The sequence below is a fragment of the Arachis ipaensis genome, chromosome B1 (genome assembly GCF_059453495.1).
Source record: "Arachis ipaensis isolate K30076 ecotype BB chromosome B1, ASM5945349v1, whole genome shotgun sequence".
NCBI lineage: Eukaryota > Viridiplantae > Streptophyta > Magnoliopsida > Fabales > Fabaceae > Arachis > Arachis ipaensis.
The window spans coordinates 147,137,635-147,197,869 of NC_142436.1; the positions used below are offsets into that span (position 1 = coordinate 147,137,635).

Here is a 60,235-nt window from a genome sequence, read left to right on the forward strand (position 1 = left end):
TATGTCATTTTTTTTTGAAATAATGTAAATGCTGAAGGATTTGTGTAGTATATATGCTGATTAGTGTTAATAATATATTCTCTTTATAGACATAACGACAGGTAGCAGAGGTAGATTGAGTGGGTCTCGTGGTCGTGGTAGAGGGAAGGTTTCTACCGAATCCCTAGGGACTGCTCAGTCATCACACTCTACCTCGACTACCCTGTCATAGGGGTGACAAAGCGGGCCAACTCGCCCCAACCCGCTCGCTCCACCTAGGTCCGCACCATAAACGGGGCGAGCCAACCCCCCTGCCAACTAAAGTGGGTTCAAAATGCTAGCTCATCCCGCTTTATGGCGAATTAGTGGGTCGGCGGGTTAGTCCGATTGACTCTTTTATTTTTTTTGAAAAATAAAATTCATTAAAATTAATAAAAAATAATAATTAAAAAATTAAATACAAATAAAAATAGTCAAATTATAATATAAATTTTTTTACTACCTTTTTTTTAACTTTTAACTTCAATAAAATTGTTCAAAATAATATTTATCATTATAACCATTTTTATTTAAAAAAATAAGTCACATAATTTAAGCATATATACAAAATTGTTAAATAAAATAAATAAAGTTAATAACTAAAAGAAAAATAAAAAAAATGAAAAAAATGTTTGAAAATTATATAATTATTAATTTTGTAGTAGTAATCACTCTTTTATTTAATAAAAAAAGAAAAAATAAAAATTCTTGGCCCGGCGGGCTGGCCCGCCCCGCCTCGCCAAAACCCACAAATTTGGCGGTGCGGGTTTGGCGGATTCTTTTAATTTGGCGGGTTCCAAAATCTAGCCTGAGCTACATTTTTAACGGGTTCGATGGGTCGGCATGACGGGTTCAACCCATTTTGCCACCCCTACCTTGTCGACCCCTGTGACGTCACAAGCGGGTCCAATAGACCTGTAGTTCATCATGGTCCCAAACACGAACTATGTGCCTCTTTCTACTACGTCTCTTATAGATCTACCGACAAAGTCCGCGGTGGGTGATTCGTCTAATGCATCCCAGCAGGATATTCCTCCACCACCGCCCGTCATACGGATGAGAATTTGACCTGATGACATGAAGGCATGAGTTATTACTATTTTAATATCTTTTATACAAATAAGGTTTATGTGTTTTTATGTATTTGTTAATTTTAAATTTTTTTGTTGATAGGTTTGCACTAAACAACAATACTTGTACACAGGAGATCTCCGAGGTGATTAAGTCAATGTACGACCACCCATGGCCAAACTGCACGAAGATCCCTACTGAGACCAGAGAGTAATGGTTTTAGAAGTGGGCGGTAAGAACCTAATATTGTTGAATTAATTGTATTTGAACTGTAATTTTTTCAACTAACTAATGTTGTTGAATCACTTTGTGCAGTTTAAATTTATATGGGATACGGAACATGATCTCATGATCAGGAAGATCTACGACCACTGGGCAACTAAATGACTTCAGTAGATGATGAGCAACGTCCGTCAGGGGCGCAACCACTTAACGATCTGGATCCGTCCATCTATCAAGAAGGAACTGGAGGCCCATTTTAGAACTAATGAGGGGTTCAAGTGTTGATGAACGTCGCTAACAGGGTTTCGCCGAGGTCGTCGAAGTATACGGATGGGTCGGCAACCTTCATGAAGATGAAGAGAAAGTTGGTAATTAGTTTGCTAATGTTTGTTAATTATTACTTGAATTAGTTATTTCTTGATTTATTTTATTGATTGATTTCAATATGTGTTGTCTAAGTCGTTGGATTGTGAGACGACACTGGCGGAAATTTTGAAGTATACACATACGTTGAAGGTCAACAAGGAGAGATTTGCTAATGAACTGTCTGCAGCTCATTATGTGAGTTTCAATTAATTCTAAGTTTGAAATCATTCGTTTTAAAGTCAATTAACTGTTATCCTAATCACAACGTGTGTTACATAGGAGGACTACACGCAGAGATTGGAGATCGCGACACAATACTCAGCCGCCTAGTGGGAATGAAGACCCCAACTCCAATACTTCAGTGGTAGATCCTGATATGGTTTGGCACGAAACCGCCTCTGATCACCACAAGAATCACGTCTTTGGGTTGAGATCGTTCTTCGCCAACGGCCTCCACACCTCAGTATTGGCGGTTTCATATGCGTCTGATTCTGCCACAAGCCCTGCCGATCTCGAAGAAGTTGTTGACTTGAAGGAGGAGGTGCAGAAGCTTACATAGGAGCTTCATCACCAACAAGCTCAGTAGTCTGACCAGAGGTACAATGTGTTTCTTGCACGCATGGGAGACACCACAGCCATCAACCTGTAGATGACGGAGAAGCTGGAGCAGCTAAAGCGTATGCGAGAGTAGATGGAGGTGTACAACGAGCAGATGTGTAGTAGAGACAGTGACGCTGCTGGTATGGCACCGATATCAGCACCTACTCCACCGCTAATTTTTATTATTTTATTTAATTGAATTATTTTGTTATTTTTTAAAGTACATAAGCAGAATTTATGTTATTATTATATACACTACTATTATAAGCTTACATCTCTCAAAAATATAACATTTAATTAGATAATTTATAAGGATAAAATATTCTTTTACGAATTAATATTTTGGATTGAATTATATCTATTCAATTTCAATGCTAAAATATATCAAAACTTGTATGATTAATATTATTAAATCACTGATATACAAATGTTAAAAGAGCACTATAAAAAATACGCTGAGTACCATCAGATTTAACGTCAGTTTTATCGACAGATTTATCAACGATTCTGGTGTGAGATTCGTTATGTCAAATAATTACCCACGGATTATCACTTTCGACGGTAAATTCGTCGGTAATATTTAGAAGAAAAACAAAGAAAATAGGCGCTAATTTCAACGTCAAATTTACTGTCGAAAAAATTCGAGGACAGACACATTTAGTGGAATGTTGCGTTTTAGTGATTCGCATTGCGTTACCGTCGGAGTTATCACCATTGGAGTTATCCACCGTTAAATTCGACGGTAATTGTATCCTAAATTCGAACCACAAACCCTCTTCCCCTTCATTTCAAAATCTCTCCCCCCCCTCTCTCTACCACTCTCCTCGATCTCCCTGCCGCTCCATCAGCACCGCCGCCGCCTTCCTCCTCTCCTTGCACTATACCTTTTTCGCGATGAGATAGTTGCTCAAGCCGCATCTCTGTCCCATGAAGAATCTGCACCACTTCACTACTGTGACGAGATGTACTACACCGTATCACTGGCTACCTCCTCCATTTCAAGTAAGTTGACCATTTCTACCATTAATGTTTAGATGTTGCTGTATAATTGGGTTTAATATATGTTTTAAAAACAAATTAAACAACTTCATATGAATTTGGGGTTTAAAGTTTAAATTATGTTATTGTGAAATCAAGTTTAGGATTGAAAATTGATTAATGTGAAATTAGATTTAGGATTTGAATTTTGTTACTTTAGAATTTTATAACAATTCAATCAATCATTCAATATTATTAGTAATAATATGATAATAAGAAATATTATTTCATTGTATTTATACTAATTATAAATTTAATATAAGAACAAAAATTGTTTGCTTTAGGAATACGACTTTAGTTATTTGAAAAAATTGATGGGTTTTTATATAATGGTGTCAAATAAAAATAGTTATATTAAAAAAAAATTAGTATAAAATTCGAGATATGAACATGTGAATTTGGTTATAATACTAGTATATTCATTATTTGCTATTGTGTGTGTTTTTGATAAATTATTTTTGTTGTTTGATCTATAAATTATGAAATTAAAATGAAACTTTTTTTAATTATAATTTCTAATTGACCATTAAAAATAAATAGTTGAATTTTTTATTTTCACAAATCTAATCTTATAACAATCCAATTGTGTTTTATAAACAGTATACACCTACTTTTAAGGTTACCTAGTCATAATAATGTGTTTTCATGTGATATAGGTCATTACAAATTTAAGTAATAACTTGTTAGACACATTTCTGTAGATTAAATTGCTAAGTTGTATTAATTCATAGTACAATCCTACATACTCACTCAATCAACTTCGTACTTAAAGTTTTATATTGCTTTTGCATTGGATTTATACATATCACATCTTATTCACTTGATTATATTAATTTATTGACTAATTATGAAAGTGAATAAAACTAATTATTCTCGATTTAAAAGTTCTAGAATGTCAGAAATGGAACTTGTGCTTATAATTTTATTTGTATATGATTTTAAACTTGCAAAACACACACATGAAAGATATAAAAGTTCTAGAATGTCTGAAATGAAACTTGAGTTTATAATTTTATTTGTATATGATTTTAAACTTGCAAAACAACACACACTAGTACAAGGCTTATTTATTAGGTATAAGGCACTAGTACAAGGCTTATTTATCAGTATACAATTTTGGTCTTCTAGCTTACATATTATATCAACCTTCATGAGATTAAGAATTATTATTTTGGATTGAATCATAAAGGTTTATTGTTTAATTGAGTTTAATTGTTGTGATTTAATTGAGTTTTGAGTGATGCTGTAGATTGAAGTTGGTTGAATTTGTAGGAATCATAAATGTAGATATATGTCTAATTTTAAATAAAGTTATATCAAATTTGTTTTGAAATAATGTAAATGTTGAAGGATTATTTGTATAGTATTTATGCTAATTAGTGTTAATAATATATTCTCTTTGCAGACATGATGACAGGTAGCGGAGGTAGATCAAGTGGGTCTTATGGTCGTGCTAGAGGCAGGGTTTTCACCAAATCTCCAGGGACTGCTTAGTCATCGCCTTCTACCCCGACTATCCCGTCGACCCCTGTGACATCACAGGCAGGTCCAACGGACCAGCAGTTCATCATGGTCCCGAACTCGAACTACATGCATCCTTTTGCTACGCCCCCTACAGATCCAATGACAAAGTCCACGATGAGTGATTCGTCTAATAATGCGTCCCAGCAGGATGCCCCTCTACCACCACCCGTCATATGGATGTTGATTTGGCCTGATGGCATGCATGTATGAGTTATTGCTATTTTAATGTCTGTTATTCGGATAAAGTTGATGTGTTTTTATGTGTTTGTTAATCTTAAGATTTTTCATTGATAGGTTTGCACCAAACAACAACGCATGTACACAGAAAATCTACGAGGTGTTAAGTCAATGTACGACCACCGATGGCCGAACTACACGAAGATCCCTGCTGAGACCAAAGAACGATGATTTTAGAAGTGGACGGTAAGAACCCAATGTTGTTGAATCACTTTGTGCAGATAAAATTTATATGGGATACGGAACATGATCTCAGGATCAGGAAGATGTACGACCATCGGGCAGCTAAACGACTTCAGCAAATGAGCGACATTCGTCAGGGGTGTGACCACACACCTAACGATCTGGATCTGTTCATTTATCAAGAAGGAATTGGAGACCCATTTTAGAACTAATGAGGGGTTCAAGCGTCGCCGTCCGACGAATGTCACTAACAGGACTTTGCCAAGGTCATCGAAGTATACAGGTGGGTTGGCAACCTTCATGAAGATGAAGAGCGGGCTGGTAAGTAGTTTGCTAATGTTTGTTAATTATTACTTGAATTAGTTATTTTTTTATTTATTTTATTGGTTGATTTCAATATGTGTAGTCTAAGTTGTTGGATCTTGAAGCGACACTGGCAGAGACTTTCAAGTATATCCATGCATAAAAAGCCAACAAGGAGAGATTTGCTAATGAGCGGTTTGCGGCTCATTATGTGAGTTTCAATTAATTCTAAGTTTAAAATTTATTAGTTTAAAGTCAATTAACTGTTATGCTAATCACAACGTGTGTTACACAGGAGGACTACATGCAGAGATTGGTGGTCGCGACCCAATAATCTCAGCTGCCTAGTGGGAACGATGACCCCAACCCCAATACATAAGTGGTAGATCCTGATAGAGTTTGGCGCGAGACCGCCTCTGAGCTCCACAAGAATCGCGTCTTCGAGTTGGGATCGTTCTTCGCTAGTGGCCTCCGCACCTCAGCATTGGTGGCTTCATCTGCGTCTGACTCTACCACTAGTCCTACCGATCCCGAAGAAGTTGTCGACTTGAGGGAGGAGGTGTAGAAGCTCACATAGGAGCTTTACTAACAAGCTCAGCAGTCTGAGGAGAGGCACAATGAGTTTCTTGCACGCATGGGAGACACCGCAGCCATCAACTCACAAATGACGAAGAAGCTGGAGTGGCTAGAGCGTTTGCGAGAGCAGATGGATGTTACAACGAGCAGATGTGCGCTAGAGGCAGTGGCATTACTAGTAGGGCACCAACATTAGCACCTACTCCGCCGCCTCAGCAGGGAAAGACGATGTCGATGACGATTTTTTGGATCTGTATGATTTAGGGATTTAATTTATTTTATGTCTATTTCACTCTATTGTACTTTTGTGACATTTTATTATATTCGGAGAATTGATATTTAATAAAATTATTAGTTGATTTCTGGGAATTTTAAATTTCAACCCTAATTTCGTTAACAAGAATTTTAATTTGACTACTAGTTGTAGTTTAATTGTGAAAAAAAACCTTCCGTAAGATTTATTGGCGGACAAATCCGACAATAGTTGGACGCCAAAACACATAATATGGCACTAAAGTTACTGTCAGAATAATTTGACAGTATTCAAAAACTTAGTATCGACAAATTCATTAAAAACAAATAAAAAATCCGTTCATAATTAAATTAGCGTCGAACAAAATAATAAATAATTTCCAACACTGTTGTCGTCAAATTCAATTCAATGGTGCCCAATATTTTTCATAGAGCGAAGGGTGAGTTAGACTTATTTATTAATCTCAATTTTAATAACACCACCTATTATTATTTAGACTATATTTAAAAGAATTTAACTAATATATATCCTTAGAGTATATGATAAATTTATTATTAGTAAAAGATTTTAAATTGTTTTTATTTAATAGATAAATAAATATATTAAAAATTTAAATTTTTTATATTTTCAATAAAAAAAAAAATCTTTTTAATTTATAATTTTAACCTATATCTTCAAGGCACATAATAGATAAACCTCATTAAAAAAAACGATTGATATGCACTAGTATATTGAAATTGAAGTAGGTTGTTAATGTAACACACATCCCAATAAAATACAGTTGCTTATTAATTAAATTAGTGTCATCTTAATCAACTCTTGAAAGCATGTACTTGTGTGTTATTCGCCGGGCTTAATTAAACTGATGAAAATATGCATTACTACCACCAGTCCATTTTCGTACAATTATTGCATTGAGAGTTTTCAGTTTTTGGCTTTTTTTTTTTTTTTTGCATGCTTGCTACGAAAAGCAGAAGCAAAATACGCGGAACTTGTGCAAAAAATTAATAAAGTGTCAAACTCTCTTATATGCTAATTGGTGATAGAAATGTTTGATAACCAAAATAAATTAGTAAAAAATAATTAGAATTTATTTTATTTAGTATTTATTAATTATTATATAAAATAAATTTTAATTATTGTAATAATTAATAAATATTAAATAAAATAAATTCTGACTTTTTTTTATTTTTTTAATATTACCGAAGAGATAATATGCACTAAATAATAAATATTAATTTAATTAAATAGTTTGCAATAGGGAACGTAGAACCTAGTTAAATCACATTATGCCAAAAGTCAATAAACCTAGCTTAGGATTTCAAATCTTTTGTGTTTTATCCAAAATGGAAATAAAAGGAAAAGCCAAAAGGCTCTTTGTTCACCACCATTATTGGTTATATCATTTTATAGGAAGCCAAGCCAAGCTTATTAATAAACTTAATAATAATTACTACTTTTTATATAATAGAAACATTAGGCTCTAAACATGTTGCATGTGATTTGGTTAAAGCCCAACATAATTATTCCTTTAAGTCAAATCAAATTTGCCTTTGGCAGCGCTTCCCTATGTTAATTCTAACTAAAAATAAAACTAATAAATCACCATGCAACTAGTTTGAAAAGAACCATTTACATTTAATTATTTATTTTATTCTTTTTTCTTCTCTAGCTACTTACAAGTTACAAAGTCTTTGAATATAATAATTAATTATTGGTTTAATGCAGGCGACATTATTATGATATATGAGTTAAAAAAAGTCTTCACTTTTGAATTATTTGTTTTGCAAGCGATAATGTTTGTCTTCTTTAATTTGTTTCGTTATTATTTTAAGGACAAGAGGGCAAAATGCATGCGTTAAAAATGTTGAAGCCATCAATATATATGTCTTGGTGTGTTACCACAACTTTATATATATATTTATATATTTATGTTACCATTCGTGCGCTTGCTTAGTGTAGTTTTCAACAGGGGAGTATAATTATTCTTAGGTTAAGATAATTTATATTATCCTATAAAAGTTATCGGTCAAAGTAGAATAAGAATGCATATGTTTCATCGTGTTGATTATAAATAAATAATTAATGTTACTAACCTAGATGTTTTTATATATGAAGGAGTTCACATTTTGGTGATTGTGGAGGAAGTTATATGCAATGATTTCATTTTTGTAGGTTAGATTATGATGGTATCTAACCTGCCAATTTTTATTTATTATTTATTTTGATTTCTCTGATTCAAATTTTTGTCAAAGCTTTCTTCTAATTAACAACTCAACAAGGTTAGACAAGTCAAAAGCAAAATTTTGCCTACCCAAAAAAGGTAGGAAATTAAATTAAAAACAAGGATAATAAACTCAAAATTAAGATGTCAACGAACAAAAAAAACATTATGCATGCATTGTTTGGTGAGTCAGCTGGGTAAGCACTGTAGTTATAAACTACAATTTTCTGTTAATGTTGTTGTTGTTGTTGTTGTCTTGCTCATCGTATTAGAATGAAGCACTCAATCAAAGGTTTAATTAATTTGCAAGTGTTGTTATTTTGCAGTAACACCTAATAATATACCTTTGACTTTTTATGTAGTTGACCCTTATTTGTTTAATAGCTTTCTCATCTGTCAACCTATTACATACCCTGATACCCACTTGTTATATTGACAAATCGTATCAAAACGTTGAATGTGTCTTTGACAATTTCGACGGTTACCAAGTGATGAATGTTTGAAATCGAATTGGAATGTTCTATGTTTTGGTCGTTCAATACTTGAATTTCTCTTCTTTGTTCGGCCGACTTTTTTTTTTGGGGGGTTTGTAAACTTGTTATTTAGTGGTTGAATTTCTTTGGTAGTTTACTCCTAAAATTCTTTTTTGGTCGTATGTTTGGAGAGCCCACCATCCACATAATTCGTTCGGAATTGGGCTTCCAAGGCCCATGAAGATTGTTTTATGTACTCAAGTACATTTCTGGGCCTATTTTGCATATGCCTAAGATAAATGCAAAATTGTCATGAAAAAAAAAAGAAAGCAAAATTGCGGGTTAAATTAAAACTTGTATCCGCCAAGTACAAAAATATAAAATTAAGAGCTTCCTCAGACCCAAAAAGACGTGAAAGTCCAAACTTAATACTTTTCAACTTTTGGATTTAATTTTGCCCCATTATAATACCTAAATGATTAGGCCCATTGTTTACTCAAATAATAGTTTTACTGGGAGATGGATCTCAAATTCTCAAGTATTTGGTAAAATATGATTTCTCTAGTCTCACGTAAAAAGTATAAAACAAGAGATTACACTTCATCAAATAATTAAAAGAAAATTAAGAGAATCCACTTTCGTTATACTCCCTTCAATAGTTTGGGACGTTAATAATTTTTTGGTTGACTAACTTTTGTTGATAAAGTGATTAATTCACTTGTTTACTTAATTAAATATTAAAGTTTGAATCTTGTTTGTATATATAGTAACATTAAAAATGAGTTTGTATTGGTTTTTAAAAAAAATACTTATTTTTTTATTTATTAAAAAAATATTTATTTAACAGACAAAACTTATCTCACATTTAACTAAATTTTTAAATTTTTTTTAAGTATTAAAAACATTTTTTGTTTTTATTATTTTTAAAAGTGAATACTACATACTTAAAAAGTAGTGTCTATTTACTAAAAATATTTAAAATTAATATTTAATTTAAAAAATATAAATATAAATAATTTTTAAAAAAAATTAAAATTTATTATAAAAAATAAATTAGACAAAATTTAAATATTATAAAATTAATTTTTTTTAAAAACAAAATATTATATATTTAATAATACATTTTTTGGATAAATTTTAAATTAAATAAAAATAAAATATATAATAGTTGATTTTAGTATATAAATAAAATTAAAATTTTAATAATAAGCATTTCTCTCATATATTTAATGTTGCATTTTAATAAACTTGAGAGTTGGGAATCCAGTTTCTTATAAACCTGCTTTCTCTTTCCTTCTCTTCTTCTTCTCTGCCGCTCTAAAGAAGAAGTAGCTTCCGAGTTTTTGGGATTCATTCAGTGTAATCTAGGGCACCACTTTTCTTTTCTTTCACCTGAAGCCACCTCAGCTCTCACTTTGCGTCCTTCGATCTTCTTTCTTCTATGGAAGCTAGGGCCTGAATCGCTCCACTTCTAAATTAGCAACCGACAAAATGTTCTTCAGCGGCGATCCTTCTACGCGGAAGCGCGTCGATTTGGGCGGTCGCAGCTCCAAGGAAAGGGACAGGAAGAACCTTCTAGAACAGACTCGCGTCGAACGCAACCGCCGCCTCTGGCACCGTCAACAGAACTCTGCTGCGCTCAAAATTCAGGTTTTGCATTACTCATTGCATTTACTTGTCGTACTCGAACTTGCTCAATTCATCATCATATAGTAGTGGATTTGTTGCGGAGTTAGTTAGAGTTTCTGGTTTGGCGTAGTTTAGCTCAATTTAGTTGTAGTGGAAAAAAAATCAGCTTCGTTTTATGTGTGTTGTGGCAAATGGTTGACGTATTCTAGCTGCAGAAATGCTTCAGAGGGAGAAAAGATGTCAGACTTGAAAAGTCTAGGTTGCGAGAGCAGTTCTACAAGACCTATGGCAAGTACTGCCAGAATGTAGACAGGTGAAATTTGATTTTCGTCCCTGAATTTTGCTTAGTGATTAGTTTTGTTTTGGCATCATCTTACTTGAACATTGTGCCATTTTGTAACCCCGAGTTGTTAATATGGTTTTCTGTGGATTCAGGAATTCTTTCTGTGTCAACTCTGATTTCCTTCGCCAGTTCCTTTATTTCTTTAAGGCAGACAATATAGATGATTTTTTAGTTCTCGTGCAGATATGCCGATTGCTTCAGCAGTTCGTTCACGAAGATGGTAAATGTTGATTAACGTTCCTTTTGCCATTGCTTTTACACGACTCTGAAAGTATCTTTAGGTGTTTGGAAAGAATTTATGGAGTGGAATGTATACTTGTTTTACATCTGTTCATTTAATCCAACGACGAAGGGATTTGTGCTGTAACCAACTTACTAAATGGTTATTGTTTTGTGTCTGGTTAAGCTGTACATCTTTCCAAGTGACATTCTGGATGTGCATGAATATGTCCTTTTTGAATTCCTTTTATCATTAAAAGGGAAAAATAGGAATGAATTTCACAGAATTCAAATTCTGCTGAATATGCTAAAGTGGCAGTTTTCAATGTCATTTTTTATTTTTTATTTTGTGTGTCTCTTCCCCCAATTGTTTGTTATCTTCCTTTTGTTTATAAACTCTATTTATCGGAAACCCAAATTATGTTTGAAACAATATTGTGAGTATATTATAATACTGTAGATACTTGCTTCTGTTCTTCTATTAGAGAACTAATATGTTTGCTGCAGGGGATGTTGTCAAACTTTTTGCTGGTGTGGATTACTCATCCACGGGTGGTTTGGTGAATTACCGAGTGAAGCAACTTGTATATTCTTGTATTTGTGCACTACATCAGAATAGGTTAGTTCCATGGTCTATATCCATTATTTTCTGGGCCTTTGGCTCTTTTGAATCTAGCTAATTGTTGTTGTTCTCTTTGATATAATTTTGATGCCACTGATATGCATTTATTTCACGGCCTTCTTAGAGAGAAGTTTGTACTCATCATGGATATTTTTGAAGCATATTCCATTATTGGGTTTTGAATCTTTTAAATCTCATTATAACTTTTAGAAGTCCTTATACTTTGCTACTTAGGTTTTGGGTTTCTTTACTAGCTCTCTTATGTAGTTTTTTTTTTGCGGAATAGAAATCAGTTGAAGGATCAGCTTTTATTGAGTCCGGAGGAATTGGATGCGTCGGCTGTGCCTTTATTGGAAGTTATAGTATTGTTAATTGATCCCAAATTGCCATGGAGCTGCAAGATAGTAGGATATCTCTTTCAAAACAATGCATTAGGGCTACTCAGAGAGATTATCCTTACAGGAAAGGTAACATCTTTCAAAGTCCAGTTATTTTATGATTTGTCAGATTGTGAGGTGTTTCAGAAATATGGGAGTGAGCTAGGTCCCAAATTGCTGCTTGTTAGGTTTCTGCAGATGCATTATATGATGAAAGTTTTTTAAACCCTAAGATGAATGACATCAAACTGGATGGTTCTCTCAATTTTTAAACCCTATTCCCCAACATGTTGATAGTGATTTCCTACCCTACTGGGGGAAAGAGTTCATCCCATCCTGTTTACAGATGACTTTGACTAAGTGTCATTTAGATCTTATTCCTTTTCCATATTATATCATTTGTCATATAAATGCTTAAAGTATCTAGTGATCTGCTGCAGGATAATGCAGAAAATTATTTTCCCATTGGAAAAGGATCATCGTTGGAGCGTCTTCTTATGGTTGTAATTTGTCACATTGGTCAGAAACCATGTATTTGTTCAGATATCAATCCAAGATATAGCTTTGCATCACAGATCATTACCATTCCATTCTTGTGGCATCTCTTCCCAAACTTAAGACAGGTACGTGTTGCATATTTCCATTTCTTGCGGTTGCGTGATGATCAATATTTTGAGAGATGTATTACGGTACGAGTCACGAAGGATTGCACTAACCCACCTTCTTACCACTGATTCCTTTTATCCAAAAAGAAAGTCTATGAGGATGTCTATCTGTTTCATAAATGTTAAGGATAAAAACTGTAAGCAGGAAATGTTTTATTACCAATATAGATAGAATCTACGAAGTAACATAGTACTAGAAACCTCGATGATAAAAATCTTGAAAAGCCAAAGGATCAAACTCTTCAGGGTAAATGGTTCAATAAATGCTTGAGATGATTAAGAGTGACTTATTTTAACACTCCTTTTTGGCTCCAACCCCCCCCCCCCTTCCCGGGTTGTTAGTGTCTTCGTGATGTCTCCTATTCCCTGGAGTGACCCCTTGTGTTTTTGCCATTTTCCTGATCTGCTGCTTTAATCTTTATTTGTTCACATCTAATTTTGTTGTTCTTCGTACTCAGGTTTTTGCAGCAGAGGGCATGAGTCAACATTATATTCATCATATGGCAACATTTGGGCAAAATCTAATCAATTTGCTACCAAAAGATATGTCAAATGAAGTTCCTAGCTATGCATGTATGCTTGGAAATATATTAGAAACTTCTGGAGTTGCTTTATCTCAGCCTGCGTGTTCATTTGATATGGTAAAGTGTTTATAGCTGCAGTATTTCATATGTTATTATCTTTCACTATTTAATTTCTCTGATATATCTCACCTTACTTGGTGAAAAAAGTTGTTGTCTTGATGGATATACATTTGATTCAGAAGGAACTTTGATATTGAATTTATTTACAAAGGATGTAATGATATATTCGAAGTTAAAGAGTATACAAATAGCGACTTCAAATTTGACGTTGATTTTAATGGAAAAGGATTAATTGTCAATATATTTCTTTCCTTCTTTTGGGCGAAGAAGTTTAATATCTAGAATGTGTAAAATGTGCCACTGGATTGAATTTAGACTTTATATTAATTAATAGAGTTCTACAGCATTATTCTTTACATTTGACATTAACAACAGCAGCAGCAAAAACAACAACAAAGCCTTATCCTACTAGATGGGGTCGGCTACATGGATCAAATGACACAATATTTGACATTGAAAGTGACTTCTTTTTTTCAGCCATGGAGTTGAAGTTTGAACCTTCGTCTTAACTTCCTTATTATTGTTTTCACTCAGGCCGTAGATCTTGCTGCTGTTACTACCTTTCTAATGGAGGCACTTCCTTCTGTGAGAACATCTGATAATAGAGAAAGTATGCCTTCTTATTGTATCCTCAATTTTTCTTTCATTTGAAGCTTTCATTCTCTGGATCAATTAATTACATAAAAGAATATCATTGTAAAATCTATGGTTTTTAAACTTATTATAGTCTTACGAAATTGAGATGGCTGTCCTTAGTGTTCAATACTACTCTTGATTTGGTGTTGTTTGCATCAGGTTCAATGATTCTTGATGATGATATGATTGAAGATGAAGCAGCTGTGGAAGTAGCTTTAGATAAGAAACTGGAACAGCAGATTTATAATGCCATAAACCCTCGCTTCCTTCTACATCTGGTATACCATGTTGCAAATGACGTTTGTATTTAGCATGTCAATTGTTTGATTTCCAATTTTCTTTGTATTCTATTTAAAATTGATCCATAACTATCTTTTGACATATGCAGACAAATATACTATTTAGAGAGATTTCATCTGTCAATGCTTTAGAGTATGGACCAGATGATAGAGAGGTGGCAGCTGTTGGTGCAGCTTGTGGGTTTTTGTATGTTACCTTCAACAAACTTCCCATGGAACGGATTATGACTGTGCTTGCTTACAGAACTGAACTTGTTCCTATGCTTTGGAATTTTATGAAGCGGTGCCATGAAAATAAGAAATGGTCATCTTTGTCTGAGTGGTTATCATACCTCTCAGGTGATGCACCTGGTTGGCTGTTACCACTGGCTGTATTCTGTCCTGTCTACAAGTAAGACATTTTTACCATGGTCTTCTTCAATAAATGCTTGTATGGGTTCACAGACTGTCTTCTCTTGCTCATTGTTGTCTCGTTTTTTCCCCTCTTAAAATGTTTGATATTTTACACTGAGCTAACTGATTTTAACTATTTAAGTGTATACTTAAGCAGTTTTTTTTTACCAGGCACATGCTTATGATAGTCGATAATGAGGAATTTTATGAGCAGGAGAGGCCACTGTCACTGAAGGATATCAGAAGCCTTATCATTATATTGAGACAGGTAAGATTATTATCTTTGTAGGAAAGATTGAGAATTTTATGATTGAACTCCTTAGGGAAAAAAGGTTTGTTAACAGATACAGAGTCGGCACCTGATAAGGTGTATTAAATTTTCATTATATATATGGGACCAATATGTCGTACCTTTTGTAAACTGGTGGTCTTAACTCTTAAGCCAAGAATATAGTCTAAAGCTGCCCATGGTTTCTGCTAAAATTCCAATTACAAATGTATTTGCAGTTACAACTTTTTTATGTTAATTTTCGGTTTGTGCAGGCTTTATGGCAGCTGCTGTGGGTAAATCATACCACAAATCCTAATTTGCTGAAATCTGCTTCAGCCAGTTCAGCTAGTAAGAGGCAGTCTGTTGAAGCTATTCAACAGAGGGTTAGCATTGTGGTTTCTGAGCTTCTTTCACAGGTAGAGATAATCCATAGGTTGCATATCTTTTTTTTTCCCCTCCTTTTTCTTTTTAACTATTATTCTGGGAAAATTATATTCTTAGATCATTTATGTGGCAAATGGTGTTTCTTAGGGTTTTGCTTTAAGCTAGGGTGGTGTTTATAGCTTATTGCTCTATTCCGCTGAGAATTTCAGCGAGTGTCTATCACTAATAAACAGTTAGACTGGATATCTTCTACTCCCACTCTTTCATCTCTAATTACTTTTTTGATTTTTTTAAAAAAAATTATTTGGGTTTTCCTTAGTCTTATAATCCACGTTATGGGATCTTTGATATTTGCTCCTGGAAGAGAAATCCATGTGCATTTGCTATGAGTAACCTTACAATAGAATGACTTTTTTCTCACTTGTGTTTTGATTTACCTCCCTAAGCTGCAAGATTGGAACAACAGGCGGCAGTTTACATCCCCCAGTGATTTTCATGCTGATGGGGTGAATGACTTTTTTATCTCCCAGGTATTTTCATTATCATTGATTTTTAAGGTTATATGAACAAAAGCTTAGGTTGCTAGTTGTATAATCCTTTTCCCACAGGCTGTAACAGAAAACACACGAGCAAATGAAATTTTGAAGCAGGCCCCTTTCTTGATACCATTTACGAGCAGGGTTAAAATATTCTCTGTAAGAATCTACTCTGCTTGGCTTTTATTTTGATAATGGTTACCTCTGTATGATTGTTTTATTTAAATAGACAACAATGGAATAGTTTTCGTAAGTTTCTGCATATCATTATATGTTGGATTTCATTACAATTTACGAGACTATAATGTAGTTACTGTTTCAACAGTCTCAACTAGCTGCAGTTAGGCAAAGACATGGTTCTCAGGCTGGATTTACTCGAAACCGGTTCAGAATAAAACGAGATCGCATTTTAGAAGATGCTTATAATCAAATGAGTCAGTTGTCCGAAGATAATCTTCGAGGACTGGTAAAATCTTTGTCTAAGACCTAGTACCGAATTTATGAATGATTGCCATCCCTTCTTTGAGAGAACCATTAAGTCCTTGTATAAGAGTGACTGTTTGTTATTCTGCTTTACAGATTCGTGTGACTTTTGTCAATGAATTTGGAGTTGAAGAGGCGGGAATCGATGGGGGTGGAATATTCAAAGATTTTATGGAGAACATCACACGTGCTGCCTTTGATGTGCAGTATGGATTGTTCAAGGTCATATAAACATTATGCTCTTCTTTTTGGTTATTTTGACATAGAATCCATTGTTACCAAATTTAAGATTACTGTAGCAAGTGAAAAATATGGTTCCAATTTTGTGGGGGAACTGATTGAAGTTTCTTCAATTCTGCTCCCTTTGTTTTCTTTATATTTGTGGTGTGGACATTATGGATTATTGATTCTTGACTTGCTGTATGTCAATGCATCCAGGAAACAGCAGATCACCTGCTTTATCCTAATCCTGGATCAGGAATGATACATGAACAACATTTCCAATTTTTTCACTTTCTTGGCACTCTTCTTGCAAAGGTGTGTTCTCCTGCCTTTTTGCTCTTGAGTAAAGTGGACCTTTACATTGAAATGACTGAATCTAGTAATCTAACACTGCATGCTATTCTATCTTTTATCACTTAGTTTGAATTGGTCCGCATCCTTTTCCTATACTGCTTAATTGGAACTGTAGTTCACCGTTACCATTATATTGCAGGCCATGTTTGAAGGAATTCTGGTTGATATACCATTTGCTACATTCTTCTTGAGCAAACTTAAACAAAAGTAAGACTCAAGGAGTCTTTTGCTCTGCTTTAGGTAGTTTATTCATTTAAATTGAACTTTTTCAATGTTCGAATCGTGGATTTCCTTACATTAGAATATATGCTTGTATCTGCATTTGCTATTGTGAGATTCACAAAGCATAAATGAAAATATTTAACAATTTTTTAAATGTGTAGATGGTAGAAATACTATTTCTAGGAATTAATTAACCACATGCAGTTCCTAGTTAATAGAAGTAAATCTTATGGCTTACAAGATGTGAAAATAATTACAAAATTCAGCTCCAAGTTTTTAATGGATTGGTTTTAGTGTATTAAATACTTAGTAATATACTGCATTCTGCCCAATACCCTTTATCGTATTGAAGAGGTTTTCATAGATAAAGCAGTTATTTGTCTAGATTTGCTAGGTGAAAATATGAAGACAAATTATGAAGTTGGTGTTTGTTGATTTACTACTTTAGCAAGTGGTTTGACTCTGAATTTGCAGAAGTCCTATTAAATGTTACAAGAAAAGCTGGCATCACCATGCTATTATAAGTTGCTATAGTTCTTGCCTTCTTATTATTCTTCTAATTCCCATTACATCAGGTACAACTATTTGAATGACTTGCCTTCCTTGGACCCAGAATTATATCGCCATCTTATTTTTCTCAAGGTAATGCCACTTCTTTGGCTTCCATCTGTCTCAGTTCTTTGGAAAATCTTAATTCTTTTTAGCATATGCATCCAATAGATAAGAAAAATGTATAACCTTTGTTTCCCCCATGTTTGTTGTTAATTTATCTCTGCAATTTTGTTGGAGATTGGGTAAGATTTCATGCAATTGAAATAGGTCTGTTCTTTTTGTCTTTAGCATATTTGCATCTACAACATTGCACTTTTGAAGTGAATTGAAATTGTAGAGCATTTTTACATTGCAATTAAATAATGTTCTCACGTGGACTTTGGGTTTAGTTGAGCACGACACAATTGTAAAGGTGGTTAGTTTCCATGTTGGACATTCTTCTGTTTTTGTAATGTCTCAATCTTTGCCCTCATGATCTTATTTTGTTCGACAGCATTATGATGGTGACATATCAGACTTGGAATTATACTTTGTGATAGTAAACAATGAATATGGTGAGCAAACAGAGGAGGAACTGCTCCCGGGGGGAAGGAATCTGCGTGTTACTAATGACAATGTCATTACTTTTATTCATCTTGTAGCAAATCACCGCTTGAATTTTCAGGTGAAGTAACTCGGATTGCATCTTGTACTGCAAAATCAATTCCTTTTTCCATTGTATAATAAAAATAAGTATGCTTTCAGATACGTCAACAAAGTTCTCATTTCTTGAAGGGATTTCAACAACTTATTCAGAAGGATTGGATTGACATGTTTAATGAACATGAACTTCAGGTTGTGTTATAAGCCTGTCCACTTCTGTGTTTTGAAAGCTTTGTGGTTCTCTTTTTTCCGTAATAATCTTTGTTTCCAATACTTGCTCTTCCATTGTGTTGATATTTGATCAAACTGGATGGTGCCATTTTCATTGCTTTGGCATAAACGTCAAGTTAGTTTCAAAAGAGAATGAAAATAAAATGAATATTTGTTGTTTTGTGATATTTTACCTAACTTGCTTGAGATTATTGTTTTCCACAGCTTTTGATATCAGGTTCACTGGAGAGCTTGGATGTCGATGATCTGCGGCAGCATACCAACTATGCAGGAGGCTATCACAGTGTAAGCTCTTTGGCGCCTATGTGGTTTTTAGTCAGTAAATCCTTAGCAGAAACACTCAAATGATATTATAATCATGCTAAAAAATCAGTTTGAGACTTTTTTTTTTGAAGTCTTTCTGGCTTCTTATCATTAGATATACATAAGAACTAGGGTCAAATCCATGATATTAATCAATAGTGGGGAAAAAGAAAGACTGAAAGAAGGTATCGGTGGCCAACACACACACGTCACATTGATCTTTGAAGTAGGCACTTCTAAATTCTAACAAGTGAGTTCTTCTGATAGGATCATTATGTGATTGAGATGTTTTGGGAGATTCTCAAAGGCTTTTCATTGGAAAACAGGAAGAAATTTCTGAAGTAAGATAAACATAGATATATGATTTAATAGCCCTTTTTATTACTGAGTTCAGCATGGATAACAAACTTAACCTTTCTATAGGTTTGTGACAGGTTGCTCTCGTGGACCATTGCTGGGTTTCCGATATCTTGAACCTTTGTTTTGCATACAAAGGTGAATGATACTACAGAAATTATATTCTGAATTTCTGATATCGACGATCTATCTGTAACATTAATTTTGTAAAATATCGAAAATATGATCCAAAATTGTTTTCTCTAACCACAATTTATTTTTATGTTAGAAGAGTAATTAATGAGGCCAAGTGGAATTGTCTAATGCCTGCTGTTCTTATAGGGCTGCTGGTACTGCATCGGAGGAAGCTCTTGACCGATTACCAACGTCAGCTACTTGTATGAATCTGCTAAAGCTTCCACCGTATCAAAGGTTTGTCCTAAGCTAGTTTTCTTAGATTGAGAAAACGGTGCCTCTGTTGAGTTCTTTGAATGTGTCATTGCTTGCTAACAAATGTACCCATTTTATAATTAATGGTGCAGTAAGGAGCAATTGGAAACCAAATTGCTTTATGCCATAAATGCCGATGCTGGTTTTGATTTAAGTTAAAGGGGGCAATGTAAATCGGAAAATTTAGCTGGATGCTGTTGGAGGAAAGAGGAATGGCTTATGGACACACTGTTAGAGCGGCATGGGAGACGACAAAATAATCAGATGGCAGACAACTAAGAATAAAATTATTATTATTATTATTATTATTATTATTATTATTATTATTGTATATTGTATATATATTCCTACATGATATTGCTCATCAATGTATTCTCTCTGAATGTACATATATAAAGTGTCATTGGAAACTGTAAAATCAATTCAATTATGTTTTTAATCATAATTGATTTGTTCTATTCTCTGATCATTAATTAATTAAAATAGAACACACTTCACAGTGTTCAATTGGAAAGAGAGTTGCTGGAACATTTTGACGAAAAAATGAAAAGATTTGTACGCACACAAAAAGGAAAGACAACCATTTGTATTTATGAATTTGCAAATGCTATCTGTGGAAGTAGGAAACTGATTTTCTATCCATGGAAGTCTGGCATCGTCTGTTGAAAGTAACCGGACGTCAATGGCATGTTTGCTCCGTTAACTTGGAGGCAAATGTGGCATGTTAAGGAGTAAGCTCGTAGAATGATCATTTTTAAATTAGTTAAAATAGCCAAAATTTGAATACTAGGAATTTTAGTTACTAAAACTAAAATGCAATCTGAGTAAGAGAGTTGAGGTGATCAGTAATTCTCTGGTCAATAAACGGTTAACAAATCTATCTCACTCTCATACTTTTTTTTTATTGCGTGTTTTATATGTAGTGTGTTTTTTTTATATGTAGTATGACTTAGTGTGTCCATTAGTAAATTAACAAGATTAAAAATTCTTACACTGTTCAAAGCTTGTCATTATCCACTCACTTTTAATTGAGATGCACCTTTCCTCAGTGACCTGCATGCAGTGGGAATTTCACCGTTTCAACTGCAAAGGTGAAGTATATCATTGGCTTTCTCAAGTGGCACAAAAGAATTTATATATTGTGAAGCTTAATAGTTTATTGTATTCAAATGACAGAAGGATCTGAAGTAATTTTGCTATAAAAACTAAAAAGTTATAGTTGATGATAGCACATTGATAGTTGTACTACGACATGCTTAACTTACAATATATTTGATGGATGAAAACAATAATACAACAATGTGTGCAAAGAAACGGGAAGAAAATAGGTGACAATTAAAAATGATGAATTCATGATTCTTCAGCAAGAGGCACCTCACTCAAATCCAGTCCCTCCTCAGGCAAGTCTGAAGTAATTGGTCCCAATATCCCATCACTCCCAAGAGTTAATCCACCCTATCAATTTAAAGAGCAAAGAGGTCACTACTCACTAGGGTCCTTCATACAAGAATTGAAATTGTATTATGATCTCAATTTAAAGTACCTCAGGCTGGAACCTAAGCATGTCAGCACGAGCCATAGCTTCGGCTTGAGCTATTCTCTGTCTGAATGTCTGAGCCATCTCCTCAGCCTAGGACAAAACATTCATCCATCATAAACATGACCCTAATGGAACCCATTGATATTGTTCAAAGTCTCAAAATACCTTCTCAAAGACAAGCTTTGGATTACGGATCATATCACCAGGTGTAGGTTCCAGCTTCTTGGTGGAAAGACTTACTCTTCCTCTCTCCCTATCATGACTCAAGATCATCACCTAACAGGCAAACAAGAGATTCAATCAAGTGCACACAACACACTGCCTTCAAAGTTCAAAGTTCAAATCCAAGCACATACCTTGAGAGTGTCACCAGGTTGAAGAACAGTTGAGATATCAACTACTCTGTCATGGCTGATCTGACTCACATGAAGGAGGCCATTGATTCCACCAATGTCGACGAAGGCGCCGTATGGCTTTAGGCTTTGAACAGATCCTGTCACTACAGATCCAATTCCAAGCTGTGATTGGGTATCCGCCATGGCCTTTCGGTTACTCAGAACAAGTCTTTGTTGTTCCTCATCCACCTCCACAAACTTGAGAGGAATATCCTTATCAACAAGCTCCTCTCCACTTGATTTCTAAACACAATAATGATAACAAATATTTACATTCGGTCTCAATCTCAAGAATTAAGTCCTAAAGTGGTTTCTGAAATTGGTCGCGTCCCTGAGATCTTAGCAAAAGTGCATTGCATTAGTCTCTAATCATCTGATGATGATAGTCACCCGACAAAAAAAGGTCGAAAGACTAATGCAATACACTTTTGCCAATCTCACAAACGTAGTTAGTACAATTAGAATATCAAAGACTATTTTAGTGTATCCGGCTAATCTCAAAATTACTCTGAGACTTAACTCCAATCTCAATTTTGATATAAATAAAGTTTTAGAGGTAACTAACAGTTGATATCTGTGAGAATGGAACGAAGCCTCTAAGGCCTTCCACCTCAGCCACCACTCCACCTTTGTTTGCACCAACAATCTGCCATGAAAACCCAAATCAGAATTGAGCCAATTAATTGGTTTCAGATGAGAGTTGAAGCAGAGGAAGAACATGAGTAACCCACCTTACCCTTGACAATAACATCTTCAGCTTGGAGTTGTCTGCATCGTTCCCAAGCAAGATCATGCTGCATAGACCTCAAGCTCAAGATCAAACTATCATCAGCTTCATTCTCACCAATTATCAAAAACTCGTCTCTCAATCCAACCACAATCCCTGCTTCTTCCACATTCTTGATCTTGTGTATGGAAGCCTCTTGTAGTGGCAAGTATGCAGAAGATTTCGCTGTGATATCAACGAGTGCTCCATTAGCATCTGTGGCAAACACAGTGCCTTTGACTTTGGTGCCAACTTCGGCATCGAAGTCATACTTGTCGAGAGCGGCGGTGAAGTCTTCGAGGGTGAAGGAAACGCCTTCCATGGGAGCATTGCGGCACCTGTCATAGGCTTCATTGAAGAGTTCCTTCAGCTTCAGCCTCTCCTTGCTCTGCGCATTGGATAGTGCCACTGAGTTGACGATGGTGAGGGAGCTTCGCTTCTGAGTGAAAGAGAATGATGGTTTGGAGAAGCGCGAAGAAGAGAGTGGGAATTGGTGACCCACAGAAATAGCCATGTTTCTTCTTCTTCTTCCTGTTTTTCTCACTCACACACAGATAAGCTAAGCTAAGCTAAGCTACGTGTATTGTTGTTTGTCCACTCTTTTTCACAATTCATATGCTGCTGATATGGATAACTGGTTACTTTTCTATTTTCCAAATTTTCACCAAATTATTCTTTTTCTTCATTTCCTCTTCTACACATATTTTACCCTTCAAATTTGGTTATTTTCAAGGAAAAAAAATGTTAGGAGGCCATCAAATTTATTATGGTTGGTTATTACTTAGTAGTTAACTCAATTTCTTTAGTTTAGTTTCTTTAGTTTAGTAATTCAACAACGTATTTTATTTCTTACTTTTAAAAATTAATAGTTTATTGATAATTACCATTCTTCTAATTTAATTTTACTATTTTTCTTAATAATTAATATAGTTTTTGGAATTTTAAAAATGAGGGCTATTAAAAGTTTTATCATAATAATTTCATGCTATTATCATTTAGGAAAAATCTAGAGGACCAATAACTTTGTTAAATTTTGCCCAGCATATAACCAGCAAAGAAAAGTGAGCCATTGGATGAAATTTCACACCAATCTCATACCATTAAAACCATCATTGATAGTTATTTGATGGCTACAAATCATAAAAATTACTGACCCCTAGCATTCCTCATTTATTTAAACAATGATTAGGAGTCCTAACTAATTAGTTCATGAGAATTTTAATCTTAGACTAATAATTTTCTAAAAAAATATATCAATAAAAAAGATATAATATGTCTACTATTTATTATTATGAATGATTTAATTGATATTTTTATTTTTTTTTAAGAGTTAATTAATCTAACTTTAAACCCTTCAAAAACCTAATTATCATTTTATTCATTTCTAAATAAAAATGTTTAATTCTTTTATCTTTTGATGCTTTCAAAAAATAATACATATATTTAAATTTTTTACTTATTTAAGTATTAGAAAGAAAATAAAATAATAAATTCAAACTTTCAATTATTACTCTCCTATTATTTTTCACTTAAACACAATTTTTCACATATCAACTTTCTAATAATTTAATATATTTTGATATTAGATGAAAAAAGTATAGATAAAAATAATGTATATTATTTCTTTTATTTATTTATGTGCACTAAACATTAATAAGGATTTATTTTTAAATAAATATTTTAAATATTTTATTTATGAATTTAGATAACCCAATTTATTTTCTTTGTGTCTTTTTATTTAATTATAAATATATTTCGTTTATAGTGTAAATAAGATAAGACACAAATTTTAAACAAATAAAAAGAATGTATTTGATACGAGAGAAATTACATGCTTAACATATCTTGTTTTATAATTTGTTGTTCTATTTAACTGATTCAAAACTCTATGTCCAGAATAATATGTCAAATCTAAAGTGTTGTTACATTATTATTATGTATGAATGAATAGGCATTGCTATTTTAAATTCAAGTATCAACATATACTAATCATTGTTATTGATATCTTGTTCCATGTATGTTGTGGTTGGGAGCTTAATTAGAAAAATCAAATTCAAGATTTTTTTGAAAAAAAAAATTATTGTACTAAATCTAAAACATGGATTTGAGGGTGTGAGAGAGAGGCCATTGTAAATGGGAAAGGTATTGAGGATAGTAAAGCAGGATTGCATTAGCATGTGTATTTTGGCGCCAAAGTGAAATGTCAGTATTAGAGCCACATCGTTTAAGGAGCAACGAGGAAGCAAGTCCAAACAATATAAAATGAAGCAGCTATTAGCATGGTAAAAGATGGAGTCGTGTTATAAGCACATAGCGAACTATTCTTTCGCCTTTTACTAAAGAATACCGTGTGCTTGTCACATTAAGCGGCATACGTTTAATTTTGGAAAGGGTTCTCTATCTAAGAGGGCTCTGTAATATAGTATAAAATATTTTTTTGATGAATTTTGTTAATCACGTTTTTTTTTTTAATTCTAATTTGTAGTTAGATATTTTTTTTGTAAAGTTTATCTATTCCTCTTTGTAATTAAAAGGTACAAATTAATTTAATTTAAAGAGAATGTCTGGGGTCTTGGTAATGGCTGATTTTTTTATATAAATAAAATATTTTATTTATTAATATATATTGGAAGGTATTTTATTTATCTATTGGTATTACTATTTTAATTTAATTAGTACTCAAGAATACACCAATTTTTTTTAAACTAAAATTAGTATTCCAATTAGTATTATTTAATTTTGTTAAAAAAATTACCACTTTAATCTTGTTAAAAAAAGTTAAACAGTATAAATATGAAAAATAAAGTGTAATGCGAAGGAGAATTAGTTATTGACAATTTTTTTCTCGTATCATACTAATTTACCATTACATTTTACCTTTTAATTTTAATTTTATTATATCTATTTTTTTTTGATAAATTAATCTAATTCAATCTAAATAATAAATTATATTTTTTATTTTATAAATCGATCCAAATTATACTGTAAATATTGTGAGAAGATTAAACTTCGTATACAAGATTAAACTTCGTTTTATTGTTATTCGAGATATAATCAATTAAAAGCTTTTCGCATATCTCATTTGTATCCATGTATAACAAAAAAATTGACATAACTTATTTATAATATAAATAAGATACTTGTATAATTATTTTGTAGATGTGTAAACGTAATAAATAATACAATATAAATATATCTCAACTTACCCATTTAAGTAAATAAAATATTTAATTTATTTATTTGAACAAAAATCTGCAAAGTCATGATGGAAAAGTCTATGTTTTCATACTATTATTTGTATGAGTCTTGCTACATATTCAATTCTTTTTAGCAATCAAGTCTAATCAAATTAGTTCAAATTCAAGAAAAATTAATTTTATTAAAAAGAGTGTGTCATGCTCCGACTTTTCTATATCTTTGCATTTTTCTTTTTTTTTTCTTTTCTTTTGTGTTTTTATTTACTTGTTTCATTTTCATCCTCGTTTTTTTATACATATTATGTATTTCTTTTTATTTGAACATTTTTATTTTTACTCCTGGTAAGAGGATAAAATAAAATGAATGATGAGAAGGCAAAACAAGAAGAAAAAAATGAATAAGAAAAGAAGAAGATCACGACGATAAAGAAGAAGATGAGGAATTTTGAGTTATACAAAATTTATTAGAAATATAACACCAAGAATTTTTAAGCGAGACATAGAAGTTTCTCAATTTTAACACCAAAATTTTTTAACAGTGACACAAGTTCCTGTTAAGAGGGTGAAACAAGAATTATGAGAATATGAAGAAGGAGGAGAAGAGTTTTGAAGTGTAAAGAATTTATCGAAAAATAACACCCAAAATTTTGTTTTTTCTTCTCCTTCTCTTTCTCATGTGTTATTGCAGTTATTTATTATTTTTTGTTTAATTTTTTTTTGTTTTATTCCCCTTAAAAGAGTGAAATAAAAAAAATTTAAGAAAATAAAATAAGAACAAGAAGATGAAAAAGAAAAAATGAGGAAGAAGAGGGAGAAAAGTTTTGAATTGTATAGAATTCATCGTAAAAATAACACCGAAGTTTTTTAGCAATAACGTATAACTTTTTTAGTTTTGACACTAAAATTTTGCTACAAAAATACAAAAATATCTTCATTAATGCTGCATTTTTTCCCTTCTTTTTATTCTTCTTTTTTTCTTTCTTTTTCTGTTACTCTTACTTCTTCTTTTAGAAGTATTGCTTCTCATATAATAATTATTTTCGGTGTTGTGTGTTTTGTTGTGATTACTTTGATATATGATTTTGCGGTTGATGTTGTTGGTTCTTATCTACCGAAATTACTTAATGATTACAACACAAAAATTTAGTTCGAAACACAAATAAGACTAAATTATGAACAAAAAACACATTTAAAATCAATTTTGAATCGGATAACGTTATCAATATGCCTTAAATGACACCAGAATTATTACAATTATATTTGATGATCTAATTACCAAATTCAAGTGATGAGACTAAATGCACTTCAATTATCTCATAAATGCACTGAAATTATTGCGACACACAAAGTTAAAAAACAAGCACACAAATAAGACTGAATTACAAACAAAAACACATTTAAATTAATTTTGAATCAAATAACATTATCAATATGACAAAATTCAACAATAAAGATAACTATGATACGTATAAAAAGATGATGATGATGGAAGAAGGGAAGAAAAAAAAGAAGAAAAAATTTAAATAAAAAAAGAAGGAAGAAGAAGAGGAGCAGGAAACGGAGGTGGTGGTGATAGTGGTGATAACGATAATTAAAAAGAAAGATAACAAAAAATGAGAAAGAAGAGGAAGAGGAGGAATGAGGAAGAACGTGCGCATGTGAATTTGAAACATTAAGAAGAAGAAGAAGCGAGCGCGTATAAATTTAAAATCCTTAATAACAATTTGATTGAATTTGATTAAATATTTTACTGGTAGGGTTTTATTCTATTTATATAAAGAGATTTTTATAAAGATATTTTTGAAACGAAATTTAAAATAGGACAATATAGCACAATCTGATAATATTAAATGAAAAAAGATTTAAAACAGCAAAAACTACCATTTTTTTTAGAAGAGAAGGGAATGAGCATCATATAAGAGATATAAGAGAGAAAACATAAGAAAATCCTGCTGTATTGATATAGAAATATTTAAATAGAATAAAACATGATCGGTCATTATATTTTGGTTAAATATGAGGTATAAAAAATTAAAAACACCATAAATAAATAATGGAAAATTCTCCTGTGCTGAGTGAAGATCCATCCGCAGCTGCTGATGATGCATGTCGCTGAAACGCGTGTCCAAAGATGATGTAACAAAAGTTATCGTGGGCCCTTCAGTTGACAGTATCTGTGCAAGTTGTCGGTGTTTAACAAATGGCTTAGAGGTGATAATTAATGCAGTTAAAGATAATTTAGTTGTTGTAATTAAGAATATTTTATATGAAAAAAGGTTTGGTAAAGCTGAGCTAACCAAAGTGATGGGACGGGCTTTTAAACTTTTTTTGTTTGGTAAAGCTGGGCTAACCAAAGTGATGGGACGGGCTGTTAAACCTATTTTGTTTGGTAAAGCTAGGCTAACCAAAGAGATTTGTTATGTAGATGGGCCTTTTAAACTTTTTTTTTGTCTCTTTTTAATAAAAAATATTAAAAAAATAAGGGATGATAGTTGAATACACTATCCTAAAACTCAAATAGTGAAATGAGATTTTAAAAAATGAATGATTAAAATAGTTGTTTTTAATATTATACAGAAAAAAATGCAATATATTATTTTTCGACTTCAATAAACAATAAAATTAAAATGATGATTTAATATCTTAATAACTTAAAAAAGTGGAGAATAAAATTATGAATAATTTTCTTATTAATGTTATAGCAGTTGTCATTTTCATACGTTAAATTAATTATTTGAGATTTATTTGATATATGTTGGATCAATATATTTAATTAAACTACATTATATATATTCCAGTGGAATAAATAAATAGAAAAGATAAAAAAAATGTTGTATCAATATGTGTAATAATTTCTGTTATTAATTATTTTAATGTTAAAGTCACTTTTATTTAAATTAAGTATATTTTTTATTAGTCATGATTATTATCATGAATATAATTAAATATGTATGAATAAAAAGAATCAATTATTTTAGTAAATAACAATATAATTTTTTTTAAGATTATATAACATAAGATCAGTTCGCCGGCCAGGTAGAGCGCGAGGTCTGGTCCGAGATGTTTACTGCAGACCGATGTGGCTTCCAGAGGAACGCGAACTAAAAATCGAAGGGTGAATGGCAGGTGAACGCTTCTTGGTTAACGCCAAGCGAGGAGAGGAGGGCGGAGATCGGGAACGAAGACGCACGCTGATAGCATAAGCGAACCTGAACGGCAAAGAATCGGCGGTTCCTGAACCTCTGCTGCAAAGACGGAGACGACGAACACCAAGTTCATCCAAGCAGCTGCGATCGATGACCCAACAGTGGTTCAACACTTGGAGCACGGCAGGAACCTACATTATTGACGGACGACCGGGGAACACGATCAATGCGCAGAAAGCTAAGGCTAGGGTTTTGGTATGGTGCCAATTTGGTTTGCATCGGACGGACAGGGGAGAAGGGGGAGGAACTTCACAGATGACGGGTGTTGAGGGGTGTTGGACAGGTTATGTTCTCCTTTTTGTTTTTTTGGGTTTCAAAAACCTGGAGCCTTTTGCTCCTTTGTATCTGCACGCCCCAGGCCCACTCAATTTTTCCAGCAAACTAAAACCTGGATATAAAAACCAAAAAAATTATTATATTACATTATATTTATTTTCCACTTCCTTAAGTTATTAATCTTGCTTAACTTACCTGTTAACCACTTCAATTTTGACCTGCTATTCTGAGTGGTGGGATCCACATCTGTAATGGCTACCTGCAATCGCAACAGACGTTGAAGCAATAAATATTTTAGGTGGACGCATGTTTCCACCACATTGGGACACGCACTATAAGTACCTGCTGAGGAATCTATCCTTCAGCACCATAGCAGCCCCCCTTCCGTAATATTTTTTTAAAATGTGAGATGATTTAATTTAAAAAATAAAAATTAGATCATTTGATTTTTGAAAAATACAGAGATTAGACCATTCAATTTTTCAGTACAAAAATTGAATCCTCTCATTTTTATACTCGAATCTTCTGCTTTGTATTTAAAAGTAAAAAAAAATTGGAAGTATATAAATCGAAAAATTCAATTTGTAAACTGTAGATTTTAAAAATTAAAATAAAATTATAACAAAAAAAATCAGATCCTCTAGTTTTATATTTAAAATTTTTTTAAAATTCCATGCAAAGTAATGGAAAGGTCCAATTACTTATTCTCCTAAAAAAAACATACAAAACTAATATTATTGAATTGCACAAAAAATTTGTTTATAATAAAAAATTTTAGCCTGCCTATGACTAGGAAAAAGAATTTCATTAATTATTTAGGAACAAATGATTATAACGAAAGCCATAAATCGTTCATATCTATTATTTATGCCGTCTAAAGTTCAAAAAAACACTATTGTTAATCTAATATAAAAACGAAAAAGTACTCATGGGCATGCTTTAAACTTCAAAAAGAAAGTGCGTGTGATGCGTAGAAGAAAATGATACACAATATGAAAAATGGAGTTCCGTTCTAGAAGGGCGTGGCGTCTATAAATTTTGATCGACTTCACATGCAACTGCATTCTGCATCTTCACTATAATTTATTTCATCAAGTATGCGTAAACATTCAATATTAACGGAACAGAACGCCTTCTTTGAATTTCAATGCTTCTTTAAATTAGTCTCCAAGAATAATAATTAGCAGAAAATTAAAAGAGGATAGAAAAATGAAAATAAAAGACGACCCAACATGGCGGTCGTAGCAATGAGTCAGCACCTTCACATATACACCATCCCGTCCTCATTCCCCATGATCCCATTATATGTCTATAAATACAAGCCACTCCTCTCTTCATCAACCACATACTACAAAGCTAACCTCACTTATTACCATTTACTTCTCATTCCTTCCCTTAGCTTCTTAATTCACAATCATGGCCGTCTTCACATTCGAGGATGAAATCACCTCCACCCTGCCCCCTGCCAAGCTTTACAATGCTATGAAGGATGCTGACTCCCTCACCCCTAAGATTATTGATGACGTCAAGAGTGTTGAAATCGTCGAGGGAAACGGTGGTCCTGGAACCATCAAGAAACTCACCATTGTTGAGGGTCAGTAACTACCGAATTCAGTAGACATACTATATATGTGATAATAATTATGTGTTGTGAATTGTAATAATAATGATATATATGCAGATGGAGAAACCAAGTTTATCTTGCACAAAGTGGAGGCAATAGATGAGGCTAATTATGCATACAACTACAGCGTGGTTGGAGGAGTGGCGCTGCCTCCCACGGCGGAGAAGATAACATTTGAGACAAAGCTGGTTGAAGGACCCAACGGAGGATCCATTGGGAAGCTGAGTGTGAAGTTCCACTCGAAAGGAGATGCTAAGCCAGAGGAGGAAGACATGAAGAAGGGTAAGGCCAAGGGTGAAGCTCTCTTCAAGGCTATTGAGGGTTACGTCTTGGCCAACCCTGCTCAATATTAGAACACTTTCCTCCATGTTGATTCGCAGTTGTTTTTTTTTTTTTTTTTGGGGGGGGGGGGGGGGGGGCATGTTTGTGTGTGTGCATGCTTCAAATAAAAACCAATAAGAAAAGAATGATGGGATTCAAATTGCAAAAACCCATAATAGTCGTACATCAATAATATTCAATGACCAGAGAAATGAAAGCATTGAGGATTATGTTATAGGCAAGACATCATGCTTTTAAATGAAAAGCTTTTAATACAATGAACAAAAGCTTAAATGGCTGCACTACAGGAAACTATAAGAGATCAGCAGCTCCCTTGATTTATAATCTAAGAGGCAATATATAGGCACAAAACTCTTTATCCTTTCTAGACATTGATCATCAAAAGCATATTGAATTTCCCTATCTTACTACAATGTTTATGTACCAAAGAATAAATGGGCAAACCGAAATGTGAATACGGCCATGTCTGAACTACTGGGCTGAGGAGGTAGAAGCAACGTTACCCAAACCCATCTTTTGTCCCAACACTGTAAGCTGCTCTACAAAGTCCACTCCAGTCAGGAGTTCTGTTGCCCCGTATATAATGTGCTTAGGAGGCTGCTGTTGTTGTGAAAGCTCTTGCAAACTGCAATATTCAACATAATTACCTCCACCGATCATGAATACAATTGCTTCCTTAAAGGGTCCCTTCAAATGGCTGCTACTTGTTCCTGAACCAGACTTTGGAGCACGTGGATCAAATATAAGATATGAATCTATTTCGGGATTTGGCCTTCCTTCAATCAAGGCTTCAACTGCCCTTGCCAATGCAAGCTGCTTGTCACCAGATAACAGATTTTTAACACCAGCTGTGACTGCACTAATTGACTGTCCATATAGCTTCTCGGCCCAGTCAACAATGTTACTTCTGCTGGCAGAGTTTGCCGATGCAAAGGAAGCGTTTAATGCCTTGATCTTTTTCACATACTGAAAAGCAGCAGTATCAACCTCTGACTCTCGTAGTGCTGCCTCCACAGTGTCCACTTCTGATTGATTAATGGTTTCAGAGGAAATAAGATACAGGATGGCAAAACGAAGCTTATCCATCTGGGTGCCCGGTCCCTTAAGCACGCCAAGAAGGTCTTTCCATTCAAGGGTCCCTCTCATCATTGCATTCTCTGTCTTCACATAATTATTGAGCGCTCTCTGTTTAATCTCACTCAACAATGTGGTGGCAATGTTGGTATGCTTATCAATAACCTGCTTCCTCTCTGTCAGCTCAGGCAGCGAGTTCACTGCGTTCATCAAATGCTTTGTGTTACCAATCAAGTCTGTCCCATCGAACTCGGCACCATGTGTCCCACCAGTCCTCTTGTTCACCTCATCCACGTCCTTCTTATACTTATTCAGCTGAGTCTCAATCTCCTCCGCAACAGCTGGAAACTCCAGTGACCCATTTGCAGCCCAAAAGGGGTCAGAACTATCCAACTCATAAGACCTCATCCCACCCTTCTCCCCCTGGACATTCAATCTATTCAACCTCAACCCAAGCACATCATGAACCAGTGGCCGGTACCTAAAATCATGCTGAATCGCCACCGCCAACTCAAAGTTCCTATCAAAGATACACAACACTGGCCTCTGAAACGAGTTAACAAAATTCCCAGCCTCACTAAACAAATTGTTCTTGGACAACAAATGATCCCTTAGCCTCTGATCCAATGCAGATGCAACCATCTCAGCTGGTCCACCCCTAGGGCACCTAATAATTGGCACAACAGCCAAAGTGGCGAGAACACAGAAAAGCCCATTAACAACCTTCTCCACAATCCCCTCAATCTCCCTGTCCCCAGCAGAAGGATCATTAAGCTGAACAAAACAAGACTTATCCGCCAAGGAAAACAAATTGTCCTCAAGAGTGATGAATTCCAAGTACTGATCGTGGACCTTGGAGATCCGCTGGATGGAGTCGGAGGCAAGGGTGCCGGATGCGAGGTTTTCAAGGAGGGGGCGGGGGATGGAGGTTGAGAAATTGAGGTGGAAGGAGTGGTAGAGGGAGCGGGATGCGTCGGAGAGGATGCGGTTGATGTTGTTTGGAGTTGGTTGGACGAAATAGACGGCGGGGACGTCGTGGACGGGGTTGCGGTCTTTGTCGATGAGGAAGTAGAGGGTGACGCCGTGCTTGCGGAGGTCCTTGACGTGGATCAATGGAGAGAGGATGTTCTGGCAGAACCTGTCGTAGATCAGGATCTTGTAAACCTCCTCGTTCGCCGTCGTCGATGACGCGTTTATTGGCTGGTTCAGGTTCAGCATCCTCGCGATGCATTCTGAAGCCGATTCAATGAACCAACAATCAAACACAATGCATTGAATTGAAAATGGAGCAATCATTCATTTGAAATTATTACCGGTTTGCTTCTGGCGGAGATTGAGAGACATGGTTGGCTGGTCGGTTGTGCTCTATGGATCTGAAATTGGATGGTTGCAATGCAGAATAGTGAAGATGGATAAAATCGAATTAGACGTAGGGTTTTGGTTTGGGATCCAGTTTTCAAACCCTGCACTGGCACAAAGTCGTTAGTCGTAGATCCAGGGGCGAAGCTAGGTAAATGCATTGTTGGTGGAAGGGGGAGTGTTTCCCACTTTGCATTTTGGTTGGTGTGTTAGTGGAGTGCAGCAGAGTGATTCTCTCGTCAAATGAAAGAGAACTCTCTGGAAAAAAACAAAGAAACGAAGAGAAAAGATGTTAAATAAATGGGGGTCAGTCTAAAATCAGCCTAGGTATTTTGGGCACATCTGATCTGATGCACCGTGTAATTAAGATCATTGGATTATGTTAAAAAAATTCAACGGTTGATATGATATTAATTTAAAATTTTTAAAAATTAAATAAAAAAATATGATATGTTTCAAAATTCTAAAAAGACCACTCCTTTTCTTTAGAATAAAACGAAACCCTCTTGTGTGCTAATCTAGGTAAGACAGACTAAAATGAAACCCTACTCTATCTCTATGTGCTCATCTGAGAAATGCTTCCTTAGACGAATGTCAGCGACATCATCCCGAATGCTGGCGTTACCAAGGTTAGCGCCAAGAAGGCCATGACATCGATGTTGTCGAGGACAATGGTGAAGGAAAAGAGCAAGATTACATGGTTTAGGTGACAAGAAGACACGGATGGGGATAACCATGTGTTACTATGGTCATTGACGCCCCGCTGGTGGTTCTGAGCTTCTCCTCGAATTTCGTAAGAATTTTTACAATGCCAATTTTTGAGAAATCACTTGTCAGATCTAAGTAGAACTACACTCAAGACTGTAATGACTATAATATGAAAAGCAAATTCAACAAAATCACAATTGCAGATTGTACGATAACAATTTTTTGTGTATGTGCAAAGATTTAATTCTAAAAATTTCATGCTATATTACTGGAAGAATGTTTAAAATAAGAATTTACATAGTACTTGCATTCAATTTCTGATTATTTGGATATTAAAGGGGCTTCATGGATTGCAATTTTGTTGTTTTTTTCTTTATGATTCTATTGTTTGTAGAAGACGTTAATTACTTTATTGTGATTTTGCTCAAACTTCTTAATGAACAAAATTATAGTCCTTCCAATATAGCATCATACTAAAATATATAATTATTTTAGCGAAAACTGGAGGTAGTTGCTAACTAACATGATGTTAACTTAAATCAATACTTCAATCGATGTTTTAATTTGACTCCACTGAGGAAGCCAAAGTCCATCATGTGGAGGTCTTTTGGTTCATTGTTTTGCTGAAAAATTAACGAGATAAGCTTCTTCATTCCTCTCTTTAGTTTATAATTTTTTTTCTTTTGTGCTAGAATAAATTATAAATTTTTATGGTTATCTACCTGCCTTGTTTCAATAGTTAAATCGGAACAAAAATATATGACAGCAAAACTATTTTGGTCAACTCCTTAGAGCCTTGCCATGGAAATTTGAAAGTCCACTACTCTTGAAATATGTCCCCTCTTACCATTTAATATATCAATCTACCATTTTGTCCCAAATGCTTCTTACTATTCAGAGAACTAGGAAAAATAACTAAATGCATGAGCATTAAGCTTAGTTCAGGATTCTCTCATTTTGACTTATTGGCTTGCTTTTACTTTTATGGTTTAGGTCTATTAAACTTCTAACTTGGTGAGTCTAAGTTAAGTCCTGATGACAATAGAGGCATCATAATCAAGAGTGAACTTTCATTCACCAATGGAGATTGGGAGCAGATGGTCATGAAACCTTTTGGCATATTTTTGTTTCATTCTACTAATAAGCTTTTGGCACAGCTGGAGCCTGAATTCCGACCACTAGGTAGCGTTTGTTTTCGGAGATAGGACACAAAGACATGGACAGTACATATTTAAAATGTGTTTGGAAGCAGAAACATGGACACCGAACACATTGTCTTCGAGATAATTTTTTATATTTTTGTGTCCACTCTTTTACTAAGGACAATGATAGACACAGAATTTGAAAGAGTGGACACGGACTTTTTTATAAATTTTGTTTTCCTTTTTGTTCATAGATATTTTTTATTATTCCACTATTATCCCTTTTTGTTTTTCCTATAATTAGTCTTGAAATTTTTAAAAGATAAATATTATTAAATGTAAAATTGATCTTTTAAAATACTAAAAAATAATTTATAAGTTGTAATTGATTTTATATAATTTAAAGAAAAATCAGTTTTTAGATAAAAAAAATTGGTTTTCTAAATAAAAATAAATTTTTATGTGCAAAAACTAATTTTTTTTCATGTAAAAACGGATTCTTTTTTAAAATTGATTTTTTAATTAAAATAATTTAATTTATTAACCTAAACAAATTTTTTTATTAATCAAACTCAAATCTATTTTTTATTAATTTTAACCATATGTATTCCTACATATTAATAATAAATTTAAAAATAAAATAAATATATTTGTAATTTTTATTTTAATATAAATACTATTATATATTTTTTTATTTTCAAATATTTTTCAAGTTTCGTTTGTACTCCTACGTACTCTCATTCTCTATTAAATTAGTTTGTACTTGATGTAGAAAATTTGAAATCATATGGTTATTTTAGTCATTTCATATAATATTTTAGTCTTGTCCTAGTGTATCCAAACATAATACTGGACATTACATTAGTGTCTTGTACATCGTATCCAAACACAATACACAAACAATAATTTTTAGTGTCTCCGTCCTATTGTCTCTGTCTCAGTGTCATGTTCTATCTTGTCTCTGAAAATAAACACAGCCTAATGTCAAATTCAAGCCTTAATACGGTAAGTGCAGCGAGCCAACTTGAGCAGGCAAACTACTTTTGGATCTGATCACGGAAAATCCAATCGAGGGAGTGATGAACCCGCCATACATGATAATGTATAAATGGGAACATAATCCTTGTGTCATTCTTGAAAAGAAATGTAGTTGTCACTATTTTTTTTCATAAATAAAAATTTAATTTAATACCTATCAGAGGTGGATTGATTGTTCCTTTCATTAACCGAGTTAGAGGATTGATTATGTATGTTGTTTGTGTAACTTATTTTAATTGTAACTAAATTCAATTAGCTAGCCAGTTGCAAAGTGGAAGCTTGGTGTAGATTGGTGGTTGCTAGTCTTTTGATGTACTAAGAAAATGGATGAAAGAATGTTTCCATTGTTATTTTATTGAATAATTTCATTTTATTTGAGTTAAAGAGTTCAGTTTTGTTATTAGTGAACCTAGATGATTTTTCCGTTCCATTTTTCATTTTTTATTATGTTGAATTGGTTGTTTATGATATTATGTGTAACGTTGAATTCAATAAATTTGGATGCCTTTCTTTTCTTTGGCCAAGAAACTTACTCTTTTCCCTTGTCAAAATCATATTGGATTTCTTGCAACTTTGAGATTGATATATGAAGAATTATTACTTGCATGCATATATATTAATGACATCTTCCAAATCTTTGAGCTATATTCTTCAGGTTTTCATGCGGTTAATAGCTTTGGTTTAGACGTATCTTTGACAGACATGAAACTTTCTTGTCATGATTTAGACGTATCTTTGACAAACACAAAACTTTCTTGTCATGAAATTGTATGTGAAAAGCTTTTGATTATTGCATAACTGATTTGAATGGTGATTTAGCAGGGCATAAAGTTTCGGTGGCTGAATTATAGGTAAAATATTAACCAAAATTTTCTTGATATGGTGTAAATTGTAAGATTAAAAAAAAATCATACAAAATTGTATATTGTAAGTATAAAAAGAATGGTTAGGTTTGTTCATCAATTTTTAATCAGTTAGGCTCCATGAAGGATTCAATATAAAGCAATGTTGAAGACTTGCAATATAATTACCTAAAAGTCTAAAATAAATGATTCATTCAATGGTAACAACTTAATGTATGAAAAAACTACTTAAAAATAATTCGAAAAAGAAAATATCAATGATACATCATACTTCATCCAAACTATACTAGCATCAAATCTTATAAAAGAAGATAGCATAGTCAAACAATGACTATATGCCAAACTGTTTCATATCAATGCCTTATTCTAAACTAAATAACACCACCAAAGCATAAATTCAATTGCAAGCCTATTAACAGGATCGTAAGCCAAATGCAACAATCTCTTGTGCATAAGAACATCCGTGGCTCTCTCAACATTCACATCCGGCACGTACCTGCATTCAAATAGAAACCATCATAAGATTAAAAAAAAAATCAAACATCATAGCCATGCATCCACATTATTCTATAGTCTTCTGAATGGTTCCAGCTTGTGATAGGCTTATGCTATACCAACCAATAAAGGATCTTTTCTTGCCTCTCAAACTATGTTCAACATGCCAAAATAAAAACTCTAGCAGCAAAAAGGTTTTATTCTTGCCTTCAGTGTGCGCTGTAGCTACTGAGTGCTCCTTCAAATCTCTGGCCTTTGCAAACATATTTAGCATCCTTTAATTAGAATTCATAATCAAATAATCAAAACTAACCAACAAATTAGTAGTGACCATTGAATTTGCAAACAGAATCATAATACTAACTACTGAATTTACAAACAGTAGAAAAAAAATCAAACTGCAGTAGCAAAACAAAACAGAACAAAAACAAAATTTGAAAATCACAAACAAAATCATAAACACAGAATTTGAAAACAGAACCATGAAAATAGAATTCAAAATATTTTAACACTCATAAACAGAACCAAAAAAGATTCAAACAAACACATAAACAGAATAAAAAAATAATTAAATGAAATCAATGAAGCAAATTCATACAAAAAAAAAGCTGAACAAATACATAAATAATACAAAAACATACCTCAGACTGAGGCTCCATTAGAACTCTGAAAGTAGAGCGGTGAAGGGGGAGACGGAGCACCACGACGTTGACGACGATGCTAACTCGCTGAGACCCACACCACCACTCTGAGACTGAAACGAACGACGCGAAGAGAAAAGAGAGATACTGAGAATGAATAAGACAACGAGGTGCTAGGATGAGAAAAGAGAAAGAGGATGAGAACGACGCCGGGAGAGGGACTAAGACCGGCAGCAAGTGCTGGAATGCACGGCGACGACAGAGACCAGAGAAGTGCGGAGTAGGTTGTGGTGGTTTAGTGGATAGAGAGGCAATGAGATTACAGATAAAGGAATTAGGGTTCTCCGATCCCTCGTCAATTTAAAAAATATATGGGATAAATATAAAATAATTATTATTAGGGTAAAGTACTAAATTGATCCTTTATGTTTGGGCGTAATTCTGTTTTGGTTTTTAAGGTTTAAAGTGTTCTATTTGAATCCAAAAAAGTTTCATTTAGCATCAATTTAGTCCCACAATGAGGTCAAAGTTAAATAATTAACGGAATGTCCTACATAACAACAGTACAAGAACAAAATCGATAATTTGGAGAACAATACAGACTCCAGAGGCACAAAATCAACCATGGATACATCAATATATTTATTTATTATTTTTCTTACAATATAAATAAAATATTTTCTATAAAGCTAAAGAGAATGATAAATAAATGTATTGATGCATCAATGATTGATTTTGTGCCTCTGGAGCTTGTACTTGTTCTCCAAATTATCGATTTTGTTCTTGTACTGTTGTTATGTGGGACATTCCGTTAATTATTTAACTTTGACCTCACTGTGGGATTAAATTGATACTAAATGAAACTTTTTTGGATTCAAATAGAACACTTTAAACCTTAAGGACTAAAACAGAATTACGCCCAAATATAGGGGACCAATTTAGTACTTTACCCTTATTATTATTATTAAATCCCATATGGATTAGTCACCAAAAAAATCTCATATAGATCATATTTATAAATGGATTTGGATCCTCTAAAGTTTGAATTTTATTTTAGAGAGTAAATTGTGATCTCTCACCATTTATTTTATAGGTGGGACAAAAAATAAATATGAAAGAAAAATTATTCAAAAGTAAGAGATCACATTTTACGCCAATGAGTTATAGCTCAAATGGCATAGTCTCTCCATACTCAATTAAGAGGTTGCGGGTTCGAGTTTTCTATTTTTGGTAAAAAAAAAAAGAGATCACACTTTACTTTCTAAATTAAAATTCAAACTTTAAAAAATTCAAATTCTTTATGAATAATTTAGTGTGCACATTAAAAAAGTTCAAAAGAGTTGAACTTACTAAAGACAAACTCAATAAAAGAGGCGTACTACAATACAAAAAGAGACTCTCTTTGATACAGATCAATTATCATACAGATATTATATCCTGCTGATGCAGGAAGTCAATAGTTTGTGGGCGTTCATGGAGGAAAGTGGATCCTCTCCACTAGAAAAAAAACTGGATGGTGTTCAGTGTAAAATTTCATTTTTCATTGCTCTCTCTCTTATTTAATTTTAGTCTCACTTATAGAATTAAAGGTGAAAGATCATATTTTATTCTTTCAAGTGTTAAAAAAAATTAAGAGGATCCATTTCTCTCATAGACAGGATCTCTGAGCCGAGTCAATTATGTAAACAACGAACGGGATGGATTCCATTCGTCCAACTTCAGGCATTGGGCTTTATTGGTTGTTGGGACTGATTTTGACCCAAAAAAAAAATGAAACGCAGGTTCTCAGTTCCTCTTCTCCTCCTCTGATCGTGCCAAGTTTGTAACAAAATAACAATCTTCTCTCTCAAAAGAAACTCTATTTTTTAAATATTGATAATTAATTGATGACTAAAAATAATAAATTCTGATCATTATTTAGTATTTTTTTAATTTGATTTTATTTTTTTTACTAATTAATATAGTTTTTGAAATTTTAAAAATGAGGGCTATTAAAAGTTTTATCATAATAATTTCATGCTATTATTATTATTTAAACAATGATTAGGAGTCCTAACTAATTAGTTTATGAGAATTTTGATTTTACACTAATAATTCTCTTAAAAAAATATATCAATAAAAAAAGACATAATATATGTTCACGGTTTAATTTTGTGAATGATTTAATTAATTTTTTTAGGAGTTAATTAATCTAAATTTAAAACCTTCAAGAACCTAATTATCATTTTACTCATTTTTAAATAAAAATATTTAATTATTTTATCTTTTGATGCTTTCAAAGAATAATAGATATATTTAAATTTTTTACTTATTTAAGTATTAGAAAGAAAATAAAATGATAAATTTAAACTTTCAATTATTACTCTTATTATTTTTCACTTAAACAAAATTTTTCACATATTAACTTTCTAATAATTTAATATATTTTGATATTAGAAGAAAAAAGTATAGATAAAAATAATGTATATTATTCCTTTTATTTATTTATGTGTACTAAACATTAATAAGGATTTATTTTTAAATAAATATTTTATTTATGAATGTAGGTAATTTAGACTCAATTTATTTTTTTTTGTCTTCTTACTTATATCGTTTACAGTATAAATAATTTAATTACGAATATATTTTATTTATATTATAAATAAGATAAAACACAAATTTTAAACACATACAATAAATGTACTCGATATGTGAGAAATTACATACTTGACATATCTTGTTTTACAATTTGTTCTATTTAACTGATTCAAAGTCCTATCAGTCAAGAATAATATGCCAATTCTAAAGTGTTGTTATATTATTATTACGTATGAATGAATAGGCACTGCTATTTTAAATTCAAGTATCAACGTATACTAATCGTTGTTATTGATATCTTGTTCCATGTATGTTGTGGTTGGGAGCTTAACTAAAAAGTAAAAAATCTAAAACCTGGATTTGAGGGTGTGAGAGAAGCCATTATAAATGGTAGAGTTGTATACGGATCAGATCGGATCGAATATAGCCTAAAATTCTATCCGATCCGCACTGTACTCATCGAATCGGATCGGATACGATATCCGCATTTTTCCAGGCCAGATCCGATCCGATCCGATCCGCATACTTGCGGATCGGATCGGATCGGATATCAGGTATATCCGCATAATTAAAAAATTTATTTTAAGATTCTATTTGGCTAATTTTACAAAAAAATATCTATAAAATTCATTTTTCACCTGTTTGAGCCTATTTACGCCTAAAATATTATCTATAAAAGTTCTCTTGAATAACAAAAAAAAATAATAACACAAGATTTAAGTTTAATTTATCTAAGTTGAAGTACAACATAAAAAATTAAAAACAAGATATCATAAAATTCATAAAACAACACACTAAAATTCATATCACATTAGGGTTTACTTTCTTAAACTATGCTATTTATATGAGACGTGCGGATATGCGGATTTGCGGATCGGACATGCGGATATCACTGCTAAATCCGCAATCCGATCCTACCATAGTGCGGATCGGATAATATCCACAAAAATCGGATCAAATGCGGATAATTACCGCGAATATGCGGATATTATCCGATCCATGTGCAGCCCTAATAAATGGGAAGGGTATCGAGGATAATGAAGAAGTATCGCATTAAGATGTGTATTTTAGTGCCAAAGCGAAATGTCAGTACTTTACTTAGTACTAGCCAGAGCCTACATTTTTACGAGCAACGAGAAAGTAAGTCCAAGCACTATAAAATGAAGCAGCTATTAACATTATAAAACATGGAGTCGTATTTAACTGATTCAACTTATACACACAAAAAATTCTTTTAGTTGAGAGTATGTACTCTTTAAAAATGCTCTACTAGGGTTTTTTGTGCTTTGGTAGGGTTTTGTGACTCTGCTAAGGTTTTTTGTGATTCTTAAATTTTTCTTCAATCAGTAAGTTATAAGCTCAAATCATTGTGAGGATCTTCTTTCCTTTGACTTTTCTATCTTCTTCTATACAAATTCTACATGGCAGCAAGGGAGGTACGTGGAACTCAAAATCCTAATTCTCTAGGAGAAGAAGTGGAAGAGATCGTGAACCTTGAAGTGGAAGATGTGAGGGAAGGGATTGAAACTTGTGCAAAAAGTTTGATAGGGAGATTAATAGCGGATAAGCGATTTAGTAGTGGTACAATGGAGGATGCTTTTACTGCAATTTGGAATTATCCAGAGGGATTCCGAGTTAAATCACACGGAGAGAATATTTTTCAATTTTTCTTTAATAAAGAAGCTGATGTTATCCAGGTGGAAAGGGGGTCTCTATGGTTGTTCAGACAATTTATGATACATTTAAAACGGTGGAGTCCTAATATGAAGATGGAAGAAGAGGACTATACAAGAATTCCAGTATAGATTCAAATATGGGGAATGCCAGAATTTTACAAAACCAGAACAGCAGTTATGAGGATAGGGCAGAGATTGGGGGAGGTAGTGGAGGTGGATTCCTTTTTGATGAGAGGGAAGGAGGATAGGATTATGAAAGTGAGAGTCAACTTAGATGTAACCAGAACTCTTCGACAGTCAATTAAGGTATCAAGCCCTTACAAAAATGTGTTTGAAATCATGCTGAAGTACGAGAAAATTGGGATTTACTGTGACTTCTGTGGACACATTGGACATGAAACTAGAAATTGTGCTAATTATTTGGAGATTTCAGAAAAAACCAAGAAGTGGAAGAAAAATGGAATAAGGAGTTAAGGGCAGATCAACTTGGCTGGAGAATTGATGAAACTAAGGAGAATGCCTACCCTAATCATAGAAGAAAGGAAGTCAGGTCAATTCACCTAGATAGTAAGCCTACACCAGTGAGCCTATTGAAGAGTTTTTCTCAACTATCACTATCCAACCCAAAATATACTCATTTCTCTCACAATAACATAGCCCCAAAAGAACACACAAATCCACCATCCATACACAATTCCTATAACACCACAAAGCAGAATCATAACATGAAAAATCTACCACTACTATCTGGTACTGAAGCTAACCAGATCCTAGGAGGAATTGGGGGAGAGCTGAAAATAGGAGGAATATGAGGCTTTCAACTGGGAACCAATGATGATAATTTAGAAAGGTGCAAGAAGAAACAGAAAATCAAATAGCTAGCAAGAAGGACGGAGGTGAGGGATTCTATTGAACCAATCATTGGAGCAAAAAGGAGCTCTGAGCAAAGAGAAAAAGAGACAGACCATGAAGGAACTGGTTATGCAATTGAGGTTTCTGAAGGGCTACAGGGTGCCATCCCAAAAGCGGCACCCCAAGGACCATGAAGATGCTCATATGAAATTGTCGGGGTTTGGGGAAACCCCTGACAGTTCACAACATTAAAGGGATTAAGAATTTTCATTCCCCAGAGATGTTGTTTTTGTGTGAAACTAAACAACAACCCTCTTATGTTGAAAGGCAGTTGAGAAATTGTGGTTATTAGGAAATCTTCACTGTGAATCCTAATGGAACAGCTGGTGGACTAGCGCTTGCATGGAAAGAGGGTGTAAAGGTGGAAGTGGTAAAAGTTGAGGAGTTTTTCATCCTTTTTTCCATAGAGGATCAAGAAAGACAGCTGATTTGGGAAGTCTTTGCAATACATTTACACAGCTCTGATCACATTCGCAATAACCAATATGAGGTGCTGCTAAATCTTATGAAGAATAAGGGAGAACGGCACTTAATAATTGGTGATTTCAATGCAATTTTGTCTAATCAAGAAAAACAGGGAGGAAGGGAGAAATCAGCTCAATCAATCCAATCTTTCCAAGACTTTATCAACAGAGGACAATTGATAGATATGAGTTTTAATGGTGATAAGTTTACCTGGTGGAACCGAAGTTGCCAAGATAGTGCTATTCGAGAAAGACTAGACCGATGACTCCTATCTCCTAAACTAAGAGAGGAGTATCCTTGGGCCAATGTTACTCACTTAGAAGACACAGGATCAGACCACAGACCGCTCCTGGTGTGCACTAACCAGACAACACATAAGGGCAAGAGGCACTTCAGATTTCAAGAGAGATGGTGTGGAATGGCAGAGGTTGATAAAATTGTATCTGAGGCATGGCTGACTTCTTTTCCAGGTTCATCAATGTACCAACTGTTTCAAAAATTAAAGAAGTACAGACATGAACTGGTTAAATGGCAATCAGCTGGAACAAGTAACTCTAAAAAGAAGATAGACGAGCTGAAGCACTATTATCAGTGGCCAAGACAGACCCAACAACAGCAGACAAAGAACAGATTCTATTATTAGAAGATGAACTAGCTGCCGCCCACATAGTGAGGAATGCTACTGAAAAGAAAAATCAAGAGTGAGCTGGCTAAAATGGGGAGATCAAAATACCAAGTTTTTTCATTCAAAAAACTAATCCAGAAACAGAAGAAACAAGATATGGAAATTAGAGGATGAAGAGGGGAATTGGTGCACCACATCCGAGGCAATTGGCAACAGGACACAGAGGTTTTTTGTTGATTTATTTGAAAGCAATAATCTAGAAGATCCCTCTCAATTTTTCACCGAACTTAGAGTCAAAGTTTCTTTTGAAATGAATAGGAGTCTAACTAAACCAGTCTCAGATGATGAAATTAAAAGGGCTACATTTTCCATTAATGTAGAAGCCGCCCCAAGAGACGACGGATTCACCGCAAAATTTTATCAGTTCTATTGGGGCAGGATTAAAGGGGATGTATGCAAGGCTGTGAGAAGTTTTTTTAGTGGCAGCAGCATTCTAAAGGGATTTAACCACACCCAAATTTGTTTGATACCTAAAGTGACTCAAGCTACTTCTATGAATCAAATTCGACCAATCAGTCTCAGCACAGTCTTCTACAAAATTATCTCGAAAGTTCTAGTTCATCGACTTCAACCTTTTATGAGTATGTTAATAAGCGACAATCAGAGTGCTTTTATTCGGGGAAGACTCATTAGTGACAACATTCTTGTGGCTCATGAATGCATGCATTTTCTAAAGAATAAAACCCATGGGGGAAACGACACGGCGATAAAGGTTGATATGAGTAAGGCATATAACAGGGTGGAATGGAGTTTTGTGTGGTTTATTATGAAGAAGTTGGGTTTTTGCTCAAAGTGGATTGAATGGATGAAGGCTTGTGTCTCTACTATATCCTATTCTGTTATTGTGGATGGTACACCAACTAATTTTTTCAAACCAAGTAGGGGTCTCAGACAAGGAGACCCCCTCTCACCATATTTATTTCTTTTCTGCGCAGAGGGTCTATCCTATCTGCTCCACAAAGGAGAACAGAATAATCTCTTTCAAGGACTGCGATTGAACAGTAGATGTCCAACTATTCATCATCTCCTATTTGCCGACGATTCACTCTTATTTTGTAAAGCTACCCAATACAACTACTCTAATCTATCCCAAATTCTCCAACTATATGGCAGACTAAGTGGACAACAAATTAATTTCTCCAAGTCTGCTGTGTTTTTCAGCAAAAACACCCCTTTACCCATCAGAACTGAACTAGCGGCATCTTTGGAAGTCCCAAATATTGGGACGCAGGATAAATATTTGGGGCTACCCTCCATAGTACACAGATCCAAAAAAGAAACATTTGCTTTTATAAAAGAGAAGGTGGCGAAGAAGCTCTCGCATTGGAAGAAATCATTTCTATCTGCTAGTGGAAGGGAGGTGTTGATTAAAGCAGTGGGTTCAGCTATACCAATTTATACTCTGGGCTTTTTCAAACTCCCAGATACCCTCTTGGATGAACTACACCGAATGATGATGCAATTTTGGTGGGGACAGAAACAGAATGAAAAGAAGATGTAATGGATCAGTTGGGACATTATGACCAGAGAAAAGAATTTCCGGGGTATGGAGTTTAAAGACCTAAAGGCATTTAACCTAGCCATGTTAGCTAAACAAGGATGGAGGCTGATGACTAAACCACATTCTCTTTTCTACAAAATCTTCAAGAATGAGTACTTCAAATACAGTTCCTATCTAAAAGCCAAACAAGAAAATCGACCATCCTGGGCTTGGCAGAGTCTTTTGGAAGGAAGGAAAATATTGGAGAAAGGAGTTAAGTGAAAAGTTTTAATTCAGGGATCTGTCAGAATCAGAGAAGACCCATAGTTTGGGGACCAACCACCATTTCGCATTGCAGTTAATGAATGCAGAGATGAATCACTTGCCTGGGTTAGACAGCTAATCACAGCCGAGGGAGAATGGAATCACCAACTCCTTATGGAAGCCTTCCCACTAGACACAGCTCAGCAAATTCAACAAATTCCTATCACAGAAGAGGAAGACTCGATTATATGGTGCAATAACAACTCAGGGGAGTATTCAGTAAAATCTGGGTATAGTATAGCATACCAATTCTTTCACCCTCCAGTGAATTCACTCCATCTCCGATATGCAGACTTAGAAATGTGGAAAACATTATGGAAAATGAGAGTAACACCAAAGGTCAAATTATTTGCTTGGAGATTAGCCCATGAAGGCATTGCAGTTAAAGCAAAATTGAACGAGAAATTACTACAAGTTAGCAGCCTTTGTCCCCGCTATCAATCGGCGACGGAGACACCGATGCATGCCATTGTCTTCTGCCCAAAAGTTCTTCAAATTTGGAACAGCTCACCAAGTAGCTAGCACTATTCCCCGCGACCCTAACCTAAAAGCTTGGGACTGGTGGAGTCAATTCATGGAAGTTGAGAAATCCAAACCCAATTTCAGAATTAGAAGTACTCAGGTGGCTTACCTTCTATGGCAGATTTGGTTGGCGCGGAACGCTTTAGTCTTTGAGGACCAACGCCAGGAACCTGGGAAAATTCTGTTTCAGGCGATATTGTTGGAGGAGGAATACCGGCGACATCATTTCCTCAAACCACATTCTCTATGAACAGCAGTTACTAGCGCTTTGGAACTTTCTCTCTTAATTGTTTTCTTTCTCTCCTTTACCCATTAGATAAATATTAGATAAATTTTATTTATGCAATAAAAGATATATCTTTAAAAAAAAACATAAAAAAACAAAAAAAACAAGGAGTCGTATGTTAAGCACGTAGCAAACTTTTCTTTTGCCTTTTACTAAATAATACGGTGTGCTTGTCAATTTAAGCTACATACGCTTATTTTTTAAAAGGGTTTTTTATCTGAGAGAATTCTACAGTACAATGAAAAATATTCTTACGATCAATTCTAATTTTTGGATTGATTTTTTAATTTAAGATGTTATGTTTATCTATTTTTCTTTTTAATTTTAAGGCACAAATTAATTTAATTTAGACAGAATGTTTGGGATCTATTGGTTTGTTGTTAAAGTCATGAGCTAATTTTTTTTATATAAATATATTAAATATTTTATTTATTAATATATATTGAAAGATATTTTATTTATGGTTTAATTATTTTGTTGGTTGTTTCATTAAATTTTTAATTAGATTTGTATTTTTTTTAATTAGGTCTCTACACTACTTTTAATTTTGTAATTACGTCCTTTTTATGTTAAAAATGTTAAAATTAACATAATATTTTTATCAAAATACATGCGGTCAAAGATTTAATTAAGTTTTTAATTATAAATATCTTTAATTTGCGAAAAAATATTCGGTTCATTCTAATATTTTTTACACTAGGAAAGACTTAATTAAAAAATTAAAACAGTGAAGGGACCCAATTAAAATAAAAAAAAATATAAGGACCTAATTTTTAATTTAGTGAGACTATAGAGACCAACAAAGTAATTAAATCCTTATTTATCTATTGGTATTATTATTTTAATTTAAATAGTACTCAAAAGCGTACATAATTTTTTTTAACTAAAATTAGTATTTCAATTAGCATTATTTAATGTTGTTAAAAAAATCACCAGTATAAATATGAAAAATATAATATAGTGTGAAAGAGATAAAAACCATATGAATGCACAATTATAAGAGTAGTTATTGATAATTTTTCTCTCTCATGTTATACTAATCTACTATTAATTTTATTTTTTAATTTAAATTTTATTATATCTAAACTTTTTTTGATAAATTAATCTAATTTGATTTAAATAATAATTATTATAATTTTATTTTATAAATCGATCTAAATTATATCATAAATATTTTGAGAGGATTAAACCTTTTGTAGATACTTAATTTACTATATTTATTCTTAATTTTGTTACTTTAATACTATTTTTACTTTATTAGTTTATAAATTAATTTTTCTTGTAACTTTATGTACTCCCACTTACATTCTTTTTCTATTAAATTAATTTATATTTAATATACAAAATTTAGAATCATATAACTATTTTAGTCATTTCGCATAATTATTTTGGTCTTTTTTATATTTATCCAAATATAATACAAGATACTACATTAATCTCTTATACATTATATCTAAATATAATACACAAAGAATAATTCTCAGTGTTTCTATTCTATTGTCTCTATCTCGATATTCATTAAAACAAATGCAACCTAATACAAAAATACATAAAGATTAAATATAAGGAAAAAACATATGGAAGTAACTAGTTCACCAAAAATGCCGCCATGTTAACGGCGGTATCTTCCTCAAAGAGGCTATCAGTATCCTCACATCCAGCACAGTACATCCGTTGGTTATCCTCACTTCCACGCGATAACCATCAGCGGCTGTGACATAAAGAAACCTACTAACATTCATCGAGAGAAGAGGGTTTGCGTAAGATTAGCTTTTGATTGTAACTTTAAAGATGAATATTATTATTTATAATTTCGTAACTTGTGTATTTTTTAATTTTATTTTTTATTTTTAATTTTGTAAATTTATTTTTATTAAATTGTGATTCTTTTAATTCTTATTTTTTATCTATAATTTTTAATCTTTATCTTTAATAAATGAATTTGACTATACCTATATATATTATATGTAATAAGTTTAATGTATTATTTTATTGTATATTTATTGTTTATTAAAAAATTATTACTGTGATTAGTTTTAAAGAATTAATTCTATTTTTTTTATAGATGATTGATTCTTAAGTAGTTACCAAAAGAAAAAATTAAATCTTTCCATTCTTAAATATTTTTAATAATATTTTGTTCTATTATAATATTTTGATATTATTAATATTTTATTTAATATTTTTTATAGAAGATTAGGTGAAATTTTAGAGCAAAAACATAAAAAAATGTGTTAATTGATTTTAGTATTGAGAATATAATTAATGCCAAATTGGATAATATAAATTATGTTAAGAGAATCGAACCGAACCGAAGAAAAAACAGCAAACATTTAATTTTTTGGTTTTTGATTTTTTTAGTTCGGTTCATCAGTTTTGTTTGGTCTGATTCGATTTTGATCACTCCTATCATTGAGTACATAAAATTAATTATAGCATGAGTATATAAAATTAACCATAAAATATATTTTTTAAATTAATTCTTTTTATTTTAAAAATTTTAAATAAATAAAAAATTGAAAATTGAAAATAATGTTTTGTGGCTAATGTACTCTTTATGTACTCTACTATAATTAATTATATCAATACAGTGTGAAAGAGATAAAAACCAAATGAATGCACAGTTATAAGAGAAAAAAATTAGGAGGTCAAGACTTTTATTAAAATTTGATCAATACTTAATTAGTAAAAGAAAAATGGATAATCTTACACTATTTGATGAAATTTCACATTATTAAAAATACTATTGATAACTAATTGATAATTATAAATCATAAATTTTATTGACCTCCTAACACTCCTCTAATAATAATTTTTTTCTGATGTAATACTAATTTACTATTAAATTTTATTTTTTAATTTAAATTTTATTATATCTAAATTTTTTTCATAAATTAATCTAATTTAATTTAAATAATAATAATTATATTTTTAGTTTTTAAATCGATATAAATTATATCATAAATATTTTGAGAGGATTAAACCTTTTGTAAATACTTACGTTACGTTATGTTATTTATTCTTACTTTTATTACTTTAGTGTTATTTTTATTTTGTTAGTTTATAGACTAATTCTTCTTATAATTCTATGTACTCTCTCACGTACTCTCATTTTCTATTAAATTAGTTTATATTTAATGCACAAAATTTAGAATCATATAACTATTTTAGCCATTTAACATAATTATTTTAGTCTTTTCTATGTCTATTCATATATAATACAGGATATTACATTAATGTTTTATACATTATATCTAAATATAATACACAAAAAAACAAACCTGAGGTCTAGGAGAACGGGCGACAAGCGACGTGCGACGAACAGCGGCAACTTCAACCGCGAAAGAAGGAAAGGGGAGGCTGCGACTGCGAGAGAGGGAAAGGGCGAGTATAAACTATGAAAGGAAAAAAATAGATGGGCTGTGACTGCAATGGTTGAGAGGCCGCCTGATTATGTGAGGAGGAGAGTGGAGAGCAACTCTAGTCCAGGAACTATGTGGCGCAGAAGTGAAGGAGAGTGTGAGTGAGAATGTGAGGGCATTGCGTTATTAGGGTTAGGTTTTATTTAAGATATTTTTGGCTTTAAATTAAAGTAACAGTTCGGTTCGGTTTGGTTCAAGTTTTTTTATGTTAGAACCAAAAACCGAACCGAAGAAAAAACAATATTTAATTTTTTAATTTTTGATTTTTTGGTTCAGTTTATTGATTTTGTTTGGTCTGGTTCAGTTTTGATCACTCCTATCATAGAGTACATAAAATTAATTATAGTAGAAGTATATAAAATTAACCATAAAATATTTTTAAAAAAAAATTATTATTTTCATTTTAAAAATTTTAAATAAATGAAAAATAGAAAACTGAAAATAATGTTGTGGCTAATATACTCTTTATGTACTCTACTATAATTAATTATCATTAATACAGTGTGAAAAAGATAAAAACCAAATGAATGCACAGTTATAATAAAAAAAAATTTAAGAGGTCAACACTTTTATTAAAATTTGATCAATACTTAATTATCAAAAAAGAAAAGTGAATAAGCTTATACTATTTGATGAAATTTCACACTTTTAATAATAATAATGATGGCTAATTGATAATTACAAATCATAAATTTTATTGACTTCCTAACACTCCTCTAATGATAATTTTTTTCTCATGTTATACTAATTTACTATTAAATTTTATTATATATAAATTTTTTTGATAAATTAATCTAATTTGATTTAAATAATAATAATTATATTTTTATTTTATAAATTGATATAAATTATATCATAAATATTTTGAGATGATTAAACCTTTTGTACATACTTACGGTTATGTTATTTATTCTTACTTTTATTACTTTAATTTTATTTTTATTTTGTTAATTTATAGACTAATTCTTCTTGTAATTTCATGTACTTTCAGGTATTCTCAATTTTTTATTAAATTAGTTTATATTTAATACACCAAATTTAAAATTATATAGCTATTTTAGTCATTTAGTATACTTATTTTAGTCTTTTCTATGTTTATATCCAAATATAATATAGAATATTACATTAGTGTCTTATACATTATATCTAAATATAATACACAACAAATAATTCTCATTGTTTCTATTTTATTGTCTCTATATCAGTATTCACCGAAACAAATTCAACCTAATACCAAAATACATTAGGATTAAATGTAAGAAAAAAATATATAGAGACAACTTGTTCACCAAAAATGCCGCCATGTTAACGGTGGTTATCCTCACTTCCACCCGATAACCAGCGGCTGTGAAGAAACCTGGTAACATTCATCGAGAGAAGAGGGTTTGTGTAGGGTTTGCTTTTGATGGTAAATTTGAAGATGAATATTGTTATTTATAATTTTTTAACTTGTGTAATTTTTATTTTTATTTTTTTATTTATAATTTTATAAATCTATTTTTATTAAATTGTTATTCTTTTAATTCTTATTTTTTATCTATATTTGTAATCTTTATCCTTAATAAATTAATTTGACTATACCTATATATATATTATAGGTAAGTTTAATGTATTATTTTATTGTATATTTATTGTTTATTAAAAAATTATTACTGTGATTAGTTTTAAAGAGTTAATTCTATTTTTTTTATAGACGATTGATTCTTAAGTAGTTAGCAAAGGAAAAAAATTAAATCTCCCATTCCTAAATATTGTTAATAATATCTTGTTCTATAATAATATTTTGATATTATTAACATTTTATTTAATATTTTTTTATAGAAAATCAGGTAAAATTTTAGAAAAAAAAACATAAAAAAATGTGTTAATTAATTTTAGTATTGAGAATAGGGATGGAAGTGAGTCAAGCCAGCTCATGAGCTAGCTCGAGCTCGACTTGTTAATAGCTCGATAAGTTAAGCTCGTGAGCTAGTGAGCCAAGCTTGAACTTGGAATTGAGCTCATAAATTAAATGAGCCAAGTTTGAGCTTAGATAAGCTCAGCTCATTAGCTCGTGAGCTGACTCGATTATATATATATTTATTTTTTATATATAATTTTGATGTAGGACATAAATAAAAAATTTATAATTTATTGATAAATAATAATATATAAAGTTGATATTTTTAAATATTTTTTAAAAAATATAAGTTATAATATATTGATATAGAATTATAGATTATGTATTTATATTTCTATTATTTGAACCAACTCGTGAGTTCGAATCAGCTCGTGAGCTTTCGGTGAGTCGAGTTTGAGCTTAAGAAATAGGCTCGATTGTTAATGAATCGAGTCATGAGCCAAACTCAATTTTTGTGAGCCAAATTTGAGCTTAGTCTAACTCAACTCAACTCGACTCACTTTCAACCCTAATTGAGAATATAATTAATAATATTAGACACTAATTTTTGTATAATAAAGAAATCCTTCTTTTGCCATATATTTGTTGCCACCCCATGTTGGATAATGTAAATTATGTACACAGAATCTACTTTCCTGGTAATTGAATGCGTGTGAAGCTGCACTTGATGCTTTTGCTAAGTTCAAGAAAGTTAATGAATTAGAGGTAATTTTCGAGATTATTATAAAATAATGGAGGATATTTATAGTTAACGTACTTATTATGTATTTTTATTATAATTAATTATCATTGATCTATTCGTGACTTCTTATATGAATACGAAAAGACGATGTTATTTGAGTCATAATTCTTTGAGAATATGATTTTGCATTTTAAAATAAGAAGTTATAGTTTCTACATTCACTTAACGTGCATTTATGTTGGCTGGTCATTATTAGTTTTAATAGTTTTCTTCATAAGAATTTTTATACTTATTTCAAGTCATTTCAAATATTTTAATTTTTTTTATTATTTTTAGTATTTTTTTATATTTTGATTTTTTATTTTTTTATTATAATTTTATTATAATATAAATTATTGATCTTATTTAAAAGAACAAAGTAAATAAAAAATTGATTATACATAACAATAGAGTCATAAGTAATAAAGTTTTACGGTCTAAAATAATACTAAATTAAAGAACAATAAGAGTACTAAAAAAATTATAGAATTTTTTTTATTTAATATTGTAAAATTTATCATTGTAATTTTAGTGTACTGTTTATTATTCTAATTTTTTATAATATGTATTATTATTCTTATTAGAAACGATAAATTAAATAAAAAATTAATTATAAATAATCATAAAAACATTACTGGTAAAAAGTTAGAACTCAAAATAGTAACAAAAATAAGATTATTGAGAGTACTTAAAAAAAGTACTAAAATATGTTATTTTATATGTTATTTTTAATTTAATAAATAAATATTAAATTTTATTATAATAGTAAAAAATTATAACATACTAAAATAAAGTACTATAAAAAATATTATATAGAAAATATACTAAAAGAAGTATAAAAAAAGATTAAATATATTTAAAAGAATAACATTATAATTTAATATAATATTTTTTAGTAATTAACTTATTATCTATTTAAAAATAATTTTAATTAATATATTATCCAAACAATATTCATTTTATCAAAATTAAGTTTAGTATAAAATTATCGAACATAAATCATGTTGACACAAATTTATTTTAATCCAAAATCAATCTTACAAAATTATTTTTATTTAAATTCTAGTTTAATAAATGACAATTCAAACACACACAAAAGAGTTAAGAGGCATTTGTTAATTCTAGTGGAAGCTTTTGTGAAGTATTCACCTTTGCCTATGCTTTGCTTCATGTTTTTGGAAAGAACTAGCTTGAGTTGCTTAATTGAGGAAATTACATGTGTTGCAGATCTGGTTCCAAAACATCACTTAAAGCTAGTTTTATTAGTGATGGTCATATGATTTTCAAATTGATTAGGTTGTGTAAAATTACATTGTTCTAATTTTTTTATTTGATTTTCATATTCTATGATTCTAGTTAATTAAGATGATAAACTTGATTAAATTCAGGTTATTGTGATAAAGAAGATGATGTGAATGCCCATTTATTATGAGCAGTTCTGTCGGCTCACATTCTCAAAATTAAATTATATTAAAAAGAGTTGAAAAAGATAATATTTTACCTTTATAAATGGTGAAGCATAATTTTACATACGTACACACACAATCAATAATAATAATTTTTTGTCTCTCTTTTATATTTACACTATCAATATATAAAACACTCTTTCTCTCTTCTTTATATATATGTTACTACATATATTAGTAAATATACATCAATTACTTCCATTATATTGAGATTATTATATTGGTTAATATTAGTATTGTAGTCTTCTATTTATATTTCTTTATTTTATATTTATTTTTTCTTTCTTATGTATTTATTTATTTTACAAAACGTTATCAGCATGAGACTCTGATAAAATTTTAGAAAGACTCATGTAATAAATTTTCATTATGTCAAAGCTCTCGCATCTCGAATTTAATGCTCTTAATATATCTAAAAACAACTACTTATCATAGATATTAGATGTCGAAATTCATCTTGATTCACTACACCACATTCGGCAAATAGTAGCGGTTATGCAGTCGATTAGCAACGGTTTCCAAACAGATGGCAGCGGTTGATAACCTGCTGGAAGATAGCGTGCGGCTAAACCTTTAGCAGTGGTTAATAGTAACCGCTGGTATAACCGCTGCTAAATGGTATTTTGCAGCGGCATAGTTTTGCGGCAGTTCTATCCGCTACAAAATCGTAAATAGGACTGCTTGGATATGGCAGCGGTTGTTAACCGCTGCAAAATGGCATCTGTTGAGAAATTCTGTTAATATATAGCGGCAGATTTGTAACCATTGCCAAATGTAGAGTTATACTTTTTTTTTTTAAATCCGAATTTATAATAATATATGCCAATTCTTTTATTCCTTATACGTTCTTCCACTAAGTTGCTTTAATTTATTAAAACAACCAACAGTCAATCAAACTAAAACACACAAAACAGAACAAAAAATTTTAGAAAGACTCATGTAATAAATTTTCATTATGTCAAAGCTCTCGCATCTCGAATTTAATGCTCTTAATATATCTAAAAACAACTACTTATCATAGATATTAGATGTCGAAATTCATCTTGATTCACTACACCACATTCGGCAAATAGTAGCGGTTATGTAGTCGATTAGCAACGGTTTCCAAACAGATGGCAGCGGTTGATAACCCGCTGGAAGATAGCGTGCGGCTAAACCTTTAGCAGTGGTTAATAGTAACCGCTGGTATAACCGCTGCTAAATGGTATTTTGCAGCGGCATAGTTTTGCGGCAGTTCTATCCGCTACAAAATCGTAAATAGGACTGCTTGGATATGGCAGCGGTTGTTAACCGCTGCAAAATGGCATCTGTTGAGAAATTCTGTTAATATATAGCGGCAGATTTGTAACCATTGCCAAATGTAGAGTTATACTTTTTTTTTTAAATCCGAATTTATAATAATATATGCCAATTCTTTTATTCCTTATACGTTCTTCCACTAAGTTGCTTTAATTTATTAAAACAACCAACAGTCAATCAAACTAAAACACACAAAACAGAACAAAAATATATATGCAAAAGTGAATCATTATAATAGTAATTTGAATTCAGTGCATCGATGTCTGTAAACTACAACTAAATATCTCAAAAGTCATTAGGACAGTGAACAGTTAAAAAGTATTTAGATTCCAAAATTTATCATTCAGATTATTAGTGCCAGCACATCATCTTGCATTGGATGAGGTTGGTACACTTCTCAAAGAATCCAGATCTGCAGCTACTTCAGGTGGCAAATTACCTCTTTAATTTGTTGCTGGATTATGTATCTTAACAAATTTCTCATTGTCTGCATTTTTGCCTTCTCCTCTGCTGCCTCTGCCTCAATTCTCTGTCTCTTTGCCTTTTCCTCTGCTGCCACTGCCTTGAGTTCTGCTGTCTCCGCCTTAAGTTTTACAATCTCCATCTGATACTCCTCAATAAGCACACCGGAGTCAGACTGCTGTGGAATGTTACGAAAACACTGAGTGGGACATGGACCGAAATCTAGTCCACGAACTCTTCCTGGGTGCTCCTTTCTAAGCACTTGTGCAAGGGAATCATTCTATGAAAATTTCTTGCTGGAGGCGTCTTGGCTCTCAATATGTTCAATTGCTTCCTACAGACATGTGAAATTTAGATTTTCACTAATTTAAATTCAATAGTATTAATTGCAAAAAGAAATTTAAAAAATTAAAGAACATAATTTACCCCAACAACACGTGCATCTTCATTCATATACAAACCATTCTTTTTTTTTTATGACTCATGGTCCATACCTCTCCTCTACCAATAGGCCTTCCCTGTCGTTGCTCCTATAACATTCATCAAAACACAATCATATAACAGACGACACTATATTACCAAAAACAAGTCAAAATTCTGAAACTGAATTTAAATTAATTACTTCTTCGTGTCTCTTTCTTGCTATTGTTTTAGAACCTCCGGTATGTGTGTACAGTTACTTTGAGCGATTAATGGCATTTTTTCTACACTTCTCCTACGAACAAAAAGACAAACATAAATGTTATCGGGATAAATTACTACAATGTTAATGGTCTACTATAAGTCAGCCATGTACAACTTCAGGAAACAAAAAAAAAGGGATAAGGTGAAGATATTTTGGGTAGTAGTTTTTCCACTATCACAATATATTCAGCATATTTAGTAGTAATTCATGACGGTTTAAAATCGAATACAATGAAATACCAACTCAGTATTTGTTACCTGTGTCTCCTCCTTCAACCGATATTCAATAAACTATTTCCAGTGATTTGCATCTATTCTTGATGGCTTACGCTTGAGGTTTTCCTCAAAAGTCAGTTCATTGTCATAAATCTTATGGAACAAATAATTTCTTGCATTCCTCCAGGATCTTCTTATTCTTTGTACAATTCTCCACTTTATTTTCCCTCTTCCATCGTCCTCATAGTGAAAGACTCGCTACAAATAGTGCAGATCATAAGATAACACAATGAAGATGATAAAGATATTCTATCAGTGCTTTCACACCGTCATTGTAACCACTTAACTTTAACTCCACATCCATTCTACATCACAGAACTTTCTACACGAGTGATCAAATCAACACACAAGCAAATATGATTGAGAGCTTTCCACCATGAAAACTTTATCCTAAAGGCTAAGTTCAAAATGCAAGTTTCACAACCAATATAACCATATAAAGAGCAAGAATCACATCCAATATAAGCATGCCTAATCACATAAGCCCACATGATCTTCCTTCGTCATCATCTTGACAAAGAATTGAAAAATGAATATCTCATACTAAAAGATCCTACAAATCTATAGAAGAACCTTTAAGAAAGGTATAATAATAAAAAAATAGTGATACTTCTTCAAACCTGATATGAGTGGACACACTTGCATCTACAAGATTTTAAATCTATAAATGAATACAATTCAGTAATGTTTCGAATTACCTCACGAATGAAATTACGTGGGAAAAAGATAACTGATAATGACATGTTAGATAAACTTTCTCGACCTTCCATGCCTCGAATGTTCTCCTGCAGTAGCAGTATCGAGAAAAAGAATTTAAAAAATATTATGAGCTAATTTCGTACCTACTAGTTACTGAACATAATAATGAATTGCTTTTAAGAAATCATGAAACGCGCCTAGCTGGAGCCGCCCCATTTCCTGAAGCAAATCATAACCCAGAAGAGGTAAATGGCAAGATTTTGGTAACAAGAAAAATCATGGAAGGAAGAAAAATTATGTTCATAAGAAAGGATCTCACCAGAAGTGGGATAAAGAAAGAAATAATGGGCAAAATAAGTCAACAGAGGATAAATATTTCCGTTGTCGTGGAAAGGGCCATTGGTCGCGTACCTGTCGTACCCGAAGGCATCTAGTCGATCTTTATCAAGTATATTTGAAAAAGGATGACAAAGGAAGGGAGACAAATTTTGTTTTAAAGGATTTTGCTGAAAATTACACCACTCATTATGAATTATCTGATTTCTTTGAGGTTTCTGAAGAAAATATTGGTCATTTGATCAATGATAAAAAAAGTTTAATATCTAGGTTCGTTAAAGTATTTATGTAAATAAATAATGTAAAAACTTTTTGAGTTTTATTCCCTATGTGTTTGAATTTCGAGTATAATGTATATAAATAATGTTTAATAAAATATTAATGTTTATGTTTAAGAATTTCAAAATCACTAAATGTGTCAAGTTTTAAAATAATAATAATAATAATAGTAATAATAATAAAATTCGTAGTATATGACTATTTTTATGTACAATGCTTTTTAGAAAAACAATTTCAATAAGAAATACAATTTTACTACGTATGTGTACTGCTACTCATTTTTTTATTATTATTTGTCTTTGAAAAAAGTGGTAAGGGATATATATATATATATATGGTTAAGTTCGATTTTGGTCCCTAACGCAGAGGCCAAAAATCGATTTCGTCCCCAACTTTTTTTTGCTACAAAATGGTCCCCAAAGTTTCAGTTTGTTTTAAAATTGTCCTTTTTACCAATTTTATTTTTATTACCAAACTACCCCTCATTAAAAAGTTATAAAATAAAATAAATATCAAAAAATAAAAAAGAAAGCAAAGAAAGGGATATAGAGAAAGAAAGGGGGGGGGGGAGTTGGGGCGCGAGAAAGGGGGGTGGGGGTGGGGGGTGGGGGGAGGGGGGAGGGGAGGGAAGGGAGGCCGCACCGCTATACCGCCGCACCACCGCACCGTCGCACCGCCGCCCTGCCGCCTGTGATCCGCCACTGCTCCTCCTCCTCACCCTCACCGATCGCTTCTTCTTCTCTTCCTCCTCACCCTCACCGCCCGCCGCTTCTTCTTCTTTCTTCTGTGAACTGGATTTTTTTGTAGAATTTCTGAATTTTTTGTGAAATATTATTGTTACTGAATTTGGCTTGAATTTGAAATATTGTTGGATCGGGGGAGAGAAAGAAGGGGGGTTATGCGAAGAGAAACGGGGGGAGGGGGAGGAAAGGGAAGAAGAGGGAGGGAGGGGTGTTGACGAAGAAGAGGGGAGGGGTTTTATGCGTAAAGTAAAGGAAAAAAGGGGAAGGGGTTATGCGAAGGGAGAAGGGGGGAGGGGGGAGGGGGTTCGGGAAGAAGAGGGGGAAGGGTCTTTGCCGTCGCCGCCGCCGCTGGTCTTCTTTGCTCGATGGCCGTTGCTCGTCGTCATTCGGGTGGCTCGCCGGATTTTGCTTCTGCTTCCATCATTCTTCTTCTTCTTTCATTCTGCTTCTATTA

General features: G+C 32.5%; 4 protein-coding genes and 2 non-coding genes across 6 annotated transcripts; 4 read left to right on the forward strand and 2 right to left on the reverse strand.

The window, feature by feature from the left end:
* Positions 1–10,315: 10,315 nt before the first annotated feature.
* Positions 10,316–20,362, forward strand: LOC107639449 (E3 ubiquitin-protein ligase UPL6). Its single transcript, XM_016342948.3, has 26 exons — positions 10,316–10,738; positions 10,933–11,030; positions 11,153–11,280; positions 11,787–11,898; positions 12,188–12,368; positions 12,719–12,901; positions 13,402–13,584; positions 14,122–14,197; positions 14,383–14,501; positions 14,612–14,913; positions 15,087–15,183; positions 15,459–15,602; positions 16,017–16,100; positions 16,179–16,265; positions 16,432–16,572; positions 16,686–16,811; positions 17,028–17,126; positions 17,305–17,372; positions 17,963–18,029; positions 18,433–18,603; positions 18,684–18,773; positions 19,017–19,097; positions 19,383–19,456; positions 19,539–19,610; positions 19,794–19,883; positions 19,994–20,362. The coding sequence occupies exons 1-26, from the start codon at positions 10,580–10,582 to the stop codon at positions 20,058–20,060; spliced, it is 3,099 nt and encodes a 1,032-aa protein (XP_016198434.1). The 5' UTR covers positions 10,316–10,579; the 3' UTR covers positions 20,061–20,362.
* A 657-nt stretch (positions 20,363–21,019) lies between these two features.
* LOC107639458 (small ribosomal subunit protein bS1c) lies at positions 21,020–23,233 on the reverse strand. The gene is made up of 6 exons (XM_016342961.3): positions 22,568–23,233; positions 22,402–22,482; positions 21,798–22,079; positions 21,607–21,717; positions 21,445–21,531; positions 21,020–21,356 (listed from the first exon to the last, which is right to left on the reverse strand). The coding sequence occupies exons 1-6, from the start codon at positions 23,114–23,116 to the stop codon at positions 21,252–21,254; spliced, it is 1,215 nt and encodes a 404-aa protein (XP_016198447.2). The 5' UTR covers positions 23,117–23,233; the 3' UTR covers positions 21,020–21,251.
* A 1,662-nt stretch (positions 23,234–24,895) lies between these two features.
* Positions 24,896–25,014, forward strand: LOC148578798 (U5 spliceosomal RNA). Its single transcript, XR_015903505.1, has one exon. It is a non-coding gene; the product is annotated as a U5 spliceosomal RNA (small nuclear RNA).
* A 5,591-nt stretch (positions 25,015–30,605) lies between these two features.
* Positions 30,606–31,468, forward strand: LOC107615042 (pathogenesis-related protein 2-like). Its single transcript, XM_016317167.3, has 2 exons — positions 30,606–30,875; positions 30,963–31,468. The coding sequence occupies exons 1-2, from the start codon at positions 30,698–30,700 to the stop codon at positions 31,256–31,258; spliced, it is 474 nt and encodes a 157-aa protein (XP_016172653.2). The 5' UTR covers positions 30,606–30,697; the 3' UTR covers positions 31,259–31,468.
* On the reverse strand, positions 31,381–34,024 carry LOC148578799 (SEC1 family transport protein SLY1-like). The gene is made up of 2 exons (XM_088502098.1): positions 33,635–34,024; positions 31,381–33,553 (listed from the first exon to the last, which is right to left on the reverse strand). The coding sequence occupies exons 1-2, from the start codon at positions 33,663–33,665 to the stop codon at positions 31,719–31,721; spliced, it is 1,866 nt and encodes a 621-aa protein (XP_088358224.1). The 5' UTR covers positions 33,666–34,024; the 3' UTR covers positions 31,381–31,718.
* Positions 34,025–47,603: 13,579 nt separating this feature from the next.
* LOC148578800 (U5 spliceosomal RNA) lies at positions 47,604–47,722 on the forward strand. The gene has a single exon (XR_015903615.1). It is a non-coding gene; the product is annotated as a U5 spliceosomal RNA (small nuclear RNA).
* Positions 47,723–60,235: the final 12,513 nt, after the last annotated feature.

Coding starts and splice junctions, on each gene's coding strand:
- LOC107639449 (XM_016342948.3), top strand. CDS start 10,580: ATGTTCTTCAGCGGCGATCCTTCTACGCGGAAGCGCGTCGATTTGGGC. Junction 14,502..14,611: donor CTCGCTTCCTTCTACATCTG/GTATACCATGTT, acceptor TGACATATGCAG/ACAAATATACTATTTAGAGA. Junction 15,603..16,016: donor TTTCTGAGCTTCTTTCACAG/GTAGAGATAATC, acceptor TACCTCCCTAAG/CTGCAAGATTGGAACAACAG.
- LOC107639458 (XM_016342961.3), bottom strand. CDS start 23,116: ATGGCTATTTCTGTGGGTCACCAATTCCCACTCTCTTCTTCGCGCTTC. Junction 21,718..21,797: donor AACCTGGTGACACTCTCAAG/GTATGTGCTTGG, acceptor TTTGCCTGTTAG/GTGATGATCTTGAGTCATGA. Junction 21,357..21,444: donor TGCTTAGGTTCCAGCCTGAG/GTACTTTAAATT, acceptor TTAAATTGATAG/GGTGGATTAACTCTTGGGAG.
- LOC107615042 (XM_016317167.3), top strand. CDS start 30,698: ATGGCCGTCTTCACATTCGAGGATGAAATCACCTCCACCCTGCCCCCT. Junction 30,876..30,962: donor GAAACTCACCATTGTTGAGG/GTCAGTAACTAC, acceptor ATATATATGCAG/ATGGAGAAACCAAGTTTATC.
- LOC148578799 (XM_088502098.1), bottom strand. CDS start 33,665: ATGTCTCTCAATCTCCGCCAGAAGCAAACCG. Junction 33,554..33,634: donor TCTCCGCCAGAAGCAAACCG/GTAATAATTTCA, acceptor AATCGGCTTCAG/AATGCATCGCGAGGATGCTG.